This window comes from Bos indicus x Bos taurus, chromosome 7 (assembly GCF_003369695.1).
Source record: "Bos indicus x Bos taurus breed Angus x Brahman F1 hybrid chromosome 7, Bos_hybrid_MaternalHap_v2.0, whole genome shotgun sequence".
Classification (NCBI taxonomy): domain Eukaryota; kingdom Metazoa; phylum Chordata; class Mammalia; order Artiodactyla; family Bovidae; genus Bos; species Bos indicus x Bos taurus.
Window position 1 is genome coordinate 78,273,752 of NC_040082.1, and position 72,089 is coordinate 78,345,840.

General features: G+C 37.5%; 1 pseudogene across 1 annotated transcript; it reads right to left on the reverse strand.

The window, feature by feature from the left end:
- Window positions 1–35,964: 35,964 nt before the first annotated feature.
- LOC113895583 lies at window positions 35,965–36,407 on the reverse strand (annotated as a pseudogene). The gene has a single exon (XR_003511879.1). The product of XR_003511879.1 is annotated as a 60S acidic ribosomal protein P2 pseudogene (transcript).
- Between the last annotated feature and the right edge of the window lie 35,682 nt (window positions 36,408–72,089).

Genomic DNA, 72,089 nt, shown 5'->3' on the forward strand with positions numbered 1-72,089 from the left:
TAGAACCGTTTTACTTCAGCTTCTTCAGTGTTACTCATTGGGGAATAGACTTGGATTACTGTCATATTGAATGGTTTGCCTTGGAAACAAACAGATCATTCTGTCGTTTTTTGTTTGTTTTATTTTTAAACTTTACAATATTGTATTAGTTTTGCCAAATATTGAAATGAATCCACCACAGGTATACCTGTATTCCCCATCCTGAAACCTCCTCCCTCCCCCTACCCTCCCTCTGGGTCATCCCAGTGCACCAGCCCCAAGCATCCAGTATCGTGCATCGAACCTGGACTGGCGACTCATTTCATACATGATATTATACATGTTTCAATGCCATTCTCCCAAATCTCCCCACCCTCTCCCTCTCCCACAGAGTCCATAAGACTGATCTATACATCAGTGTCTCTTTTGCTGTCTCGTACACAGGGTTATTGTTACCATCTTTCTAAATTCCATATATATGCGTTAGTATACTGTATTGGTGTTTTTCTTTCTGGCTTACTTCACTCTGTATAATAAGTTCCAGTTTCATCCATCTCATTAGAACTGATTCAAATGTATGCTTTTTAATGGCTGAGTAATACTCCATTGTGTATATGTACCACTGCTTTCTTATCCCTTCATCTGCTGATGGGCATCTAGGTTGCCTCCATGTCCTGGCTATTATAAACAGTGCTGCGATGAACATTGGGGTACATATGTGTCTTTCCCTTCTGGTTTCCTCAGTGTGTATGCCCAGCAGTGGGATTGCTGGGTCATAAGGCAGTTCTATTTCCAGGTTTTTAAGGAATCTCCACACTGTTCTCCATAGTGGCTGTACTAGTTTGCATTCCCACCAACAGTGTAAGAGAGTTCCCTTTTCTCCACACCCTCTCCAGCATTTATTGCTTGTAGACTTTTGGATCGCAGCCATTCTGACTGGTGTGAAATGGTACCTCACAGTGGTTTTGATTTGCATTTCTCTGATAATGAGTGATGTTGAGCATCTTTTCATGTGGTTGTTACCCATATGTATGTCTTCTTTGGAGAAATGTCTATTTAGTTCTTTGGCCCATTTTTTGATTGGGTCATTTATTTTTCTGGAGTTGAGCTGTAGGAGTTGCTTGTATATCTTTGAGATTAGTTGTTTGTCAGTTGCTTCATTTGCTATTATTTTCTCCCATTCTGAAGGCTGCCTTTTCACATTGCTAATAGTTTCCTTTGTTGTGCAGAAGCTTTTAAGGTTAATTAGGTCCCATTTGTTTATTTTTGCTTTTTATCCAATATTCTGGGAGGTGGGTCATAGAGGATCCTGCTGTGATGTATGTCAGAGAGTGTTTTGCCTATGTTCTCCTCTAGGAGTTTTATAGTTTCTGGTCTTATGTTGAGATCTTTAATCCATTTTGAGTTTATTTTTGTGTAAGGTGTTAGAAAGTGTTCTAGTTTCATTCTTTTACAAGTGGTTGACCAGATTTCCCAGCACCACTTGTTAAAGAGATTGTCTTTAATCCATTGTATATTCTTGCCTCCTTTGTCAAAGATAAGGTGTCCATATGTGCGTGGATTTATCTCTGGGCTTTCTATTTTGTTCCATTGATCTATATTTCTGTCTTTGTGCCAGTACCATACTGTCTTGATAAATGTGGCTTTGTAGTAGAGCCTGAAGTCAGGTAGGTTGATTCCTCCAGTTCCATTCTTCTTTCTCAAGATAGTTTTGGCTATTCAAGGTTTTTTTTGTATTTCCATACAAATTGTGAAATTATTTGTTCTAGCTCTGTGAAGAATACCATTGGTAGCTTGATGGGGATTGCATTGACTCTATAAATTGCTTTGGGTAGTATACTCATTTTCACTATATTGATTCTTCCAATCCATGAACATGGTATATTTCTCCATCTATTAGTGTCCTCTTTGATTTCTTTCACCAGTGTTTTATAGTTTTCTATATAGAGGTCTTTAGTTTCTTTAGGTAGATATATTCCTAAGTATTTTATTCCTTCCATTGCAATGGTGAATGGAATTGTTTCCTTAATTTCTCTTTCTGTTTTCTCATTATTAGTGTATAGGAATGCAAGGGATTTCTGTGTGTTGATTTTATATCCTGCAACTTTACTATAATCATTGATTAGTTCTAGTAATTTTCTGGTGGAGTCTTTAGGGTTTTCTATGTAGAGGATCATGTCATCTGCAACTAGTGAGAGTTTTACTTCTTCTTTTCCAATTTGGATTCCTTTTATTTCTTTTTCTGCTCTGATTGCTGTGGCCAAAACTTCCAAAACTATGTTGAATAGTAATGGTGAAAGTGGGCACCCTTGTCTTGTTCCTGACTTTAGAGGAAATGCTTTCAGTTTTTCACCATTGAGGATAATGTTTGCTGTGGGTTTGTCATATATAGCTTTTATTATGTTGAGGTATGTTCCTTCTATTCCTGCTTTCTGGAGAGTTCTTATCATAAATGGATGTTGAAGTTTGTCAAAGGCTTTCTCTGCATCTATTGAGATAATCATATGGTTTTTATTTTTCAATTTGTTAATGTGGTGTATTACATTGATTGATTGATGGATATTAAAGAATCCTTGCATCCCTGGGATAAAGCCCACTTGGTCATGGTGTATGATCTTTTTAATGTGTTGTTGGATTCTGATTGCTAGAATTTTGTTAAGGATTTTTGCATCTATGTTCATCAGTGATATTGGCCTGTAGTTTTCTTTTTTTGTGGCATCTTTGTCAGGTTTTGATATTAAGGTGATGGTGGCCTCATAGAATGAGTTTGGAAGTTTACCTTCCTCTGCAATTTTCTGGAAGAGTTTGAGCAGGATAGGTGTTAGCTCTTCTCTAAATAAATTTTTGGTAGAATTCAGCTGTGAAGCCATCTGGACCTGGGCTTTTGTTTGCTGGAAGATTTTTGATTACAGTTTCAATTTCCATGCTTGTGATGGGTCTGTTAAGATTTTCTATTTCTTCCTGGTCCAGTTTTGGAAAGTTGTACTTTTCTAAGAATTTGTCCATTTCTTCCACGTTGTCCATTTTATTGGCATATAATTGTTGATAGTAGTCTCTCAGGATCCTTTGTATTTCTGTGTTGTCTGTTGTGATCTCTCCATTTTCATTTCTAATTTTATTGATTTGATTTTTCTCCCTTTGTTTCTTGATGAGTCTGGCTACTGGTTTGTCAATTTTATTTATCCTTTCAAAGAATCAGCTTTTGGCTTTGTTGATTTTTTGCTATGGTCTCTTTTGTTTCTTTTGCATTTATTTCTGCCCTAATTTTGAAGAGATAATAGTTGAAAACTTCCCTAAAATGGGGAAGGAAATAATCACCCAAGTCCAAGAAACCCAGAGAGTCCCAAACAGGATAAACCCAAGGAGAAACACCCCAAGACACATATTAATCAAATTAACAAAGATCAAACACAAAGAACAAATATTAAAAGCAGCAAGGGAAAAACAACAAATAACACACAAGGGAATTCCCATAAGGCTAACAGCTGATCTTCCAATAGAAACTCTTCAAGCCAGGAGGGAATGGCAGGACATACTTAAAGTGATGAAAGAAAATAACCTACAGCCCAGATTATTGTCCCTAGCAAGGATCTCATTCAAATATGAAGGAGAAATCAAAAGCTTCTCAGACAAGCAAAAGCTGAGAGAATTCTGCACCACCAAACCAGCTCTCCAACAAATACTAAAGGATATTCTCTAGACAGGAAACACAAAAATGGTGTATAAACTCGAACCCAAAACAATAAAGTAAATGGCAACGGGATCATACTTATCAGTAATTACCTTAAACGTAAATGGATTGAATGCCCCAACCAAAAGACAAAGACTGGCTGAATGGATACAAAAACAAGACCCCTACATATGTTGTCTACAAGAGACCCACCTCAAAACAGGGGACACATACAGACTGAAAGTGAAGGGCTGGAAAAAGATTTTCCATGCAAATAGGGACCAAAAGAAAGCAGGAGTAGCAATACTTATATCAGATAAAATAGACTTTAAAACAAAGGCCGTGAAAAGAGACAAAGATGGACACTACATAATGATCAAAGGATCAATCCAAGAAGAAGATATAACAATTATGAATATATATGCACCCAACACAGGAGCGTCGCAATATGTAAGACAAATGCTAACAAGTATGAAAGGAGACATTAACAATAACACAATAATAGGGGGAGACTTTAATACCCCACTCACACGTATGGATAGATCAACTAAATAGAAAATTAACAAGGAAACACAAACATTAAACGATACAATAGACCAGTCAGACCTAATTGATATCTATAGGACATTTCATCCCAAAACAATGAATTTCACCTTTTTCTCAAGCACACATGGAACCTTCTCCAGGATAGATCACATCCTGGACCATAAAGCTAGCCTTGGTAAATTCAAAAAAATATAAATCATTCCAAGCATCTTTTCTGACCACAATGCAGTAAGATTAGATCTCAATTACAGGAGAAAAACTATTAAAAATTCCAACATATGGAGGCTGAACAACACGCTGCTGAATAACCAACAAATCACAGAAGAAATCAAAAAAGAAATCAAAATTTGCATAGAAACTAATGAAAAAGAAAACACAACAACCCAAAACCTGTGGGACACGATAAAAGCAGTCCTAAGGGGAAAGTTCATAGCAATACAGGCATACCTCAAGAAACAAGAAAAAAGTCAAATAAATAACCTAACCCTACACCTAAAGCAACTAGAAAAGGAAGAAATGAAGAACCCCAGGGTTAATAGAAGGAAAGAAATCTTAAAAATTAGGGCAGAAATAAATGCATTCTGTCCTTTTTGACATTGCATCCAAGTACTGCATTTTGAACTCTTTTGTTGACCATAATGGCTACTCCATTTCTTCTGAGAGATTCCTGCCCACAGTAGTAGATATAATGGTCAGAATGTAGTCCACTGGTGAAGCAAATGGCAAACCACTTCAGTATTCTTGCCTTGAGAACCCCATGAACAGTATGAAAAGGCAAAATGATAGGATACTGAAAGATGAACTCCCCAGGTCAGTAGGTGCCCAATGTGCAACTGGACATCAGTGGAGAAATAACTCCAGAAAGAATGAAGGGATGGAGCCAAAGCAAAAACAATACCCAGTTGTGGATGTGACTGGTGATAGAAGCAAGGTCTGATGCTGTAAAGAGCAATATTGCATAGGAACCTGGAATGCCAGGTCCATGAATCAAGGCAAATTGGAAGTGGTCAAACAAGAGATGGAAAGAGTGAACGTCAACATTCTAGGAATCAGCAAACTAAAATGGACTGGAATGGGTGAATTTAACTCACAAACATTATTACTTCAGCTTTAATATCCAGTTAATATAGATAATAGTTTCATTGTACAATTGCATATGTAATTGTAAGCCAGAATTTGACATTATGCATTTATTTGCCTTATTTTATAAAGTTGTATAAAATGGATTAAATTGCAAATAACTTAATAACTCATTTAATACCTATTTTATATCAGGTACAGATATAGTTACTAGAGATAAAAATATCTAATTCATGCTCAAGAATTTCATAGTACAATGCATAAGACAGATATGTAAGCTGCTGATACAATAATATAGTAGTAAATATTTTCTTACTCACAGGCTTTACTTGTCCAGTGAATTAAGATATAGGAAAAATAACATGTTAAATAGAACAAAGATAAAATATTTCAATTTTCATTATTACTTTTTCTCCATATATTTTAATTAGAAAAAAATAATGTGGTACATGTTACCTTATCTGAAGTTTACAATTTGTAGAATTGAGTGCTTACCTCTAGATTTTTCTCTGTTCGCAGTAAACTGTAAGCTTGACTTTCCTTAATATTTTGCTGTCAAATATAATTATGAGAAAAATTTAATGCAGTTAACTCTATCAGTAATTATTTATAAGATCATAATTAGTGATTATGTGATGCTGCCAAGTCCTAGGTCATGTTATTGGGTTATAGCCATTATTAATTCAACTTTTAAATTATATGTAGTATTAGTATTTCAATATTATATTGCTGTTTCTTTAATTGGGGACACTGAGGAAGTACACTAGAAAATAATTAAGTACTCTCTCAGAACACTTAAAAATTAACAAAATAAGATAATCACTATGGCAACTCTGCAAATTAAAGTTTAATACCAAATTCCCCAGCAAATACTTTTTTCAGATGCTTATCATTTTCAAACACTTTATTTTGTCATTATTAGAACACTTCATGTAATATTATATGGCCTAACTTGCCGAGTCTGAAAGATAAAAACTACACATTTGGGAGACATATTCTTCTTGCTGCTGCTGCTGCTGCTAAGTCGCTTCAGTCGTGTCCGACTCTGTGCGACCCCATAGACGGAAGCCCACCAGGCTCCCCCGTCTTTGAGATTCTCCAGGCAAGAACACTGGAGTGGGTTGCCATTTCCTTCTCCGATGCATGAAAGTGAAAAGTGAAAGGGAAGTCGCTCAGTCGTGTCCGACTCTTAGTGACCCCATGGACTACAGCCTACCAGGCCCCTCCGTCCATGGGATTTTCCAGGCAAGAGTACTAGAGTGGGGTGCCATTGCCTTCTCCTATATTCTCCTTAACTATACTGAAATTTTTGATTATTAGGCCAAAATTTTATATCATGACCATAAGTTATTTTTAAACTATGGATACAAATTAAGGACATGAATATAATCACAAAATGTCAACACTGAGCTTCTGTCTCCCTGGGTATTAATCTCTTTCATGGTTTTGTTTTTTTTGTTTTTTCTTTTTGGATGTTCTTTGGCCACAGTTCTTGCCCTGTTCTTTCATTTATTATTCTTTCACCATTGCCACTAGTCAAGCATAGGAATATGAGCACACTCTTCTGTCTCTCCATCTTCTCAGTCCCTTTTAAAAATGTTCTTCTAATTTATCAGTTCTTAAATGCTTTATCCATGGCCTTTATGAAAGACCACTTAAAGACCACATGCTTTGATACTCTAAAGATTAAGGAAAATAAATGGAAAGTAGTTCATTTTTGTTATTCATTTTATATTAGTCAATGCAAAATTTAAGTACATTTTAATAGTTAAGGGATAAAATCCTAGTTTCATTATATATTCTTGTGTGAGTCTTTTTAAACTTTGTGTTTCAGTTTTTCATTTGAAAAATTTGGACTAATTAAAAAGTCCCTACATCACTGAATTTTTGTAATGGTTAAATTGATTAACATATGAACAGTTCTCAAAACAATACTTGATATAGAGAAATACTGTGTATGTTCATTATTAGTAGTAGTAATGCAGTAAGTATAATAATTACTACCAAACACTCTCTCACTCCTATGTACTGTACGCAGTGGAGCTGTTAAGGATGCATGGCATTTATTTGTAAGAATGGAAGAAAATACATTCATTTTTATATATCAATACCTTGAGAACAATCCTTATGGCCTGTCATTGGACTGAGCACCAGTTTTTGAGAATAGCTGCTCAAGGTTCATCACTCATGATCACAGTCTTAAGGTACTGAAAGAGTTCTGTTGGCAAGTCCAGAGATTTGCTGACAAAAGAAGCAGGAATCCGCAAGAGGGTGTAGGTACCAAAGCTAGCTAGTCAGGCATTTTATACTGCTAAACCTGAAGGTCTACATTAACACAGTAACTACAAGATCTTTATAGCTATTCTAGGCCATCAGAGAAGCTCAAGAATACTGAAGTGGGTAGCCTATCCCTTCTCCAGAGGATCTTCCAGACCCAGGATTCAAACTGGGGTCTCCTGCATTGCAGGCAGACTCTTTACCAACTGCACTATCAGGGAAGCCCTATTATGACCAGTAGTCAGTGAAATGAATTTTTTTTTTTTAAAGGCTTTGGACAACTACTTTTTTTTTTTCCATTTCTTAGTTCATCCACTTTTCTTCAGTCCTTTTTTTTTTTCCTTAATGAAAACAGCTTTTTATTTATAAACAAACCTTTAGAATGTTGTGTAGTTTTTGAGAGCTTCCCTGGCAGCTCAGATGGTAACGAATCTGCCTACAATGTGGGAGACCAGGGTTCAGCAGTTTTTGAAAAAACATTAAGTGCATGCTTAGGTTCACTGACTTTTTTTTAAACTACAGCTTAAATTGTATTATTTATGAAGAGAACCATGCATACATTCCTTTACTATAAATTATTGTGTACTCACTCAGAAGGCAATGGCACCCCACTCCAGTACTCTTGCCTGGAAAATCCCATGGAAGGAGGAGCCTGGAAGGCTGCAGTCCATGGGGTTGCGAAGAATTGGACACGACTGAGCGACTTCACTTTCACTTTTCACTTTCATGCATTGGAGCAGGAAATGGCAACCCACTCCAGTGTTCTTGCCTGAAGAATCCCAGGGACTAGGGGAGCCTGGTGGGCTGCCATCTATGAGGTCGCACAGAGTCAGACACGACTGAAGCAACTTAGCAGCAGCAGCAACAGCAGCAGCATTGTGTACTCACTAGTGTCCGGAACTGTTCTAGGCAATGGAAATAAAGAGGTTTAGGAAACAGGTATGATCTCTTTCTGTGAAGTTTATATTCTAGTAGAAGGAAATAGACAATAGGTACTTTTTATCATTATTAAGGAAAACAAAGTAGACTTCTGCATTAAACATTGAATAGAATGACATGGTTGGTTGGGTGATGGAGGAAGCCTTCTCTTAGGAGGCCATAATAAACAAAGAATGGATGTTTAGAAAAGGCCAACCATGTGTAAACTTCGTGGATGAGTGTTTCAGAAAGAAAACAGACTGAAATACAAAAATCTCTTAGGTAGAAATGAATTTAGCAATTTCAAAGGGCAGAATTAATTTCTTTAAGCTTCCGTTTTTCAGTTCAAGGGCTATGAAAAGATACAAACTATTGAAACATGTTGTAAACATGATCAGGGATGCACATTTATCACAGTCTATGAGAGTTGGACTGTGAAGAAGGCTGAGCGCCAAAGAATTGATACTTTTGAACTGTGGTGTTGGAGAAGACTCTTGAGAGTCCCTTGGACTGCAAGGAGATCCAACCAGTCCATTCTGAAGGAGATCAGCCCTGGGATTTCTTTGGAAGGAATGATGCTAAAGCTGAAACTCCAGTACTTTGGCCACCTCACGCGAAGAGTTGACTCATTGGAAAAGACCCTGATGCTGGGAGGGATTGGGGGCAAGAGGAGAAGGGGACGACAGAGGATGAGATGGCTGGATGGCATCACTGACTCGATGGATGTGAGTCTGAGTGAACTCCGGGAGTTGGTGATGGACAGGGAGGCCTGGCGTGCTGCGATTCATGGGGTCGCAAAGAGTTGGACACGACTGAGTGACTGATCTGATCTGAAGATTAAAACAATATAGTACTATTAATTATCTGTTCCTTTTTATAAATTGAGTTTTTCCACCTTTAAAGGAGAAAGAAATGCAACAAACATGCAGAACACTCCACATTAACATAAAAATAAAAATTCTGGTAACGCATCAAGAATTTGATAAAAATTAAACAAAAGGAAAGCATGTAAAAGCTGTCCTCATTGTTGTGCATTAATTCTTTTGTTTAATTATATTGGCAAGAGACTCTCAAAACCAAGCAGATTAATGATCCTAAAAGTTTAAGCTCCTTTATCTTCAAATTATAGAATTGTTGTGTGTTCTGACTCCATCTGGTCTTAGCTCTTATCTATATGTCATTATGTATTCAGCATTCAGTTATTTCAGCAAGGAGTAATTCTTCAGGAAAAAAAACTGTTACCACCATAGTGAAGTGAAGTGAAGTCGCTCAGTCATGTCCGACTCTTTGCAACCCCATGGACTGTAGCCTATCAGGCTCCTCTGTCCATGGGATTTTCCAGGCAAGAGTGCTGGAGTGGATTGCCATTTCCTTCTCCATACCACCATAGTAAAGAGACTAATATACTGCAGGTTCAACTGAACCTTTGATGTTTATTGTTCTTACACTATCTGATGTCCTTTCAGAATTCTCCTTTGGTCAAAGCAAGCAAAATTTTCCAACAGGAAAGTATGCCACACACTATAATAAGTATCCATAAGAGGGAACACATTTTGGATTTAGTAATAAAAAGTTTCAGTTCAGTTCAGTCACTCAGTCATGTCCGACTCTTTGCAACCCATGGACCACAGCACACCAGGCCTCCCTATCACCAACTCCCAGAGTTTACTCAAACTCATGTCCATTGAGTCGGTAATGCCATCCAACCATCTCATCCTCTGCCATCCCTTTCTCCTCCTGCCTTTGATCTTTCCCAGCATCAGGGTCTTTTCAAATGAGTCAGCTCTTTGCATCAGGTGGCTAAAGTACTGGAGCTTCAGCCTCAACATCAGTCCTTCCAATGGACACCCAGGACTGATCTCCTTTAGGATGGACTGGTTGGATCTCCTTGCAGTCCAAGGGACTCTCAAGAATCTTCTCCAACACCACAGTTCAAAAGCATCAATTCTTCGCACTCAGCTTTCTTTATAGTCCAACTCTCACATCCATACATGACTATTGGAAAAACCATAGCCTTGACTAGATGGACATCTGTTGGCAGAGGCAAGTCTCTACTTTTTAATATGTTCTCTAGGTTGATCATAACTTTCCTTCCAAGGAGTGTCTTTCTTTTAATTTCATGGCTGCAGTCACTATCTGCAGTGATTTTGGAGCCCCCCAAAATAAAGTCTGTCACTGTTTCCACTCTTCCCCATCTATTTGCAATGAAGTGATGATCATCTGGATGACCAGATGATCTTAGTTTTCTGAATGTGGAGCCTTAAGTCAACTTTTTCCCTCTCCTCTTTCACTTTCATCAAGAAGCTCTTTAGTTCACTTTCTGCCATAAGAGTGGTATCATCTGCATATCTGAGGTTATTGATATTTCTCCCAGCAATCTTGATTCCAGCTTGTACTTCATCCAGCCCAGTGTTTCTCATGATGTACTCTGCATATAAGTTAAATAAGCAGAGTTTAGATAAGCTATTATAAATATTTTTAATACTACAGGAGCAAGTACAGAGAATTAAAGGAATGTAGAACCATATTTCAAAAAGAGAATATCAATAATGAAGTTGTAATTATAAAAACAAATCCTAGTTATGTAAAATACACCAAAATTTTAATTTTTTAAATTTAAAAAATAAAAATTTGCCAGAGAGACTCACTAAAGAGAGATTCAAATAGAGTTGAGCTGGCAAAAGATAGTGAAGTTGATGGCAATCAATAATGATATTCAGTCTGGGGAGTGGACAGGAAAAAAAAAAAAAAAACTGAGGAAGAAAATTTAGTTTCAAAGACTAGTGGGACACCATCAGTTCACTAAGAAATACAGAATAGAAATCCCAAAAGAAAGACAGAGAAAGGGAGAAAAAATAATATTTGAAAAAATAATGGTATAAAACTCTCCAATTTTATGAAGAGTGGTAATCTGCATATTTGAGAGGTTAGTTTACTATAGATAGAACAAATTCAAAAAGATTTACACATATACAAGTCATAGTCAAAATCTTGAAAGCAGCAAGGAAAAATCATTTATTAAATACAAGGGATTAACAGCTGCTTCTCATCAAAAACCACCGAAGCTAGAAGAGAGTGGGGAGACATTTGTAAAGAAATGAAAGAAACAAAAACTCTAAACTTTCCTTTAAGTATAAAGTAGAAAATACACATTCTCAAAAAAAACTATCAATAGCAGACCTGCCTCATAAAACACAAAACAAAATTCTTCAGGCTAAAGTAAAAGGATATTAGATAGTAATGTGAATCTACATGAAGAAGTAAAGAGCACCATTAAGGGTACCTACATAGATATTATAAAAGACACTATAGCTTACTTTTTTCTTTTAAGGTAGCTGCATAAAGCAATAATTATACAACTGTATTGCATGGCTATAACATAAAGTTCATATGACAGTAAATTACAAAAGAACAATAAGACAACAGAAGTATGTTGCAGCAAAGTTTTTGCATACTACTGACATTAAATTAGAATTATTCAAAATCTGTTTATCTGTTTTAAATTAACATGCTGATTGTGATTTCCAAGAAAACTAGTACAAAAATAACTCAGGGAAAAAAAAAAAAAACACGTTGCAGGAGTGACATCAGCACTGTGGAGATGTGAGTTGTAGAGAGTAGAGAGAAAAGGAACAATTAATTATTTCTTAATAACTAAATAAAAGGGACTGTGCATATTACACCAGAATACCCAGGAAAACTCTATGCACCTGTGCTTCAGAAAGGGTTGATATAATTTTAAAGGGGGCTGCATATGGTAAGCCTGCCCCACCCTACTCACCAAGATGAGAGAAAAAGCAAGCCAAGAGAGTGTAAAATAAAGCCAGCACACAAGGGAAACAAGTAATTTGTGGCGGTCCAGCCAGCCTGATGGAAAAACCAGGTATGCCCTTGGAGTGGGATAGAGTTGAGTTTGAAGGCACGATAAGAGAGGTTCTTGTGGAGTCAGTCCCCCTCTCCAGGGTGACAATGCAGTCTGCTGGGTTTTGGCCAGTGATGACAATGGTGACCTCCTCACATGCGAGGTGGAAACCAAAAGCGGTGAGTGAGTGACCAGTAGCCACATGGATAACAGCCAGAGAAACCACTTTCACTCCAGCAGCACGATTTCTAAGGAGGGACCTCTATAACTGAGGCAAGGAAAATGAAAGGGGAAAAGGCAGACAAGAATAGCAAAGGGCATAGAAGAAATATATTCCCTGCTGTCTGCTTCCAGCAAAAGGTTTGCCCAGGTAACTCCAGGAGTACCACTGCTTGAGGTGTTTCCTACTGGGCAGTGGGCGCTCACAAAGCCTCAGGTGCTAAGCCCTTACCTCTCTACACTCTACCACCAGCTTTTCTACACCAGCTGTTTTTATGCATCCCCAAGAGTGCAGCACCAGGGGCAACTCAAGTAAAAAGAACCCCCAAAGTTGAACTATGGTGCCACCTTCTGGGAAAACAAAAAGAAAGGCTTTCAATTGCCAGTGTGTGAAACTAGGCAAAAGGAAACAAGTTAAAAAGGTGTATGCTACTTCCAATGTGATGGCAGAGGCACATATCATCAAACACTACAATCCATCACAGTGATATGGTACTACAAAAAGAAAGTAATTCACCGGCAAGCAAAACCAAATGTAACCTACCTGACAAGGAATCCAAAATAGCTGTTAAGATTTAATGAGCTAGAAGAAAATTCAAAAAGGCTATCTAACTTAGAAATTCACAAAGCAGTTCTTTACCAAATTGTAAAAAAAAAAAAAAAATAGAAACTCTGGAGCTGAAAAATTCAGTGAATCAGATGAAGAATGCATTAGACTGCTTAGAAAAATAGGAAAGCTCAGATCAAAGAAAGAATTGGTGACACGGAGGATAGAAATTTAGAGATGACACAGGAGACGAAGAGAGAACTAAGATTTTTTTTTTTTTTTTTTTTTTAATTCAAGAAGCCCCACAAGAGCTATTAGGTATGACAAGAAAAAAGGATATAGGAACAATTTGTCTACCAGAAGAGAGAAAGAGGGAGGAGAGTTGAATTTAGCAAAATAATAGCTAAGAACTTCACAAATCTGGCAAAGGAACTGGATATATAATTCCATGAAGCTAATAGCCAAAAACTTAGATAGTCCAGGAGAAATGTATACATTATCAGTCTGTTCAGATTTTCTGTTTCTTATTATTCTTAATAGCTTGTGTGTTTCTAAAAATGTAAACACACAAGCTATTAAGAATGAATAAGAAACAATATCTGAACAGATTGATAATCAGTGACTGAGTCACTAATTTAAACCCTCCTAACACAGAAACCCCTGGACCATTCAGCTTCCCAAGTGGATTTTACCAAGTACCCAAAGAAAAATTAAGACCAAACCAATCCTTCTTAAACTCTTCCAAAAAACCTGAAGAGGTGGGAAAACCTTTAAATTCATCATTATGTTGACAACAAAGCCAGATAGAGCACCACAGGAAAATTATGGACCAATATTCCTGATGAATATAGCTGGAAAAGTTCTCAAGATAATATTAGCAAACTCCATTTAAGAATACAAATAGTAAGCATTAGAAACCAAGACCGAGGGAGATTGATTCTTGGAGTACAAGGATAATTTAACATATACTGATTAATCAAAGTAGTACATTACATTTATAAAATGAAAGATAAAAATCACATGGTCATCCTAATGAAATTAAAAAATCAAAGCATTTGACAAAATGTAACATCTTTTTATGATATAAATCCTCAGCAGATTGGGTATAGAAGGAACAAACCTCAACATAAAAAAGGCCATATATGACAGACACACAGCTGGCATAATACTCAATGGAAAAAAAATGAAAGCTTTTCAAGATCAGGAACAAGGCAACAATGCATAGCCTCACCACTCGTTCAATGTAGTGCTGGAAGCCCAAGGTAGAGTGATTATGCAACACCAAGAAATGCAGAGCATTCAAATTAGGAAGAGGTTAAACTGTCACTATTTGCAGATAATTCTTTAGGCAGAAAATCCCAAGGAGTAACAAAAACTGTTGGAACTAATTAATGATTTCAATAAAGTTGCAGGATACAAAATCACCACAAAGAAATTGGTTGCATTTCTATATGCTAAAGATGAAATACCCCAAAAATAAAAAAAAAAACTACCATATTCATAACAGCATCAAAAATAATAAAATAGGAATAGAATTAACTAAGGAAGTGAAAGTTCTGGATAATGAAAACTGCAGGACTGCTCCAAGAAACTGAAGAAGTCACTAACAAATGGAAAGAACTCATCATGTTCATTGATCAGAAGAATACTGTTAAAAGTCCTTACTAACTTAACAGTCCCACAGTTTATCTACAGATTCAAAGAAATCCCCTTCAAAATAACAGTGGTACTCATCACAAGGGAACCAAAAGCACCAAATGCAAAAGGATAGTCTCTTCAGAAATTGATGTTGTGAAAACTGGATAAACACGTGCAGAGCAATGCAACTGAGCCCCTATCGTACACCACTCAGAAAAATTAATTTGAAATGGATCCGAGACTTAAACATGAGACCTAATTTAACTCCCACAAAAAAAAAAAAAAAAAAAACCACATAGGGAAGAAGCTCCTTCATATTGGTCTTGGTGATAATTTTTTCATATAATACCAAAGTACAAATGCTGAGAAAGATTGAAGGCAAAAGGAGTAGGAGGTGGCAGAGGATGAAATGGTTAGATAGCATCACTGACTCAATAGATGTGAATTTGAGCAAACTCTGGGAAACAGTAGAGGACAGAGGACCTTGGCGGGCTACAGTCCATGGGGTCCCAAAGAGACAAGGCTGAGAGACTAAAACAACAATAGCAGCAAAAGTACAAATAATACAAGCAAAAATAAACAATGGAACTACGTTATACTTAAAATCTTTTCCACAGTTAAGAAAAAGTGAAAATGAAAAGGCAACCTATAGAGTGGGGGAAAAATTGTAAACTATGTATCAGAAAAAGGGTTAATATCCAAAATATATAAAGATCTCATACAGCTCAACAAAATACCTGATTAAAAAACGGCCAGAAGAACTAAATAGAAATTTTTCCTAAGATGACATGCAAGTGGCCAACAGGTACATGAAAAGATGCTCACCATTACTAATAACTAGGGAAATGTATACAAAAACCACAATGAAATATCACCTCATACCTATTAGAATGGCTATGAAGAGAGACAAGAGGTGGAGATGGATCAAGATGGCAGGGTAAAAGGCTCATTTTCCCCAGAAATACATCAAAAAATACATGCATATGTGGAATAATCCGCATGGAAAACTAACTAGAAACTTTCAGAATGCCTGTACAACAACCAAGGCAGAAAGAAAGATTCCCACATAATTGGGTAGGATGAGAAGAAAAACATCAGGTTAGGACCCATGCCCCTGGGAAAGGAATAAGGAGGAAAGGGAGATTACACAAGGGGACATTCATGTTGGGGAGTTCGCAGGTCAAGCCACAGACTGGGCATCCCAGTCCTGGGGTCCTACAAGGAGAAGACAAGTCCCCTTGGCTCCCTGGAGAGCCACTGTGAAAGAAAGAAAGCTGCAGAAACCTAAGTCTATACTTCACTTGCAAGAAGTGTGCCACTGCTGTTTCCCACAAGACAGGGAGGAGAGAGGTCTGTCTTAGCATCTACCACATTACCATGTGACTCACCCCAAGCTGAGTGAGGCCCCCAAGCCTTTCTCACCCCAAACTACAGCATGGAACAGATCTAGGGCAGCAAGGACTTGATTGAGGGATGCAGAGAGGGTCAGGGGCCTGGAGTCCAGGTGGGCGTGATGGCTATTGTTGGTTCTGACTCAAACAGTAGCACCGAAGTGGCCCAGACTTCCAGTGGCTTCAGTTCCCATAACGCTCCAATCCCCAGACCCAGCCGAATGAACACTCTTGCTCCACCCACTACACACCACCTTGTACTAGATACGGGATGACTGCAACAGGGGAAAAGACACAACCTTGGGCTGTGTCTGAGTCAAATGGTAGACACCTACTTCAGCACTCTCCTGCTTTGAGGCAAAGGTCCCAGTGTGGGGAGAAGAGAAAGCATACACTTAAAGGGAACAGAGCTAGCTCAAGTGTGAGCTTCAGGGCTGCTGCTTCAACAGCTTGGGAGCAGACTCTGCCCTGACAAGGTAAGGACTGCCTCTGAGCAGAGAGAAACTCCTACCTCACGTCCAGTGCAGGCTCCAGTTTTTCCAACACTAGCCACATATCCCTATAAAGTTGATAGTGGCCAGCACACCCTAAGGAAAAGCACTCTGGCATCCAATTCATATCTAGCCTTCACACCAAAGATACTGGGCATGCACAGTCTATATAAAGATGCTTCCACATAAAAACACCCCTTCAAAACCACAATAGGTAACTTTCACCTAAATTTAGAGAGACAGAGAAAGTAATGTAAAATGAAAAGGTAGAGGAATTACTCTCAATTCAAAAAGCAAGAGAAAATGCCTGAAAAAATAATGAAACAGAAATAATCAGTCTACTAGACAATGAATTTTAGAAGTTGGTATTAAAAATGCTAACTGAATTAAGAGAAGGAACCAATCTAAGTACAGATTATTTTAACAAAGAACTAGAAATGATAAAGAGACCCAAATAAAAAGATAATTAAATTTCTGAAATTTATAAAAACCAATCTAGAAGCAATGAATAGCTGACTAAATGACACAGTAGAACACATAAGGGACCTGGAAGATAGAAAAATAGACATAAACCAATCAGAACAGCAGGCAGAAAAATAAATGGAAAAAAGAGAAAGAAACATATGAAATCTATGAGATAGTATAAATTTTACTAATATTTGCATCGTAGGGGTTCTAGAAGAGAGGGGAGTAGTGAAAACTATATTTGTAGAAGCTATGGCTGAAAACTTCCCAAATCTAAAGAATGAAACACATATCCAGGTACAGGAGACACAGAAGATCCCAAATAAGATGAACCCCAAAAGACTCAACCAAGATATATCATAATTAAAATGGGAAAAGTAAAAAAAATAAACAGATTTCTAAAGCCGGCAAGACAAAATCAGGGGGTCATATGCAAGGGAATCAGCTGATTTGTCTGCAGAAATGTTGCAGTCTTGAAGTGATTATCATGATATATTCAAACCCCTGAAAGGGGAAAACCTGCAACCCTAGGATACTCTACCCAGAAAGACTGTCTTTTAGAAGCAGAGATAAAGAATTTCTCAGACAAGCAAAAATAAAAGAAGTTAGCAATACTAAAACTACCCTAAAATAAATATTGGAAAGTCTTAAAGACTGAAGATCACTTAAATAAGATAGTACCTAGATTATAAGATAGTCCCGAGATTAAAAGACAAAATAATTGTTAAAGCAATTATAACTACAATAAATAGTAAAGGGATATGCATGAAAATGTAAAATATGACATCAAAAACAAAATGAGGGGGGCAAGAGTAAAAATGCAGGTCTTTTAAGAAAGTGTTTGAACTTACATGATTTTTAGTTTAAAACAACTAGCTATAATCACGGGTCAACATAAACAAACCCTATGGCAACCACAAATAGAAATACACAATGATACACAAAAATTAAAAAGGTACACAAGAATATACTACAAAAGAAAATTATCAAGTCACAATGTGAGAAACAAACAGAACAAGAAGTGAGCAGAAAAAAGCTACAAAGGCAAACAGAAAACAAGTAATAAAATGGTAGTAATTACAAACCTATCAATATTTATTTTGAACGAAATGGGCTGTATGCTCCAGCCTCCCAGTCTGTAGTGGTCTGTTATGACAGCTTGAGCAGACTAGATTGTGTAGAGGAGAGACACTAGGGACAAAGACCCTTAGATAACATGTGACCCACAGGGGCCTAAACCAACATGGTGGAATGGCAAGAAAACATACGAGACTTCAGGTCACTTGCGCAAAAGACACAGAATGATTGACTGGATAAAAACACAAGACCCTTCCATATGCTGCCTACAGGATTCTCTTTAGGATGAGAGACACAGACAAAGTTACAGGATGGGAAAAGAAATTTCATGCAAAGGGAAATGACAGGAAAACAAGCATAGTAATACTCATATCAGACAAAATGGACTTTAAAATAAAGTCTATAATGAAAGGCAATGGCATTACTGATGATAAAGGGATCAGTCAATATAAAAAGGCACATGTAAAAGAATGAAATTAGAACATGTCCTCTCACTATATTAAAAATGAACTGAAAATGGATTAAAAACCTAAATGTAATGTTTGAAACCATAAAACTCCTAGAACAGAACATATGGAGAATATTCCTGGACATAAATTACAGGAATATTTTCTTGGATCAGTCTCCTAAGGCAAATAAATAAAAGTGAAAACAAGCAAATTTCACCTAATTAAACTTAAAAACAGTTTGCATAGCAAAGGAAGCCATTAAGGTACCAAATGGTTGAAAAATATTTGCAAATGATGTGACCAACAAGAAGTTTATATCCAAAACATATAAATAGCTCATAAAATTCAATATAAAAAATCCAATCAAAAAATGGGCAGAATACTTGAGTAGAAATTTGTTTCAAAGAAGATATACAGGTGGCTAATAGGCACATAGTCCATCCTAAAGGAGATCAGTCCTGGGTGTTCATTGGAAGGACTGATGTTGAAGCTGAAACTCCAATACTTTGGCTACCTGATGTGAAGAGCTGACTCATTGGAAAAGACCCTGATGCTGGGAAAGATCAAAGGCAGGAGGAGAAGGGGATGGCAGAAGATGAGATGGTTGGATGGCATCACCGACTCAATGGACATGGGTTTGGGTGGACTCCAGGAGTTGATGATGGACAGGGAGGCCTGGCATGCTGTGGTTCATGGGGTTTCAAAGAGTTGGACACAACTGAGTGGCTGAACTGAACAGGCACATAAAAAGATGCTCATATCTTTAATTATTAGAATAATGCAAATCAAAACCACAGTGAGATACCATCTCACACCCTATCAGAATGGCTATCATCAAAAGTCTACAAATAAAAAAAGGTTGGAAATGATGTAGAGAAAAGGGAACCTTCCTACACTGTTGGTGGGAATGTTAGTTGGTGCAGTCACTATGGAGAACAGTATAGAGGTTCCTTAAAAAACTAAAAATATGATAGAATTACCATATGATCCAGCAATTTCACTCATGTGTATATATATATACAAAAAAAGAAAAAAAAAACAGAAAACACCCATTCAAAATGATACATGTACCCCAGTGTTGATAGCATCACTATTTATAATAGCCAAGATATATAAGCAACCCAAGTGCCTAACCACAGATGATCGGATTAAGAAGATAGCACACACACACAATAGATTATTATTCAGCCATAAAAACGAATGAAATACTGTCAATTTGTAGCATTATTGATGAACCTAGAGATTAATATGCTTTAGAGAAATACATCAGAAAAAACAAATACTGTATGGTATCAACTACATGTAGAATCTTAAAAATACAAATCAACATGTATGCAAAACAGAAACAGATTCACAGGTAAAGAAAACAAGCTTGTAATTACCAAAGAGAAGAAGAAGCGGTAGGGAGAAATAGGGTTATGGGATTGACAGGTAAAAACTACTATATATATGAAAGAGGTTGTAACAAAGATGTATTCTGTAGCACAGAAAATCATACCCATTATCTTATCAGTTCAATTCAGTTCAGTTGCTCAGTCCTGTCCGACTCTTTGCAACCCCATGAATCGCAGCACGCCAGGCCTCCCTGTCCATCACCAACTCCCGGAGTTCACTCAGACTCACATCCATCGAGTCAGTGATGCCATCCAGCCATCTCATCCTCTGTCATCCCCTTCTCCTCCTGCCCCCAATCCCTCCCAGCATCAGAGTCTTTTCCAATGAGTCAACTCTTCACATGAGGTGGCCAAAGTACTGGAGTTTCAGCTTTAGCATCATTCCTTCCAAAGAAATCCCAGGGCTGATCTCCTTCAGAATGGACTGGTTGGATCTCCTTGCAGTCCAAGGGACTCTCAAGAGTCTTCTCCAACACCACAGTTCAAAAGCATCAATTCTTTGGCGCTCAGCCTTCTTCACAGTTCAACTCTCACATCCATACGTGACCACAGGAAAAACCATAGCCTTGACTAGACGGACCTTTGTTGGCAAAGTAATGTCTCTGCTTTTGAATATGCTATCTAGGTTGGTCATAACTTTTCTTCCAAGCAGTAAGCGTCTTTTAATTTCATGGCTGCAATCACCATCTGCAGTGATTTTGGAGCCCAGAAAAATAAAGTCTGACACTGTTTCCCCATCTATTTCCCATGAAGTGATGGGACCGGATGCCATGATCTTCATTTACTGAATGTTGAGCTTTAAGCCAACTTTTTTACTCTCCACTTTCACTTTCATCAAGAGGCTTTTTAGTTCCACTTCACTTTCTGCCATAAGGGTGGTGTCATCTGCATATCTGAGGTTATTGATATTTCTCCCAGCAATATAGGGTAGATCATATGTTAAGTCATAAGAAAATCCTCAATAAATTCAAAATCATTGAAATCACACAGGGATATTTTTCAAACAGTGGAATGAAATTAGAACTTACTAACATAAAAAAATTAAATCTACAAATATGTAGAAATGAAATAACATACTCCTAAATAATAAGTCAAAAAATGAAGCAAAAAAGAAATTAGAAAAAGCAAGAGACAAATGAAACCAAAACTACAGTATACTTAAACTTGGCAGATACAGCAAAGTCACTTTTTTAGAGGAAAATTTAGAGCTGTAAATTTATTTAGTCTTTTTTAAAATAGAATAAAATTGCAAATCACTATATAAAACCCCACCTTCAAAAACCATCCAAAGAAGAGCAAGATAATCCCAAACCAAGCCAAAAGAAGGAAATGAAAATATTAGAATGGAATTAATGAAATAGAACAGTAAAAACAATTTAAAAAATCATTGAAGTAATAAAACAGTTTGGAGAAGGAAATAGCAATCTACTCAAGTATTCAGAAATACATTCAGAAAACTAAGATCATGGCATCCAGTCCCATCACTTCATGGCAAATAGATGAAGAAACAGTGGAAACAATGACAGACTTTTTTTTTGGGGGGGGGGAGGGTTCCAAAGTCACTGCAGATGGTGACTGCAGCCATGAAATAAAAAGACACTTATTCCTTGGAATAAAAGTTATGACCAACCTAGACAGCATATTAAAAATCCAGAGACATTACTTTGCCAACAAAGGTCCATCTAGTCAAGGCTATGGTTTTTCCAGTAGTCATGTATGGATGTGAGAGTTGGACTATAAAGAAAGCTGAGCACCGAAGAATTGATGCTTTTGAACTGTGGTGTTGGAGAAAACTCTTGAGAGTCCCTTGGACTGCAAGGAGATCCAACCAGTCCATCCTAAAGGAGACCAGTCCTGGGTGTTCATTGGAAGGACTGATGTTGAAGCTGAAACTCCAATGCTTTGGCCACCTGATGTGAAGAGCTGACTCACTGGAAAAGACCCTGATGCTGGGGAAGATTGAGGGCAAGAGGAGAAGGGGACGACAGAGGATGAGATGGTTGGATGGCATCACTGACTCAATGGACATGGGTTTGGGTAGACTCTGGCAGTTGGTAACGGACAGGAAAGCCTGGCGTGCTGTGGTTCATGGGTTCACAAAGAGTCGGACATGACTGAGTGACTGAACTGAACAAGTATTCTTGCTTGGGAAACCCCATGGACAGAAGAGCCTAGTAGGCTAAGACCACAGGTTGCAAAGAGTCAGACGTGACTTAACAACAAAACAACAATAAAATGTTTATTTGAATAGTTCACCAAAAATGATAAAACTTAGCTAGATTTACCAAGAAAAGAGAGAAGACTCAAATTACTAAAGAATGAGAGAGGAACAATTACTAGACTTTTCAGAAATAAAACAGATATTAAGGGAATATTTTGAACAACTATATGACAACAAATTGATAACTGAAATGAAATGGACAAATTCCTAGAAAGAGGTAAATTACCAAGACAGACACAAGAAGAATGAAATAATTTGAATAGGTCTATACTCATCAAAGAGATTAAAGTATTAATTATTATCTAACAAAAACCTCAGGGCAAGATGGCTTCACTACTGAATTCTACCAAATACTTAGAGAAGAATTCTTTACCAATTCTTCAAAAATTCTTCCAAAAAATAAAAAAAAATAACACCACCTTTTGTCTCATTTTATTAGGCTACAATCACCCTGATGCTGAAACCATACAAAAAGATAACAAGAAAAATACAGACCAATATTCTTTATAAAAATAGGCACAAAATTGCTCATAAAAACTAGCAAATTGAATCCAGCTGCCTATAAAAAGAGCTATATTCCATGGCCAAGTGGCATGCCTCACAACGGGTTGTTCCAACTTCTGAAAATCAATCAAAGGATTACACCACAGTCACAGAATAAAGGACAGCAATCACCTGATCATCTCAACAGATCAAGACCAACAAACTAGGAAGAGAATGGAATTGCTTCAACCTGGTAAGGAGCTTCTGTGAAAAACCCTTAGCGAACATCATACTTATTGGGAAATGGCTGGATGCCTTCACTCTAATATCAGGAGTAAAGAACAAAATCTGCTCTTAGCACTTCTATTCAACATTTAACTACTCAGGGCAGTAATAAAATGCAAAGAAATAGAAGACATTCCGATTAGATAGGAAGAAGTAAAAATTTCTCCATTTACAGATGACATGATCCTATATTAAAAACATCTCAATAAATCAACTAAAAACTGATTCGAATAAACAAGTATAACAATGTGCAAGATAAAATATTGATACATAAAAATATAATTGTATTTATATATACTAGCAATGAAGAATACAAAACTGAAATTAAGAAAACAATCTCATTGATAATAGCGGTCACTCAGTCGTGTCCGACTCTTTGTGCCCCATGGGCTGTAGCCCACCAGGCTCCTCTGTCCATGGGGATTCTCCAGGCAATAATACTGGAGTGGGTTGCCATGTCATCCCCTCCAGGGGATCTTCCCAACCCAGGGATGGAACCCAGGTCTCCTGCATTGCAGGTGGATTCCTTACTGACTGAGCCACGAGGGAAGCCCAAAAAACAGATAAGTAGAAATAAGTTTAGCAAAAAGAAAAGCCCCTAACTTATATACTGAAAAATACAAAATGTTAAAAGATATTAAATAAAATCTTAAAAAAACTGGATTTCTCATATTCATGTACCAGAACATTTAAAAATGACAATACTCCCCAAATTGATCTACAGGTTCAATGCAAATCCTATCAATATTTCAGCTGTTTAATTCATAAATTGATAATCTGATTTTAAAATGATATGGAAATGGAGAGCCCAAACAATCTTGAAAAAGAAGAAGAAATTAGAAGTCTCACTCTATTTCAAAATTTAGTACCAAGCTACAGTAATCAAGACAACATGGTAATGACATAAGGATAGTGATATAGATCAAGGGAACAGAAGTGAAGTCTCAGAAGATAAGGCTTCACATTTGTCACTGATTTTCAGTCAACATGCCTAGACAATTCAGTTGGGAAAGAATAATCTTTTCAACAAATAGTGCTGTGCCAACTGGATATCTACCAACAAAAGAATGCCTTTGAGCCTCTACCTCACACCATACGTGTATATGAAATCATATACATAAATCATATCTTCATGTTAGAATTAAAACTGTTAAACTCTTTGAATAAAATATGAATAAATTTTAATTACCATATACTATTCCATGACTTCTTAGATGTGACACCAGTAAAAAAAAAAAAAAAGTTAAATTGAAATTCATCAGAATTAAAAAGAATACCACCAAGAAAGTAAAAAGACAAATAATGCAATGTAAATACCTAGCATGGGGTATGAATAGACATTTCTCCAAAGAACATAAACAAATGATCAGTAAATAAATGATGCCCAGTGATGTCATTGAGGAAATGCAAATCAAAATTACACTGAGATATTGGGTGACATCCACTAGGATGTTTAAAATCAAAGATAATACCAAGTATTAGTGAAGATGTTCAGAATTCGTATTCTTCATATATTGCTGGTGGGAATGTAAAATGGTGCAGTCACTTTGTAAAATATTTTGACAATTCTTCAAAGTGTTAAGCATAAAGTTACCCTATAACCCAGAAAATCCATTCCCTGAGGATACATACTCAAGAGAAATGAAAACATATATACCCAGGTACATGAATGTTCATAGCATTATGCATAATAACCAAAAAGTGAAAATATACTAAATGTCCATCAACTTGATCAATGGATAAACAAAATATAGTATATCTGTACAGTACTCAATATAGGCAAATCCATAAAGACAAAGTGGGACTGGTGTAGTTTCCAAAAGGGTTAGAGGGGAAATATGGAATGACTGCTAATGGTACAAGGGGGTTTCTTCTTGGGATGATGAACATGTTCTAAAAGTACACTGTAGTAATGGTTGTACAAATTTGTGATTATCAAAGTGAATGAACGAATAACTGGAGTTTTACTTCTCAGTTAATGGAATCTATCCCTCTTATCTTCAGGTCTAGGGATGGTAAAAGTTAGTTCAAGGGTACTATATGACACATTGTAGTTACCTTATTTAAAGCACCTCTATAAATTGACCCTTTGTAAATCAGTTCAGTCACTCAACCGTGTCCAACTCTTTGCGACCCCATGAATCGCAGCACGCCAGGCCTCCCTGTCCATCACCAACTCCCAGAGTTCACCCAAACTCATGTCCATTGAGTCGGTGTTGACATCCAGCCATCTCATCCTCTGTCATCCCCCTTCTCCTCCTGCCCCCAATCCCTCCCAGCATCAGGGTCTTTTCCAATGAATCAACTCTTTGCATGAGGTGGCCAAAGTATTGGAGTTTCAGCTTTAGCATCAGTACTTCCAATGAACACCCAGGACTGATCCCCTTTAAGATGGACTGGTTGGACCTTCTTGCAGTCCAAGGGACTCTCAAGAGTCTCAACACCACAGTTCAAAAGCATCAATTCGTCAGTGCTCAGCTTTCTTCACAGCCCAACTCTCAGATCCATACATGACCACTGGAAAAACCATAGCCTTGACTAGACGGACCTTTGTTCACAAAGTAATATCTCTGCTTTTTAATATGCTATCTAGGTTGGTCATAACCTTCCTTCCCAGAAGTAAGCGTCTTTTAATTTCATGGCTCCAAAATCACTGCAGATGGTGATTGCAGCCATGAAATTTGGAGTGTTAGTTCTAAACAATAGAATGGGAAAGACTAGAGATCTCTTCAAGAAAATTAGAGACACCAAGGGAACATTTCATGCAAAGATGGGCACAATAAAGGACAGAAATGGTATGGACCTAACAGAAGCAGAGTATATTAAGAAGAGGTGGCAAGAATCCACAGAACTGTACAAAAAGATCTTCAAGACCCAGATAAGGGTCCCAGGAGGAGAAGTAAGAAAGAAGTGAAAAACTTATTTAAAGATATAATGGCAGAAAAGTTCCCTAAATTGGAAAAGGAAAAAGACATACTGATCCAGAAAGCTCAAGAAATTCCAAATAAGATGAACCCAAAGAGATACATACCAAGATATGTTATAATTAAAATTTCAAAAGTTAATGATAAGTAGAGAATCTTAAAAGCAGAAACAGAAAAACAACTTGTTATGTATTGTACAAGGGCATTCTCATACGACTACCTACAGATTTTTAGCAGAAACTTTCCAGGCCAGAAGGGAGAGGCATGATATTTTTTAACTGACAAAGAAGGCTACTAATTAGTAATAAGAAAAGTTATAGAAGTAAATATCTTACTGGTAAAGGTTACATATTCAGGCAAAGGTAGTGAATTAATCATTCATAAAGCTAGTATGAAGGTTAAAAGCCAAAGCAGCCAGAATTACAAATATGGTAATTAGTTAAGGGGTACACAAGATAAAAAGATGTTGAAAGTGATATTAAAATCATAAAATATTTTGAGGGGACAGTAAAATTATAAAGCCTTTGGATACATTCAAATTTAAGTTTATCACATAAAGTGGACTGTTGTAACTTTAAGATGTTATATGTAAGCTTCATGGTAACCACCAAGCAAAAACCCATACAATATATACCAAAGATAAAGAGAAAGGAATCTAAGCATACAATAGAGAAAGTAAAGAAGGCAACAGAGGAACTGCAAAACAGCAAGAAAACAATAAAATTACATACCTATCATTAATTAAGAGTAAATAGACTAAATTCTCCAATCAAAAGGCACAGAATGGCTGAATGGATTTTTTAAAAAAGTTTAAGATCCATCTGTATGCAGCATAGAAGAGACTAACTTCAGATATAAAGACTGAAAGTGAAAGATGAAAAAAATATGCTGTGCAAATGAATACCAAGTGAAACTTTACATCTGAAGTGTCTATAAAAGATAAAATCCAAATTTAGAAGTATGAAGGAAATAACTGAGATCAGAAAGGAAATAAATGAAAGAGACACTTGGCGCCTGATGACTAAAAAGATAATATAAAAGATCAATGAAATTAAAAACTGGTACCTGAAAATATAAATAAAATTAATGAAACTGTAGCTAGAATCTCAACAAAAGAGAGAAATCACTCAAACAAAATCAGAAATTCTGAAGAAAGTGATGTTACAACTGATACCAAAAAATACAAAGGACCATGAGAGACTACTATATGCCAAAAACTCAGAAAAAATTACATCCAGGCAGTAAACTTCTTGAGTTCAGTCTTGGAGATGTTTTCTGGATTTGATAGCCCAATGCAAGGGCAAGAAAAAGCTAATATAAAGAAGTGGGACTACATTAATTTAAAAAACCACCGCACAGCAAAGGAAACATTCAACAAAATAAACCATCAACTTTCCAAATGTGAAAAAACATTTGCAAATTATCTATCTGATAAGAGGTTAACAGCCAAAATAAATGTCATATAACTCAACAGCAAAAGTCCTCAAATAATTCAATTAAAAATGGGCAAAGGACCTGAATAGGTAATTTTCAAAGAAGACTATAGGTAGCCAGTAGGTCCATGAAAAGGTGCTCAGCATCACTCATCATCAGAGAAGTACAAATCAAAACCACCACGAGATATCACCTCACATCTGTCTGAATGGTCATCATAAGAATAGTAAGAGATAACAAACACTTCGAAGGATATGGAGAAAAATATACTTCTTCACCGTTGGTGGGAATGTAAACTGGTACCGCCACTATGGAAAACATTATGGAAGTTTCTGAAAAAATTAAAAATAGCACTACCATATGATTCGGTAATTCTGCTTCTGGGTATTTATTCCAAGAAAATGAAAACATTTAACTCAAAAAGACATTGCACCCTCATATTTACTGAAGCATTAATTACAATATCCAAGATATGAAAACAACCCAAGTGCCCATAAACATATACTGGATAAGGAGGATGTAGTATATACACACATTAGATACTACTCAGCCATAAAACAGAAGAGAATTTCACCTTTTGTGACCCAGTGCTGGGCCTCGAGGGCATTATGCTAAGTGAAATAAGTGAGACAGAGAAAGACAAGTATCATATGATCTCATTTCCAGAAAAAAATAAAGGCCATAGATCCAATCAACAGGTTAGTGGTTGCCAGAGGCAGATAGTGAGGGGTGGACTAAATAGTTGAATGGATTCAAATGGTACAAACTTCCAGTTATAAAATAAATAAGTCATAGGATATAATGTACACCATGGTGACTATACTTAATAGTACTTTATTTCATAGTTGAAAGTTGCTATGAGTACATCCTAAAATTCACAAGAAAAATTTTGTCACTATGCATGGTGACAGATGTTAATGAGACATTGTGGTGATCACTCTGCAGTATTTATAAATATCAAATCAATATGTTGTATACCTAAAACTACTATATGTCAATTATATCTCAATAAAAAAAGTCTCCAGTTTATTAACTGTAAAAGAATGTCTTACAAGGAATGAACTTCATATGTACAATTTGTCTGGCATTGTTGTGGGCATCCTCCTCTAAATAATAATACACTGATGGAATAGGGTACAAATAAATGATTGTATTAATTTGGGTTAGAGTGATATACATCAGTGATGTACAATGCCAAAGAATGTTCAAACTACAATACAGTTGAGCTCATTTCGCATGTTGGTAAGGTTATGCTCAAAATCCTTCAAACTAAGCTTCAGTAGTATGTGAACTGAGAACTTCCAGATATACAAGCTGGGTTTAGAAAAGTCAAGGGGGACCAGAAATCCAACTGTCAGGATTCATTGGATTATAGAGAAAGCAAGGGAGTCCAGGAAAAACATCTACTTCTGCTTCACTGACTATGCTAAACCTTTGACTGTGTGGATCATAACAAACTGAAAAATTCATAAAGAGCTGGGAATACAAGACCACCTTATCTATCTCCTGAGAAACCTAAATGCAGGTCAAGAAACAACAGTTAGAACTAGACATGACAACAGACTGGTTCCTGTCTAGACAACAAATCTAGACAGCATATTAAAAAGCAGAGACATCACGTTGCCAACAAAGGTTCATATAGTCAAAGCTATGGTTTTTCCAGTAGTCATGTACAAATGTAAGAGTTGGACCATAAGGAAGTCTGAGCCCTGAAGAACTGATGCTTTCAAACTGTCGTGCTAGAGAAAACTCTTGAGAGTTCCTTGGACTTCAAGAAGATCAAACCAGTCAATCCCAAAGGAAATAAATCCTGATATTCATTGGAAAGATGATACTGAAGCTCCAATACATTGGCCACCTGATGCAAACAGCCCAGCTGACTCATTGGAAAAGACTCTGATGCCGGGAAAGATTGAAGGCAAAAGGAGAAGGGGGTGGCAGAGGATAGAATCACTGACTCAATGGACATGAATTTGAGCAAATTCTGGGAGACAGTGAAGGACAGAGGAGCCTGGTGTGCTGCAGTCCATGGGGTTGCAAAGAGTCCAACATGAGTTAACAACTGAACAGCAATGAAAAATAGAGGAAAGTTCTGACTATGGATGATGGGTGAAATCACAGTGCTTTGACCACAAGTGATAACTTTTTAAAAAATCTTCTGAAGTCCTCTCATGTGGATACTTTTTCATGCATATGGATCTGTGCATCACTCACTGACAAGAGGGAAGCCAGTGCACAGGTGCCAGATCTAAAGGGATCCAGGTAGTCTCGTTTCTACCTAGAGCCACTGGTATATGGGCAGCAGCCCAGCCCATAGTGACGGAAAAGCACATTCTTCAGTAACTGTTTAGAATTGTCTTGAGCTACTAACAACCCTAGCTGCTTGTTCCACTGATTGATTTCCTTTCCCGCTCCTGGTACTGAACGCAGAGTACTCTAAAAAGCATTAACGTCTGTAAAGACCTGATGTTGATGACAGTGATAATAATTACAACAAAAACTATTTAGCAACAGTATTGAACACTTGATATGAATTCTTTCATGTAGCCCTCAAAACAATTTTGTGACATTCATACATTATCCCTTTTGAGAAATGGATAGACTAGGGTTCAGAATTATAAAGACACATGCCCCAAGTCACAGAGCTAGTACTTAGAAGATGTTTAAAAGTCAGTTCAGTTCAGTCACTCAGTTGTGTCCGACTCTTTGCAACCCCATGCAGCACGCCAGGCTTCCCTGTCCATCAGCAACTTCCAGAATTTACTCAAACTTATATCCATTCAGTCCATGATGCCATCCAACCATCTCATCCTCTGTCGTCCCCTTCTCCTCCTGCCTTCAATCTTTCCCAGCATCAGGATCTTTTCCAATGAGTCAGTTCTTCGCATCAGATGGCCAAAGTATTGGAGTTTAAAATTAACCTCAATCAAAACGTGAGGATTTAGACATACAGTTAGTACTAAGAGAAGGGCTCTATATTGTACAGTGGGAGGCTAGAGAGACATTCTCCTCAGGCTGCTCAAAACCCAACTGTGCAGGTAGCTGTCTTTTCTACCTAAACATCTTGCCAGTTTTGTCTAAACCTGTACTAAAACTACTGTTGCATGCAAAAAGTGAGTCAGAAAAAAGAATTTGTTTTATAGTTACCAGAAAATAATATGCCTAGGTTTCTTATAAGCAATCTACTATATCTGTATCAAAAGATTATAGTAGTCTCATGTTTGCAGATACCAAACTGTGCATTGACAGCATAGATATGGCCTCAGGCTTTCAAGAGCTGACCAGTTTTGAAAAATCCTCATTCTACACCAGACTGTATCTGTTAATGTTTTTGTACATAAACAAACATTCACTTGGCCATCTGTTTGGTATATCATTTACTATTCCCAGTAAATGAACAGTTTGGAGCTCTGACCAATATAAGCTTATAATCATGTCGAGTCACCCTGGCCCAATATGAACTCTACCTTCAGTATAAAATCAGTATGGGAGAGAATGAGAATTTGGCTTACAAACAACAGTGTATTTGGGGGGTTTGATCAGTATTCTGGAGAAGTGAATTTTCACCATAGGAAAACCCAGCTTCTTAAAATGTGCTCAAATTTAATGAGACATTTATTGTACTGGATAATTCCACAGATAGAGTTTATCATCTTAGGAATACTTCTGGTAGTATTCTGGAATATTATCGAAGGACTTCAGTTATGCAAGGATTAAACTAAACCACAGAGCAAGACATTGTGCTTGTTTCTGCAATTTCTGTGTTGGTTGCTTTTTTTTTTTTTTTTTTTTCTTTTCAGTTTGCAGCAATTGTGCCTGGAAGATATCCTCAAATTGCTTCAGTGTGAAGCTCAAAACATTTAGGAAAAGAGCTTGGGATTTATTTAAATACCCTAACCCTAATTTTTTAGTAAGCTTCCCTTACTATTACTTACTTGTTCCTTCAGAAAACTGACTACGTTAAAATAAGAAATATGAATGTATGGATAATTCCACATTCTGGGAGGCAGAGAAAAAAAATTTTAAGATAAATTTGAAATCACTGTTGTTTCCATAACAATAAAGAAAACTACCTACTCACATTATATTTTTTCTACAAATAGTTCTGAAGAAATCAGAATAAAAATGACCATTTCAAATTCATTCATGTGTCCAATTGGTCATCAACCCTATGTCTGTAAAATCATAATAGGTTCTCATAGACTTCTGTTTTACATAGTATTGACCAAAGAAGAGCCTTGGGAATTAAAAAAAAGGCTCATGAAGAAGCCAATTTTAATAAAAACTTAAGTAGCATCAGGAAACTTGGCCTAACACATTACAAAAATAAAAATTTCTTCTACAAAGAGAAGTCTCTTTTAGTCAATCACTCAACAACATATGACTGGGATTAAAAGTCAAGAAAGCCAGGTAAGAGAAAGGAATAAGATGTGAGAGAGAAATTAAATAAAAATAGCAACAGCATTTAAAACAGGAAAACATAGGACAGTAGAATTTTCCATCTTCATATAAGATATTTTTAAAGCTCTGTTGCCATTAAATGCCTCACAGCGTTACTCTTGGCAGAATGAAACCACCACCCAGGAGGACAAGACTTGCAGGGAAAGGGAGGGGTGATTACATAAATCAGATGTGTATCATTGGATGCATCGCAGTATATTTCACATGTGTTTTACCTAATCAGGAAATGCAAAGTAGGTCATTACTATTCTTCTCAGACACTTTGTTCAAAATTAAAAATTAAAGAAATTCATACTAGTGTTGCTATGTAAAAACACTCCTAACCACCATCTTATCAAGGTCATGGTAACCGTGTAGGAAACACTGTTGTATCTTTAGTGTGTAGGAAACACTGTTGTATCTTTAGTGTGCCATGAATTAGAAACATTCTCTAGCAACTGTTCCTCATATGGATCCATTCATAGTCTACATATGTCAGTCACAGATCATTCCCACAAGACAGTTGCAAGGATATTTCAATAGTAAGTGGAAAGAATGTGGGAAGCAGAATCTATCAAAAAAATTTTAGATTCTTCATTAAATCTTCATATATGTTTCTAAGATGTTAAAAATGTGTTCTTAAATCTAGTTTGATAATAGTTATATCTCAACTAAGATGTACTTGAGGAATCTTACCAAAATAAACACAATTTAAAAAGAAATGCTGATTTAAGGCCAGAGTTTCCTTATTTATTTTCTGTCTGAATTACCTGTCCATTGATGTAAGTGGGGTGTTAAAATCCCCTACTATGATTGTATTACTGTCAATTTCTCCTTTTATGTCTGTTAATATTTGCTTTATGAATTTAAGTGGTCTTAGGTTGAATACATATATATTTAAATTGTTATAACTTCTTCTTGACTTGATCCCTTTATCATTATGTAATGTCCTGTGTCTCTTGTTAGAATCTTTGATTTAAAGTCAATTTTGTTGGTTTTAAGTATTGCTCAGTCAGCTCAGTCACTCATTTGTGTCCGACTCTTTGCAACCCCGTGGACTGCAGCATGCCAAACTTCCCTGTCCATCACCAACTCCTGGAGCTTGCTCAAATTCATATCCATTGAGTCAGTGATTCCATCCAACGGTTTCATCCTCTGTCATCCCCTTCTCCTCCTGCCCTCAATCTTTCCCAGCATTAGGGTATTTTCCAATGAATCAGTTCTTCACATCAGGTGGCCAAAGAACTGGAATTTCAGCTTCAACATCAGTCCTTCCAATGAATATTCAGGGCTGATTTCCTTTAGGATTGACCGGTTTGATTTCCTTGCAGTCCAAGGGACTCTTAAGAGCCTTCTCCAACACCATAGTTCAAAAGCATCAACTCTTTGACTCTCAGCTTTCTTTATAGTCCAACTCTCACATCCATACATGACTACTGGAAAAACCACAGCTCTGACTAGACAAACCTTTGTTGGTAATGTCTCTACTTTTTAATATATTGTCTAATATGCAATACTTATATTGTCATCCTAATACTTATATTTTCTTAGGGTGACAATATAAGTGTTGCTACTCCAGCTTTCTTTTAATTTCCATTTGCATGGGATAACTTTTTCCATTCAATCACTTTAAGTCTTATATATTTAGACCTGAAGTGAGTCTCTTGTAGGATATATATGTGTGTGTGAATGTGTGTGTGTGTGTGTGTGTGTGTGTGTGTGTGTGTCTTATTTTGTTTTTTGTTTGTTTGTTTTTTATTTTATTTTATTTTTAAACTTTACAATATTGTATTAGTTTTGCCAAATATTGAAATGAATCCACCACAGGTATACATGTGTTCCCCATCCTGAACCCTCCTCCCTCCTCCCTCCCCATACCATCCCTCTGGGTCATCCCAGTGCACCAGCCCCAAGCATCCAGTATCGTGCATCAAACCTGGACTGGCAACTCGTTTCATACATGATATTATATGTGTTTCAATGCCATTCTCCCAAATCTTCCCCTCCTCTCCCTCTCCAACAGAGTCCATAAGACTGTTCTATACATCAGTGTATCTTTTGCTGTCTTGTGCATAGGGCTATTGTTACCATCTTTCTAAATTCCATATATATGCATTAGTATACTGTATTGGTGTTTTTCTTTCTGGCTTACTTCACTCTGTATAATAGGCTCCAGTTTCATCCACCTCATTAGAACTGATTCAAATGTATTCTTTTTAATGGCTGAGTAATACTCCATTGTGTATATGTACCACTGCTTTCTTATCCATTCATCTGCTGATGGACATCTAGGTTGCTTCCATGTCCTGGCTATTATAAACAGTGCTGCGATGAACATTGGGCTACACATGTCTCTTTCCCTTCTGGTTTCCTCAGTGTATATGCCCAGCAGTGGGATTGCTGGATCATAAGGCAGTTCTATTTCCAGTTTTTTAACGAATCTCCACACTGTTCTCCATAGTGGCTGTACTAGTTTGCATTCCCACCAACAGTGTAAGAGAGTTCCCTTTTCTCCACACCCTCTCCAGCATTTATTGTTTGTAGACTTTTGGATCACAGCCATTCTGACTGGCGTGAAATGGTACCTCATAGTGGTTTTGATTTGCATTTCTCTGATAATGAGTGATGTTGAGCATCTTTTCATGTGTTTGTTAGCCATCTGTATGTCTTCTTTGGAGAAATGTCTATCTAGTTCTTTGGCCCATTTTTTGATTGGGTCGTTTATTTTTCTGGAGTTGAGCTGTAGGAGTTGCTTGTATATCTTTGAGATTAGTTGTTTGTCAGTTGCTTCATTTGCTACTATTTTCTCCCATTCTGAAGGCTGCCTTTTCACATTGCTAATAGTTTCCTTTGTTGTGCAGAAGCTTTTAAGGTTAATTAGGTCCCATTTGTTTATTTTTGCTTTTATTTCCAATATTCTGGGAGGTGGGTCATAGAGGATCCTGCTGTGATGTATGTCAGATAGTGTTTTGCCTATGTTCTCCTCTAGCAGTTTTATAGTTTCTGGTCTTACGTTTAGATCTTTAATCCATTTTGAGTTTATTTTTGTGTATGGTGTTAGAAAGTGTTCTAGTTTCATTCTTTTACAAGTGGTTGACCAGATTTCCCAGCACCACTTGTTAAAGACATTGTCTTTAATCCATTGTATATTCTTGCCTCCTTTGTCAAAGATAAGGTGTCCAAATGCGCGTGGATTTATCTCTGGGCTTTCTATTTTGTTCCATTGATCTATATTTCTGTCTTTGTGCCAGTACCATACTGTCTTGATAAATGTGGCTTTGTAATACAGCCTGAAGTCAGGTAGGTTGATTCCTCCAGTTCCATTCTTCTTTCTCAAGATAGCTTTGGCTAGTCGAGGTTTTTTGTATTTCCATACAAATTGTGAAACTATTTGTTCTAGCTCTGTGAAGAATACCATTGGTAGCTTGATAGAGATTGCATTGAATCTATAAATTGCTTTGGGTAGTATACTCATTTTCACTATATTGATTCTTCCAATGCATGAACATGGTATATTTCTCCATCTATTAGTGTCTCTTTGATTTTTTTCACCAGTGTTTTATAGTTTTCTATATATAGGTCTTTAGTTTCTTTAGGTAGATATATTCCTAAGTATTTTATTCTTTCGGTTGCAATGGTGAATGGAATTGTTTACTTAATTTCTCTTTCTGTTTTCTCATTATTAGTGTATAGGAATGCAAGGGATTTCTGTGTGTTGATTTTATATCCTGCAACTTTACTATAATCATTGTTTAGTTCTAGTAATTTTCTGGTGGAGTCTTTAGGGTTTTCTATGTAGAGGATCATGTCATCTGCAAACAGTGAGAGTTTTACTTCTTCTTTTCCAATTTGGATTCCTTTTATTTCTTTTTCTGCTCTGATTGCTGTGGCCAAAACTTCCAAAACTATGTTGAATAGTAATGGTGAAAGTGGGCACCCTTGTCTTGTTCCTGACTTTAGAGGAAATGCTTTCAATTTTTCACCATTGAGGATAATGTTTGCTGTGGGTTTGTCATATATAGCTTTTATTATGTTGAGATATGTTCCTTCTATTCCTGCTTTCTGGAGAGTTCTTATCATAAATGGATGTTGAAGTTTGTCAAAGGCTTTCTCTGCATCTATTGAGATAATCATATGGTTTTTATTTTTCAATTTGTTAATTTTTTTTTTTTTAACATAAAAAGGGTTTTATTTGCAGGGGAGCGGGACTCTAGTCAAACAAGCTGAAGCCCATGTCGTCATCTGACTCCTCCAACTCTTCCTTCTTCTTCTCCTCCTTCTCCTCCGCTGCAGCTGGAGCAGAACCCGCAGCGGGTGCTGCCGATCCTGGGGCAGTGGAGATGACCACAGCCCCGCCAGCAGGCACACTGGCCAGCTTGCCGATACCCTGAGCAATGACGTCCTCGATGTTCTTTCCGTTGAGCTCACTGATGACCTTGTTGAGCCAGTCGTCGTCTGCCTCGATGCCCATGCTGTCCAGGATCTTTTTGATGTCCTTGGCGCTGGGGGAGGAATTGCCCCCAAGGGTGGCCAACAAGTATGAGGCAACATAACGCATCTCAGCGGTGGCAGAGCAGCCTCGCGCATGCGACCTTGGTGGCATCAGGGACGGAAAGCTGGGTCTTATTTTGGTATCAAGCCAGTCTTTGTCTTTTGATTGGAGCATTTATTCCATTTACATGAGGTTTATATATAGTAATATGTATAAATATGTTATATATAATATATAAATTTAATAGATATATACTTATTTAATTATATATTATAAAGATATATTTAATTATATACATAATAAAATCCCTCACTCACATTTAATGTTTCTGACATCATATTTTACATCTCTTTGTTTTGTCTCCACCTTAACTATGGATTGTAGATATAGGTGATTCTGCTACTTTTATCTTCCTACAAGCTGTATAACTAGTTGATCTACTAGCTTGACTATGCATATGTCTTTAACAATGAGATTTTTTTTTTCTTTCATAATTTTCCTAAGTCTAGTTGTGGCCTTTTCTTTTCTGCTTAGAGAAGCCCCTTTAACATTTCTTGTAAAGCTGGATTGGTGGTGCTGACCTCTTTCAACTTCTGTTTGTCCGCAAAACTCTTGACCTCTCCTTCATATCTGAATGACAGCCTTGGCTGGTGCAGTATTCTTTGTTGTAGAGCCTTTCCTTTCTTCACTTTAAATTTATCATGCCTTTTTCCATTTTGGACTGCAGAGTTGTTTCTTAAAAGTGAACTGACATTGTTATGGGAGCTCCCTTCTACACAGCTACCTTGCTGCTTTTATTTTCTCTTTATTTTTAAATGTGTTGATGCTATCCTCTTTAGGTTTATCTTCTTTGGGACTGTTTGTGCTTTCTGGACTTGTATGTCTGTTTTCTTTCCCAAGTTAGGGAAGTTTTCAGAAAGAATGTCTTCAAATATGTTTTTTTCACCTTTATCTCTCTCTTCCAAGATCTCTATAATATGAAATTGATGCTTGATGTTGTCCCAGATGTTTCTTAAACTAATTTCTTTTTTATTTTTTTCTCTTTTTTCTGTTAAGCTTGGGTGATTTCCACTACAGTATCTTCTAAATTCACTGATCTGTTCCTCTATATTATCTAATCTACTCTTGATTTTTTCTAGTGTATTTTTATTTAAGTAATGTATTCTTCAGCTTTGTTTGGTTCTTATTTTATAACTATTTTTACAATTGTCTAAAAATGAATACAAGTTCATTCATTCTTCTCTCAAGTTCTTTGAACATTTTTGTGATCATTACTTTGTACTATCTATCAATTAGGTTGCACATCTCCACTTCAGTTATTTTTGTCTCTGGGGTTTTATCATATTCCTTCATTTGGAACATATTCTTCCATTGCCTCATTTTGCCTAATTCTCTGCTGTTTTTTCTAAGTATGTGGTTTATGTTTCCTGGTCTTAGAGAAGTGTCTTTATGTAGGGGTTGTCCTAGGAGCCCAGCAGCATACTTCTCTGGTCACCAAAGCCACATGTTCTAGTGATGCTCTCTCTGGGGAATGTGTGGTCCCTTCCACTGTGTCAGGCTAACTTCTGTGGGAGCCCTGATATGTGTGGCTGGCCCCTGGTCAGGTTATTTACCAGGCCCTCCTAGTGCAGAGGCTGCCAGTTGCTAGTGAATGGGGCTCGTCTGGGCACAACTAGCCCAGGTTTTCCCAGTCCTGTTGCTTGACCATTGGTAGATGGGCTTGGGTCACAAGGTAACTAGATGAAGAGACCTGGGGCAACAAGGTCCCCATGGCTAGTTCTGATCTAGTGATGAGTGAAACTGGGTCCTGGAGCATCTAGCTGTGGCATTCAGGGTCCCAGAGCTGATATCAGCCTGCTGGTGGGTGGGGCCAGGTTCTGACAGCTGGCTGAATGGCCCAAGAGGCCTGAGGCTAGTGCCAGCCTACTAGTGAGCAGATATGGGTTCTGGAATCTATGGACATGGGGTCCTGGTGGGGTCCCAGGACCAATCCCTGCCAACTGGTAGGTTAGTCCAGGTCCTGGGGCTATGGTTACTCACTGAGAGAAATAGGTCCAGGTATCTCTGACTGCCAGGCCCAGGATCCTAGACTGGTTTCAGCCCACTGGTGAGTAAGGCTAGTAGTCAGGGTGGCCACGGCAGTCACTTTACTGGTAGGTGAGGTTGTGTCCCTGCCCAGCTAGCTACTTGGCCTGGGTCACCTCAGGAATTTTGTGGACCAGCTGGTGGGCTTGACAGTTAACCAAGCTTAGGTAATTTTTCCTAACCATGTCATATTTGGTTAGATGAAAGAAAAGCATCTGTCAAAATCCAACATCTGTTCCTGATAAAAATTCACAGCAAAACTAAGAACAGAGGAAATTTCCTTAAATGGATACCTATCATCTACAAAAAACCTACAGCTATAGCTCAGTTGGCAAAGAATCTGTCTACAATGCAGGAGACTCTGCTTTGATTCCTGGGTCTGGAAGATCCTCTAAAGAAAGGATAGGCTACCACACCAATACTCTTAGGCTTCCCTTGTGGCTCAGCTAATAAAGAATCCACCTGCAAAACAGGAGACCTGGGTTCGATCCCTGGGTTGTAAAGATCCCCTGAAGAAGGGAAAGACTATTCATTTCAGTATTCTGGCCTGGAGAATCCCATGGACTGTATGGTCCACGGGGTCACAAAGAGTCAGACACAACTGAATGACTTTCACTTTCAACATAATATTTAGCAGTCAAGCCCAAATGTTTACTTCGGAAGAGTAGAAAAGAAATAAAGATGTCTGCCTTCATCACTTCTATTAAGACACTGTACTAGAGATACAGGTCAGAGCAATCAAGAAAGGTAAAAAATTTTAAAGCATCAGATTAGAGAAAAAAGAAAATGTCCATTATTCTCAGATGACATGATCATCTACACAGAAAATCCTAAAGAACTGCAACAACACTACTAGAATAAGTAAGTGATTTCAGTATTAACATGACAAGCCACAAGATTAATACAAAGAAAAACAACTGTAGTTCTAGAAACTGGCTGCAAGCAATTGGAAAGTGAAGTGCAATAACATCCAATTTATAAAAGATTCAAAACTTTGAGATACTTAGAATAAATTTAGTAAAATATGGGAAAGAACTGTATATTGAAAATTATAAAGATTACTGACAGAAAGGCAGCTCTAAATAAATATAGAGACATCCTTTGAGAATGTCAATTCTCCCCAAATTTATCTGTAGATTCAACATAAGCCCAAACAAAATCACAGCAGACACTTGTGCAGAAATTAATGAACTGGTTTTAAAATTTATAAGGAAATATTAAGGACCTAGAATAGCCAAAATAATTTGAGAAAAAAACAAAGCTTAGGAACAAATGCTACCTGACTTAAAGACTTATAGCTACAATAACCATGATAGTATAATACTGGAATTAAAAAAGATGCCTGTTTCCATATAACACAACAGAGAGTTCCCAAAAGATCCAGACATAAATGGACAACTAATTTTTGAAAACGACCAAAGGACACTCAGTGGTGAACTGACAGTATTTTCAACAAGTATTGCTACAACAATTTAATGTCCATATGCAAAAAAAGTGACTTTAATTCATATTCCACATCATATTCAAAAGTTAACTCAAAACATGGGCCATAGAACTAAATGTCAAACTTAAAACTGTGAAACTTCTAGAGGATGACTTTGGGTTATACAGAAGTTTCTTGAATATGACACCAATACCACAGGCCATGAAAAGAAAAGAATGTGTCAGGTTTCAAACAATTTACCACATCACATGACCCACCCATAGATTTTAATTTTAATTTTTGTCATAGAAGCCTTAATTTAAGCAGCCCAAACTGAAAACAACCTATCTGTCCTTCCAAAATAAATGGATAAACCATTGTAGAACATTCATACAGTGGGTTACTATTCTGCAATAAAAGAAGATGATAACACACAAAAGCAGAGATGAATCTCAAATTGTGTCAAGATAAGTCAGAAAAAAAGTAATTCACACTGTATGACTCCATTTATATAAAATTCTAAGAAATAAAACTAGTACATAGTGACAATGCCAGTAAGTGCTTCAGATCAGATCAGTCGCTCAGTCGTGTCCAACTCTTTGCGACCCCATGAATCACAGCACGCCAGGCCTCCCTATCCATCACCAACTCCCGGAGTTCACTCAGACTCACATCCATCGAGTCAGTGATGCCATCCAGCCATCTCATCCTCTGTCATCCCTTTCTCCTCCTGCCCCCAATCCCTTCCAGCATCAGAGTCTTTTCCAATGAGTCAGGATTTCGCATGAGGTGGCCAAAGTACTGGAGTTTCAGCTTTAGCATTATTCCTTCCAAAGAAATCCCAGGGCTGATCTCCTTCAGAATGGACTGGTTGGATCTCCTTGCAGTCCAAGGGACTCTCAAGAGTCTTCTCCAACACCACAGTTCAAAAGCATCAATTCTTCGGCGCTCAGCCTTCTTCACAGTCCAACTCTCATATCCATACATGACCACTGGAAAAACCATAGCCTTGACTAGACGGACCTTTGTTGACAAAGTAATGTCTCTGCTTTTGAATATGCTGTCTAGATTGGTCATAACTTTCCATCCAAGGAGTAAGCATCTTTTAATTTCATGGTTGCCGTCACCATCTGTAGTGATTTTGGAGCTCAGAAAAATAAAGTCTGACACTGTTTCCACTGTTTCCCCATCTATTTCCCATGAAGTGATGGGACCGGATGCCATGATCTTCGTTTTCTGAATGTTGAGCTTTAAGCCAACTTTTTCAGTCTCCACTTTCACTTTCATCAAGAGGCCTTTGAGTTCCTCTTCACTTTCTGCCATAAGGGTGGTGTCATCTGCATATCTGAGGTTATTGATATTTCTCCCAGCAATCTTGATTCCAGCTTGTGTTTCTTCCAGTCCAGCGTTTCTCATGATGTACTCTGCATATAAGTTAAATAAACAGGGTGACAATATACAGCCTTGACATACTCCTTTCCTATTTGGAACCAGTCTGTTGTTCCATGTCCAGTTCTAACTGTTGCTTCCTGACCTGAATACAAATTTCTCAAGAGGCAGGTTAGGTGGTCTGGTATTCCCATCTCTTTCAGAATTTTCCACAGTTGATTGTGATCCACACAGTCAAAGGCTTTGGCATAGTCAATAAAGCAGAAATAGATGTTTTTCTGGAACTCTCTTGCTTTTTCCATGATCCAGCGGATGCTGGCAATTTGATCCCTGGTTCCTCTGCCTTTTCTAAAACCAGCTTGAACATCAGGAAGTTCACGGTTCACATATTGCTGAAGCCTGGCTTGGAGAATTGTGAGCATTACTTTACTAGCATGTGAAATGAGTGCAATTGTGCAGTAGTTTGAGCATTCTTTGGCATTGCCTTTCTTTGGGATTGGAATGAAAACTGACCTTTTCCAGTCCTATGGCCACTGCTGAGTTTTCCAAATTTGCTGGCATATTGAGTGCAGCACTTTCTCAGCATCATCTTTCAGGATATGAAATAGCTCCACTGGAATTCCATCACCTCCACTAGCTTTGTTCATAGTGATGCTTTCTAAGGCCCACTTGACTTCACATTCCAGGATGTCTGGCGCTAGGTCAGTGATCACACCATCGTGATTATCTGGGTCGCGAAGATCTTTTTTGTACAGTTCTTCTGTGTATTCTTGCCATCTCTTCTTAATATCTTCTGCTTCTGTTAGGTCCATATGATTTCTGTCCTTTATCGAGCTTATCTTTGCATGAAATGTTCCTTTGGTATCTCTGATTTTCTTGAAGAGATCCCTAGTCTTTCCCACTCTGTTGTTTTCCTCTATTTCTTTGCATTGATCGCTGAAGAAGGCTTTCTTATCTCTTCTTGCTATTCTTTGGAACTCTGCATTTGCTTAGCCGAGGACAAAAGGATGAGGACAAATTCAAGGATGTGACAAATTCCTCCTAGGGAGGAAGAGAGGGGAAGAACTATTCAGGGGAACAAAACTCAGGAGCACAAATACGTTAATTATCTTGGTCACAGAGATAGCTCCATGGACATACGCCTGCTAAGTTGCTTCAGTTGTGTCTCACTCCAGGGAACCCTATGGACTGTAGCCCGCCAGGTTCCTCTGTCCATGGGGATACTCCAGTCAAGAATACTGGAGTGGGTTGCCCTGCCCTCCTCCAGGGGATCTTCCCGACCCAGGGATCAAACCTGCATCTCTTACATCTCCTGCAGTGGTAGGCAGGTTCTTTACAACTAGCACCACCTGGGAAGCCCTCATGGATGTATGCTTAACATCAAAATTTTTCAAGTAGTAGATTACATTTTAAATATGAGAAGTTTATTTACTGTATCTCAATTTTACTTCAGTAAATCTGTTTAAAACACAGATAAATGACTTTATCAAAATGTCTTCTTTGATACCAGGTCCAAGGGTAACATCTATGTCTTCATCTTAATTGACATTTCAGGAGCATTTCCTCCTTGAAATGTTCATGTTCACTTATACTCTCTCCTACTTTTTCTCTTTCTTGTCTGACCCCACTTGACCAGTCTTCTTTGCAAGTCACACTATTTCTGCTCAAATATATCTGCTCAAACCAAGTTGGGACACTTTTTGTTTGTTTGTTTAAATTTTATTTTATTTTATTTTATTATTTTTTTAACTTTACAATATTGTATTGGTTTTGCCATATATCTTTGTAGCTAACCTTATTTAGCCCAGTGACTAAAACTTCCTTCTCAGTGTTGCTGCTGCTGCTGCTAAGTCGCTTCAGTCGTGTCTGACTCTGTGCGACCCCATAGATGGCAGCCCACCAGGCTCCCCCATCCCTGGGATTCTCCAGGCAAGAACACTGGAGTGGGTTGCCATTTTCTTCTCCAATGCATGAAAGTGAAAAGTGAAAGTCAAGTCGCCTAGTTATGTCCAACTCTTCGCGACCCCGTGGACTGCAGCCTACCAGGATCCATGGGATTTTCCAGGCAAGAGTACTAGAGTGAGGTGCCATTGCCTTCTCAGTGCTATGCTATGCTATGTTATGCTAAGTCACTTCAGTCGTGTCCAACTCTGTGTGACGCCATAGATGGCAGCCACCAGGCTCCCCCGTCCCTGGGATTCTCCAGGCAAGAACACTGGAGTGGGTTGCCATTTCCTTCTCCAATGCATGAAAGTGAAAAGTGAAAGCGAAGTCGCTCAGTCGTGTCCGACTCTTAGTGACCCCATGGACTGCAGCCTGCCAGGCTCCTCCATCCATGGGATTTTCCAGGCAAAAGTACTGGAGTGGGGTGCCATTGCCTTCTCAGTGCTAACTACACCCAAATGTACACCTCTAGGCTCAGACTCTTTAAAATACTCCAGATGTATAGATTTCTAACTGGATATTTATCATAGGCCTCTTTGTTCAAAGAAAAAAAAAAAAACACTATTGATTTTAACCCTAACCTATTCTTCTCCCAATTTTCACTATTTTAGTAAATGCACCACTATCTATCCCTTCATGCTTAAAGCTAAAAATTTTAATTATTACCCTTGATTCTGTCTTTTTCCTCCTCAGCTTCTTCCCAATCCAACAGAAAGCCTTATTGGCTCTATCTTCAACATATAAATCAATCCAATTCATTTCTCTCCATTTTTACCATACTGCTTTTGTAAGCTATTATTGCTTACATGGGCCACTGAAATAGTTCTCTTAGTCTCATATAATTCATTTGCTACATGGCACAATGTTATGTTAAAATCACAAATGAGATTTTTATCACTAATTTCTTATTGCTCTTATAATAAAATCCCAAGTTTTTATGGTCTATATGGCTCTACACAATTCCAACTTCATCTTCTAATATCCTCTCTCTTATCTTCTGCCACCTGGGCACACTCAACTATCTTCAGTGCCTTAATCACACTATACTTGGTTAAGGCCTAGAATTACAATTAGCTTATTAAAGGCAACGGAACAGAAGCCAGAATGTGTTTGCCTGCTAAGTCACTTTGGTCGTGTCCGACTCTTTATGATGCTATGGACTGTAGCCCACCAAGCTCCTCTGCCCGTGGGATCCTCCAGGCAAGAATACTGGAGTGGGTTGCTGTTTCCTCCTCCAGGGGATCCTTCCTGAGTCAGGGATCGAACCTGCGTCCTTACGTCTCTTACATTGGCAGGCAGGTTCTTTACTGCTAGTGCCACTTAGAAGCCAGGATACTTGAGTTCACATCTTACCTTTACCACCTCTTTCCTGTGTGACCACAGTCAGAAGTCAGTCAGACTACTGTATGTGATTGAAAGACAAATTTAGAAATACGGTCTGTATGCCCCCAAAAGAGAAGGAATACTGATACTGGTAAGAATCAGCACTGTTTGTCTCATCTTTTTGCCTGGTCCAGACTTTTCTCACTTATAACATTCTTAAGTGAATTTAAAATTAAATAGTGTAACCCTCTTAATGGTAATTGTATTAAGCTTATATATAATATCAACTAAATTTTCAGTGAACTGTATCCTTCACATTAAGTTGTCCTTGCCTTCCAATTCACAGAAAAATAACTTTAAAAAGCTGAGAGCAAGAGTGAGAAATATGTGGTATTTCAGGTCTGAATGATAATGAGTTCAGGTCTGCCAATTTAAGGGCAGCCAAAAAACAGATCAACTTGAGTAAATGGTTGTCAGCAAAACCAATCATGTTATGCTAACTAGACTTGCCTTACTTAAGGCAAAAATAAGTTTAGTATTCAAGAGTTTCCAAGAAATCATTGCTTTTAAACTGTCCCAGGCAGAATTAGCCATGTTTTCTTTTAAGCTTCCATAAAACCTCTTTGGACCATTCCCATATTAAATACATAAAATGTCTCCCTGGCCATCTAGGCTTCAAGTTTCTCAAGGATAGGAGCCTTCTTTGTATTCTTCAAGCATCTCTTCAACTGTCAGTCACTTCCTTTGTGTTATTAACTCAAGTAGAATGCCTCCCGGTTTCTTTGACCAACTTAGTCTTGATCACTATTTAATTATCTTCTAAGAATAGTGCTTGATATATAGCACACACTCAGTATATTTGCTAAATTAATTATATATGCTAAAATATTTGTGGTAAATGCCTTTGGTAGTAGAGTCAGGGCTAAAAAGCCCAGGGGGTGGGAAGTTTAGGAAATCATGAAGAACATCCCTGCTAGCTGCAGGTATCTTTGCCAGCAAAGCTCAAAGAGAAGCATGATTTTCAAGAATGTGCATTTGACAGATAAAAATACTTTTTGGAATGTGTTCTCTTATCATCAGATGAGTTTATCTTATCCTCCAACTCAACTACATTTAATGCTGAGTCACAGGGCTCAGTGTTCTTGAGAAGAGGAGGGTATGAAATAACAGGGAGGCCTCTCTAAATATAAAAAAGTAGAAATCCCATTCATTCTGGTCTGAGGGTATAATGGGAAAGGAGGTGACAGATGTGAGAAAACAGGTCAGCAGAGTTACTCTTACTGACTTTGTGGGGCTAAACTTTAATGTCAGGCATTAACAGTATGTGGGAAACTGAGAATCCCAGAGCAAGTGACATAATTCCCAAGGTGTAACCTATGTGAGAACTTAACTTCTGGGGGAAGACCAACACTGAACTTACCCTTAAATCCAATATGAGGTATAATGGCACTAGATGGAGGAAGGTGTGGAGATGAACCCTGCTGCTGCTGCTGCTAAGTCGCTTCAGTCGTGTCCGACTCTGTGTGACCCCATAGACGGCAGCGCACCAGGCTCCCCAGTCCCCGGGATTCTCCAGGCAAGAACACTGGAGTGGGTCGCCATTTCCTTCTCCAATGCATGAAAAGTAAAAAGTGAAAGTGAAATCGCTCAGTTGTGTCCGACTCTTCACAACCCCATGGACTGCAGCCTACCAGGCTCCTCTGTCCATGGGATTTTCCAGGCAAGAGTACTGGAGCGGGGTGCCATCGCCTTCTCCGGAGATGAATGAGACTAAGATAAACCTCATGACTCCCCACAGTCTACATACAGTGCTCAGGATGTCCAAGGGTGCACGTGCCCCAGTGAATGGACAGAGAAGTGTTGAAAGATTCCAGTGGGTCACTGAAGTCATGAGATTGAGAAGAAGTATATAATTAGAGATATCTTTATAGCAGGATGCCAACAGTGTGACTATAGATCTCAGTCACAGAAACCTGTGAAATGTCAGATAAAAGCAGGATCATCTTGTTGGACAGCAATACAGGGGATGAAACAGCGGACACCAGAAACCAGAAAAAAAAAAAAGGAATCTGTCCTCCAAAAGCCCAGTTCCATCTCCTTGCAGCCAAGTAAGTCTCCTATCAGGAGGAAAAAAAAGAAAAGGAAGAGGTGAGAAAATCTCCAAGACATAGCATTTGCCCCCCGAAGGCTGAGACTAACAACAGGTAGTATTATTTAAACAGGTTTTAAGAGCCGTCTCCTTTTTCCCATCTCCCACCTTTCCCAGCAACCTGAGGTACTGAATGAGTTATAGGAAATGAAATACATGTAAGAGATTCTCTGGGATTCTTTAAAATCTCACAGTATGTGTTCCCATTTTGGATTAAAATAAGCAAGCTAAGCATCTTGAGGCTTGAGATGTAACCCTGTGACATCAAGTGTGTAGAATCAAAGAGAAAATAGGCAATACGGAATAAGAGACAGAAAGAGATAGGGAGGAACATTCATTGGCAAGCTCCCTTTGGATGCTCTAAATTTGGAAATCCTGAATGCAATTCCAACTACAAAAACTCCATCCATTAAATAATTGGGGCTCCATCTGTCTGTACTCGTGCTTTGTATGACAAAAGAAAGTTCCACAGCAGGTCAGAAAGAGGACCCAAAGCCAAAAATGCAAAAATTTAGGTAGGTTGGAAAATTCCAGTCAAACCAGAAAATAGATTCTATGACTCCTGCAAAACAAATCCCACTTACAACCAGGTCCCCAGGAGCTAGGACCAGAGACTAGACAATGGCTTCAACAGCTCTTAAGACTCATATACAAAGAACCACTTGGTGAACTTTTTTACAAAACACATCCCACCTGACATTATGATTCAGGTGGTCTGGATGTGTCCTGTGTTGTGCTTGCTTTTTTTTTTTTTTTTTTTAACCTCCCTAGGTGATTCTAATGTGTAGCCAATGCAGACTTCAAGATTAGAGTTGGGCTGCCAGACTCTGTTACTTGTATCTTTAAGCAGTGACAACTCTTCATATGGCTTACTGCTAGAACCTGAGACTTCTTTTTCTCCAATGAATATTTTACATGCCTCTGTGGGGCAAAGTATTTTTTGACCTAGTACTTAGAAGTCAATTTCCCTGGAGATTGATTAGTGCCCCTACTTCTAAGAGGCAATCATTTCGCTTAGAATCCAGGTTTAACACAGACACATCTTGAAAACTAGAGATTGGGAACTGAGATAAAGAAATCTACCCATTTCTTCCTTCTCAGAAGTAGGGGCATATCTGGATGACAATAAATGTTCTCCAGCAACAGGGGATTTCCCTAGACAAGCAAGAACATCATGTAAAAACTATTTTTAAAATACTTCCTTCCCTATAGGTGTGCCCTTATTAGTAGTATTCCAATATTTTCTTTCTGTCCTATAATGCATTAAGGAAAATTTAAGAAACTTTGTGTCAGTGGAAAGAAAGAAGATACAGAAGAAGTTCCTGCAAAGAATAAGAGGCCTACATCATGACCTTAAGGAGTTTGGGAAAATGAGATATAAAAGACAATTGAAGAATTTAGTTGTCACAGTACTTTCTAGGCTTCTGTGCCATCTATCTGCCTTAAGGTTAAAGCCTAAGGTGTGGCTCATGAAAATAAAAGTCACTTAGTCATGTCCAACTCTTTGCTGCCACATGGACCATAGCCCACCAGGCTCCTCTGTCCATGGAATTCTCCAGGCAAGAACCCAGGTCTCCTGCATTGCAGTCAGATTCTTTACCATCTGAGCCACCAAGGAACCCCAAGGTATGGATTATAGAAATGAGCAGATAAGAAGATACTTTGGGCTATAGCCTACTTCCCTAAGGATAACAAGGGTAAGGATTAGGATTCCAAAGGTAGCTCAGTATTTATTTTGAGATTACTTCCCAAGGTGCACAAGATACATGCCTCAGTCCAGGCAGTGCTAGTGGTAAAGAACCCACCTGCCAATGCAGGAGATATGAGAGATGCTGGTGTGATCCCTGGGTTGGGAAAAACCCCTGGAGAAGGGAGTGGCAACCCACTCCAGTGTCCTTGCCTGGATAATTCCATGGATAGAAGAGCCTGGTGGGCTATGTTCATTGGGTTGCAAAGAGCTGGACATGACTGAAGAGACTCAGCATCTACGCATGCATTATCACAGGGAGGTGAACAGCTTTTTCCCTACATCCTGGATACAGTGTGAAGATTATCTAAATGTTCTCCCTTTATTTGCTTAAGGAGAACACACAAAATTATTGAATGAACGGGCACGCCATTACCCATTGAGGATTGAGTTCAGGGCAAAGAGGTTGCAGTGTGCAAGGACTTCCTGACTGGAAGTACATTGGTGGCCATGAACTTCGACAATGAGTCCTGGTAAAATGTTCCCAAGAGCTAGATGAGACTAGCCACCACTTAATGGAAACCAATTAACATTGGCCACTCAACTCAGAGTCAGAAAGGACAAAATGTCACAGCAGATGTCCTTTAAGTGAGGAAAAGACAGAGGAGGATAATGAGAGGACATCTGGAAACAAGCTTTTTCCTCAAAGGAAATGAGTCATGTAAAGATGATCATCTAGAGAGAAACACTGAGGTACCATTAATTGGTCAATGCAAAGCCATTTCTGTTATTGTTTGTTCAAATCTCCCAGACATTGACAACTTAGAAGAAAGAATACAGCAGTAAAAATTAATAGCTAGCATGTCTTCATTCATTTTAGGCATTGCTTTAGTAAGTATATGACTTATTACCTAATTAAAGGGCTAATCTCAAGTAATAATCACGAACTGAAGGGAGCACTGATGGGTGACAGGTTTCTCTCTGCTTTTAAACACAGTTGCTGCCCATTCAGATACTGCAGGGCTGGGGCAATGCCACATCTTTTTCATCATAAAAGTTCCATTACAGAAGGAGGTAGTGGGTAGAATAGTTTAATGATCAATTAAGACAGTTTGATACCATGAAGGAAAGTTTCACAATCTCATCTACTCAGATATTTGGTTCTCAAATTTGGTCCAGTATTTAATCTCTAAACTAAATCATTCATTCATTCAATAAATCATGTTAAACCTCTGGAATGTGCATGATTTTATTGGAAAAGAAAAATCCTTTCATTTCCTTCAATTAAAAAGTGGCTGAATCCTCCAGGGAGTTACAAAAATTCTACAGGGCAGAAAACTTTCAACAAAGAGAGCAGGAAGCCAGGAAAAATTTAATTGATCTCCTCACTTCAGGAATGAGTAACTTGACATGTTATTACTTCAATAATCCAAGAAATATACAGTTGTCAGCTGTCACATCTGTTAATTCAATTTCCCCACATCTTGAGAGCAACACTGACTATATTGAGAAAAGGTTACCATTTTTTCCAATACTCTGTATCTCCTATTATAGCAACTCTAAAATAGTTTTTTTAATTTAAGACCTGAGAACTCCTTTAAAAACATATAATTGTATTTCCTTTATACCTTTACAATGAAAGCAAATAGTTTTAGTAGCTATGCACAACCCTTCCCAGAAATAATAAAAATAATAATAAACAAACAAACAAAAAATCCTTCTCTAAAGAATCTTATTTCTGGAAAACAGCAAAAACTAGTTGGAAAACTGTAGAGGAAAAAACAGTTGGAAAACTGTAGAGGAAATAAAAGTAGAGTAAATCTAGTTATTGACTCTTTGCAGATTGAGATTTTCCTTTGTTTACAATCACAAACTCAAAAACCATCTATCCTACAAAGAAGATGCATCAGTTTAAAAGACATTTTGTTTTATTTATACTAAAAAAGTTTCAAAATTACCTATCAAAGATAGATTGCTGCTGCCGCTGCTGCTAAGTCGCTTCAGTCGTGTCCGACTCTGTGCGACCCCATAGATGGCAGCCCACCAGGCTCCCCCGTCCCTGGGATTCTCCAGGCAAGAACATTGGAGTGGGTTGCCATTTCCTTCTCCAATGCACGAAAGTGAAAAGTGAAAGTGAAATCGCTCAGTCAAGCATCCCTAAATTTGAGACTCTATAGAGGCCAAAACACCATATTTATATTAGTCACATATATACATAGTATTTATATTACTCAGTATTCTCCAAAGACATAAAATCAATTGTGTGTGTGTGTGTGTGTATGTGAACTCCAAAATTTGTAACCAGCTGGTGAGAAATAAAGGTGGCACCAAGAACCCCTGAAACTGTGTGTGAACTGAGGCCAATCTCATGGAAAAATATGCCCTTAACGTTGGCTTTGGCAACTCACTGTAGGATTCAGATCTCAGTGCTCTATTTTGAGGATGCCCCTCTGGTTTTGAACACAAAACTAACTTCTGATTAATACCTTTCCTAGACATTCAGTAGTAAATATTTCACTTATGGGTTAAAACCCAAAATTTATGTCTCAAACACTATTTAAAGTTATATAATCAGCTGTGTATCTGGCTGGACATTTATTCCACACATGCTAAGTTGCTTCAGTCGTGTCCAACTCTGTGCAACCCTATGGACAGCACCCCACCAGGCTTCTCTGTCCACTGGATTCTCTAGGCAAGAATACTGGAGTGGGTTGCCATCCTTCTCCACATTTATTCCATAACATATACTTAATGTACATTTTGTCACTGATGATAGATACTTGACAATGATTGCTCTTCCAATATGATAAGTGAAATACACACTAGCTGTCAAAAAGAAACAGTTTTTTTACTACTGATACCAAAAAAAAAAAAAAAATCAAAGGAGCCATAAAAGATAATTCAAAGGACTCACTGAGAGTCACATACAACATATTTGGCATAGACATTGATAAGAAAATAAAAAGTAAATAACTCACTTCAACAAGTTAAACACAACGACATGTGAAAATCCATAAACCAGTATTTTCATTCCTCCTATTGCAAGACTGTAAAATTTGACCAAAGTTGAAGATTAGTGTAATGTGTCACATTTTGAGATCAAGATACTAGTTGTTTATACTGTGCAGAATTATATTCTTTCCATCATCAAAACTTAATATATAAAGAGATTTTTTGCTGCTTGCTTATGCAGCTTTCACAGTTTAACCCATAATCACATGTTTCAGCTGGCAAAGTTTGCAACTTAGTTTTCAGCAACTGCCAGATGATATACAATTGCCTTTTTGGCAAGACTGGCTCAAAACTCTAAATGTTTTGAATAATACTTAATAGTGTCTATTCATAGCATTGAAAAATTAATGGTGACATGTTAATACTCATATTAATTCATGCTATTTTTTAAAAATAACAAACCAAGAAATATTTAGGAAAACTAAGAAGCATTTTTTGTACTTCCAAATGATAGACCAACATTTTAAAAAAATCCTATTTTTTAAAATTTAATTCCAAGAGGAATAAATTTAATCATATTCTCTTCAAAAGGTCTCATCTTTTCTTCTCTACAGTATTCTTAAATACACAATTTTTTTTTACATATTAATGCATTAAAGTTAGTGTTAGTATATGCTTAGTCGTGTCCAACTCTGTGACCCCATGGACTGTAGCCCACCAGGTTCCTGTGTCCATGGGATTTCCCAGGCAAGTATACTGGAGTGGGTTGTCATTTCCTTCTCCAGGGGATCTTCCTGACCCAGGGATTGAACCCGTGTCTGTTCCTCTGGAGGCGGTCTCCTCTGTTGCAGGCAGATTCTTTACTGCTGAGCTACCAGGGAAGCCATATTAATGCATAATTATCTTACATTATAAGCATTTTCACAAATCCAATTTCATTTTTCTTTTTTCTTTAAAAAATTGTTTCGAAATCGAAGGGCCAGAGTCTGGAATGGCAGAGTAAGAAAACTAGTGGACACCTCTCTAACAAAAATTATGTCAAAAGGCGAGCCATGATTTAAGGTGTAGGAAAGAGAATCAACACTTGATGGGAAGAATTCCAAAGTAGTTACATTACAAAGAAGTATTTTTTCAACAAACAATGCTGGGAAACTAGATGTCTACATGCAAAAGAATGAATTTGGACTCTTTCCTTACATCACATATCAAAAACACTGGATCATAGTCTTAAATAAAGAATGAAACAATAAAACTTCTAGGAGAAAGGAGGAAAATCTTCACAACATTGGATTAAGCATAGTTGCTTGGATACCACACTGAAAGAACAGCATCAAAACAAAAAATTCATAAATAGGACTTCATCAAAATTAAGATCATTTCTGCTTCAAACTACATCAACAAGAAAGTAAAATGACAAACCACAGAAAATTCATGAAAATTAAAACTTGATAAATGATTTTAATAGAAAATTTCCCAAAAAAGATGTACAAATGGCCAATAAGAACAAGAAGATACTCAACATCATTAGTGATGATGTAATATGGTCACGTATGGATGTGAGAGTTGGACTGTGAAGAAGGCTGAGCGCCAAAGAATTGATGCTTTTGAACTGTGGTGTTGGAGAAGACTCTTGAGAGTCCCTTGGACTGTAAGGAGATCCAACCAGTCCATTCTGAAGGAGACCAGCCCTGGGGTTTCTTTGGAAGAAATGATGCTAAAGCTGAAACTCCAGTACTTTGGCCACCTCATGCGAAGAGTTGACTCATTGGAAAAGACCCTGATGCTGGGAGGGATTGGGGGCAGGAGGAGAAGGGAACGACAGAGGATGAGATGGCTGGATGGCATCACTGATTCGATGGACATGAGTCTGAGTGAACTCTGGGAGTTGGTGATGGACAGGGAGGCCTGGCGTGCTGCGATTCATGGGGTCGCAAAGAGTTGGACATGACTGAGCGAATGAACTGAACTGAATATCATTTAACATTCACCAGGATCTCTACAATTGAAATGAATATAGCAAGTGTTGGTGAGGAAATGGAATATTGGAACTCTTACACTTTGCTGGTGCAGATGCAAAATGGTACAGCCACTTTTAAAATAATATATTTAGTTCCTCACATTTGAAGCATAGAGTTACCAGTGAAAGTCACTCAGTGATGGCCAACTCTTGCAACTGCATGGGCTATACAGTCCATGGAATTCTCCAGGCCAGAATACTGGAGTGTGTAGCCTTTCCCTTCTCTAGGGGATCTTCCCAACCCAGGCAGGCGGATTCTTTACCAGCTGAGCCACAAGGGTAGCTAAACAATACTGGATTAGGTAGCCTATCCCTTCTCCAACAGATCTTCCTGACCAAGGAATCAAACTGGGTCTCCTGCATTGCAGGTGCATTCTTTACCATGATGACCCAACAATTTCACTCCTAGGCATGCATTCAAAAGAACTACAAACATATGTCCACACAAACTTGTGCATGACTATAGATAGAAAAATTATTCATAAAAAACAAAAAGTGGAAACAGGCAAAATGTCCATCAACTAATGAATTGTCCATCAACAATAGAGGAATGAAGCTACATGACTGAACTTCGAGAACACTTATGCTAAGTGAAAGAAGTCAGTCACAGAAGACCGTGTATTATGTGATTACCTTTATGTGAAAGTGTAGAATGGGCAAATCTTTAAAGGCAGTGCCAAAGAATGTTTAAACTACTGCACAACTGCACTCATCTCACATGCTAGCAAAGCAATGCTCAAAATTCTCCAAGCTAGGCTTCAACAGTATGTGAACTGAGAACTTTCAATGTTCAAGCTGGATTTAGAAAAGGCAGAGGAACCAGAGATCAAATTGCCAACAGCTGTTGAATCATAGAAAAAGCAAGAGAATTCCAGAAAAACTTCTACTTCTGCTTCATTGACTATGCTAAAATCTTTGACTGTGTAGATGACAACAAACTGTGGAAAATTCTTAAGAGAGATGGGAGTACCAGACCACTTTATCTGCCTCCTGAGAAATCTGTATGCAGGTCAAGAAACAATAGTTAGAACCAGACATGGAACAAGGGACTGGTTCCAAATAGGAAAAGGAGTTCGTCAAGGCTGTATATTGTCACCCTGCTTATTCAAATTATATGCAGAGTACATCATGCAAAATGACAAGCTGGATGAAGTATAAGCTGGAATCAAGATTGCCAAGAGAAATATCAATAACCTTAGATATGCAGATAACACCACCCTTATGGCAGAAAGCAAAGAGGAACTAAAGAGCCTCTTGATAAAAGTGAAAGAGGAGAGTGAAAAAGTTGGCTTAAAAGTCAACATTCAAAAAACTAAAATCATGGCATCAATTCCCATTGCCCAATGGCAAATAGATGGGGAAACAATGGAAACAGTGACAGACTTTATTTTCTGTACTTCAAAATCACTGCAGATGGTTACTGCAGCCATGAAATTAAAAGATGCTTTCTCCTTGGAAGAAAAGCTGTGACCAACCTAGACAGCATATTAAAAAGCAGAGACAATACTTTGCCTATAAAGGTCCACCTAGTGAAAGCTATGGTTTTTCTAGTAGCCATGTATGGATGTGAGAGTTGGACCATGAAGAAAGATAAGAGTCAAAGAACTGATGTTTTTGAACTGTGGTGTTGGAGAAGACTCTTGCAAGTCCCATGGACTGCAAGGAGATCAAACTAGTTAATCCTAAATGAAATCAGTTCTGAATATTCACTGGAAAGACTGATACTGAAGTTCCAATACTTTGGCCACCTGATGGGAAGAACTGACTCATTGGAAAAGAACCTGATGCTGGGAAGGATTGAAGGTAGGAGGAGAAGGGGATGACAGAGGATGAGATGGTTGGATGGCATCACCAACTCAATGGACTTGAGTTTGAGCAAGCTCTGGGAGTTGGTCATGGACAGGAAATCCTGGCATGCTGCAGTCCATGGGGTTGCAGAATTGGACATGACTGAGTGACTGAACTAAACTGACAGAGTAGTATTTTTCTGTGGCTAAGGTAGGAAGGGCAGCGACAGCAGAGAAGGACTTGGGAATAACTGGTAACATGAATGGGATTTTCATGAGGCAGGGTGATGAAAATGCTCTAAAATAAGGTTTTGATGATGGTGGTTCATCCTGTGAATATATTAAACCAAACTGAACTGTATACTGTACATTAGGGAATTACATAGTACGTGAAGCATATCTGAACTTTTTAAAAAATGAATGGCCATAAAGCTAGTAACTATTTTAGTCTATATTCCCCTGCATCAAATTTTACCTAAGCCATCTCAACAGAATTTCTACTTTAAAACAAACAAACAACAATAGCAACAACAACAACAAAACCTCTGGTATCTTATTAATGGAAATTGTTTCAGCTGCATGTCACAGAGACTCAAAGTATATATACTCACGTCTTCCTAAATATCTAGATCCTTACATTCCAATCTATTTTACAAGTAACTGATACAATAATCACTCTAAAACTTTATTCATCAGGTTTTTCCCCACTATTTAGTTCAGTTCAGTTCAGTCCAGTCGTTCAGTCGTGTCCAACTCTTTGCGACCCCATGAATGGCAGCACACCAGGCCTCCCTGTCCATCACCAACTCCCAGAGTTCACTCAGACTCATGTCAATCGAGTCAGTGATGCCATCCAGCCATCTCATCCTCTGTCATACCCTTCTTCTCCTGCCCCCAATCCCTCCCAGCATCAGAGTCTTTTCCAATGAGTCAACTCTTCGCATGAGGTGGCCAAAGTACTGGACTTTCAGCTTTAGCATCATTCCTTCCAAAGAAACTCCAGGGCTGATCTCCTTCAGAATGGACTGGTTGGATCTCCTTGCAGTCTAAGGGACTCTCAAGAGTCTTCTCCAACACCACAGTTCAAAAGCATCAACTATTTAGGACATCACTATTTGGCTTCCCTCATGGCTCAGATGGTAAAGAACCTGCCTGCAATGCAGGAGACCTGGATTTGATCTCTTGGATGGGAAGGTCGCCTGGAGGAAGGCATGGCAACTCACTCCAGTATTCTTGCCTGGAAAATTCCCATGGACAGAGGAGCCTGGCAGGCTATGGTCCATGGGGTCTTTAAGAGTCGGACATGACTGAGTGACTAAGCACAGCACAGGACATCACTATCAGTCCATACTGCCAAGCCTTTCACATCTAAACTCTCCTCAAGGAATTCAGTTACATGGCTTTTCTTAATGTCAGTTTCCTTGACGAAAATCGACTTTGACTTCCCCAGCAGAACATCTTATTATCTATAGGATAATATTTTCTGCTATGACATTGTTATAAAATCTGTGATTACAAATAACTTGGAAATGACTCCAAAAAGCTTAACTGACAAGGTTTAGCATGATCTTACATTATCAGAAATCTGAAACAGGGCAATAATAAAAATTAATACAGTGACTTAATACTTTCTTTAAAGACCCAAGTACCTGCAATTTTTACAGTCTGTAACCCTCAGCATGTTCTTCTCAGCTTAGTCTCCCTCACAGCCCTAGGGAGGTGATAAAATTTTATATGCCACACACTGACATGTCACTGATAAGTTGCAAAAGAGGAACTATTTAAAAGTCTCTTTGGAAAATGTTACAAAACTCAAGGAAACCTTTCCTAGAGCCTTCTGGTATGCCCCCTACCCTCACTAATTATCTGAAACTGCATCTCATGCCCACTCATTCCAACTACAATTCACTCCCTAGGGCCAGAGAGGGGCTGGCCCCTCTAAAGAACATAGAGTTAGCACTAGGAATGTATAGAATTCAGTTAGTTCAAGAAGGAATAGAATGGCTGCTGATTATAATGGGGAAGAATTATTATCTGCTGTATGCAATCAATCCACTTTTATTTACATTCCACCTATTAATTAAAATGTGCCATGTCATAATTTCTTCTAATCTTACATCCATTAATTTCTCCAAGTCCTGTATATTTACCTCATGTAAAAAAAAATCTTGATTACCTATAGCTACCCACTCCCATGTAGTATTTATTTAACCCTTCATGAGAAAAATAGATTCTATGGTAGTTTTAAATCTTAAAAAGCCTGTTTTGGGAATTATGGTAGTAGTTAATTTATCTAGTTCCAATATTTTGCAGGTAAGATACCAAAGTCAAGAAAAGGAAAAACTCAGTGAAATAAGAGAAGAATTTAAAAGAAGGGAAGGAAATAGAAAAAAAGAAGGGGATAAAGTAAGAGAATTAGCAGGTGAAGGAAATGAACAAACCAGAAGAAAAGAAAGGTTGAGGGAGGAAGGGAGACAGAGGAAACATACAAAGAAGGAAATAAGGAAAAAATAATGAGAAAAAGAGAATACAAAGGGGAATGAAAAGGTAAGGGCAGACACATAAGACTGTCAGATGAAATGTGGCATTTATTCACAATTTGCCTAGAGAACCCATGGAACATAGCAACATGATAACCAATGCAGGCAGTAAAACCATACAAACCTTAACAGACATCTACTTGGTAGAAATGGCGCTGTTGCTCATGATTCTGACTTCTGTGCTGTAAATGAGGACTGTGACTTTTTGAAATAGTCTCAGCCACCATGAAAACTAGAGTCAAAAACTGAGTGCCCAAAAGGGTTCTGCTATGATCTAAATATGTGTGTGTGCTAAGTTGGCTTCAGTTGTGTCTGACTCTTTGTGAACCTATGGACCATAGCTCACCAGGTTCCTCTGTCCATGGGATTTCCCAGGCAGTCCAGGGATTGGCTTGCCCTCCTCCAGGTGATCTTCCTGACTCAGGGATCGAACCCCTGTCTTCAACATGTCCTGCATTGGCAGGCGGGTTCTCTACCACTAGTGCCCCCTGGGAAGACTGATCTAAATATACATATAGCATATTTATTGTGTGCACTTCCCAACACAGGAAACTTTCTCTATGATCCAAATTGGAGCCCGTATTTTCAAATTTTTAAAAGGATCAATATCTTACTGTCATTAACCAGGTAGTTTTTAAATTATTACTTATTGGAACTTTATCAAAGTTATTTTCATGGCTTTTTAATTCTACCAATGCTGAAAAGGTAATACTAAAATAATTAATACATATTTAGTGAGTAAACAAAATAGCCAAAGTTTTGGCATTAAACTATTCAGACTTGATTTTTGATGCTAATTTTATAGTGCACATTGAGCTATAAGATTGTGAGAACAAATTACAAAACATGTAAAGGTAGTAAATATGGCCCTAAAGTTATAAAAACTTCAGCATAGCTGTTATCTCATCATTGCTCACACAGGAAATAAAAATAAGAATCACAAAAGGAAGCTTCCGCTCTTTTAATTCCTACATGAAAATTAGCATACCAAATAAGTATGTGTGCAGGCATTTGTCTTTTCAATTATAAAATTAAGACATATTTCTTGCAACAATAATCATAACTATAAATTTAAACTATAGTCAGAATCTTTCCAGTCCAATTACATATACCAAATATTTTTCCTTCGTGTGTACAAATATATGTACTCATATACAAAGTTATTTATTATAAAAATGTGTACATATTTTTAATCTTACTGATATACTGTGGAACCCATTTATATCTGTATATATGTATGGACTTCCCAGGTGACTCAGTGGTAAAGAATCCACCAGCCAGTACAGAAGATGTGGTTTCACTCGCTGGGTTGGGAAGATCCCCTGGAGAAGGAAATGGCAACCCACCCCAGCATTCTTGCCTGGGAAATTCCATGGACAGAGGAGGCTGGCGGACTATCGTCCATGGGGTCACAAAAGAACTGGACACAACTTAGTCACTAAACAACAATAAGAAACAACCTGAAGAGTTCTTCCTTGTAGGATTCATAAAAGAATGTTGCTCTATACTAATATCAAGGAGAATTCAAATAATCAAAAAAAATCATAACTATTTTTGGTTTGCATAAGAAAGCTGAGGTCATCAGATAATTGCTGCTGCTGCTACTGCTAAGTCACTTCAGTCGTGTTTGACTCTGTGCGACCCCATAGACGGCAGCCCACCAGGCTCCCCTGTCCCTGGGATTCTCCAGGCAAGAACCCTGGAGTGGGTTGCCATTTCCTTCTCCAATGCATGGAAGTGAAAAGTGAAAGTGAAGTCACTCAGTCGTGTCCAACTCCTAGCAACCCCATGGACTGCAGCCTGTAAGGCTCCTCCATCCACGGGATTTTCCAGGCAAGAGTACTGGAGTGGGGTGCCATTGCCTTCTCCTCAGATAATCAGGTATTTTGAATTTTAAATGGTAATAATCTCCTCTAAAGAAAGACAAAATACATGAACTCTTTTGCCCACAGATAAGTTCTGAAAGAGGTGTCATCCATAAAGACAGGTTAAAAAAAATTACAAATGAGATTTGAATGCATTTTTAGGGGCCATGTGTAGCTCACTATCAAGCAGTTCAGATTCTCTGAGATCCCCAATAAAAAGCATGATTTTGCTTTTCTCTACTCTCCAGCCAGTTTGCAAGGATCTCAAATGGTTCTAACAAAAAAGGTTATGGTTACAGCAGGAAAACTGAAATGGCCACATATGTGCAGGAGTTGAGGGGATGCTGCTCATTGACAGGAATGAAAGGTGTCTACCATTGAAGAAATGGCAAACAATCCTCAACCAGCCTGATCCCAGGCAAAACTGGGATCCCAGCCCCTGTCGCTGGGTAGAGCTAAAAGAAATTTCACACAGAGGGAGTGACAGAAAATCCACTTGTTCTCATGGCCCTAAACTGATCCACAGCAAAAGACTGACTGCTGTCATGGATGGGAGAGGGAAGGCATCATGCTCTATCTAAGACCTTCAACTGTTACAAAGATACGACAAAAAGGGAGGGACAGAAATGCTGAAAAATATAACCATTAAGATTCTAGAGCACAGGTCAGGACAGAGGCTGAAATTTAGAGAAAACCTGACCCCACCATAAGCCTTGAAAGCAATACCAGTCAAGAGTAGACTGCAACTAGATTAGACGTAAAGGTATAGAAAGGCAGTGGTGCTATAAACAGTCATACTGGTTTTTCAGAAATCTAAAGGCAAATAAAAAGCATCAAGAAGACAAGCCACAAAATGAGACAAAATACTTGCCAAGCACGTATTGGATAAAAGGATTGAATCCAAAGTATACTATGAAACCTTAAAACTCAATTAGAAAAAAAAAAAAAAGAACACAATTTTAAAATGGGCAAAACATCTGAATATATACCTCACCAAAGAAGATACACAGATGGCAAATAAGCATATGAAGAGATGCTCAACACCATGTGGCATGTGGGAATTGCAAATTAAAACAATGAAATTTCACACTTATTAGAATGGCTCGAATCCAAAAAATGATCAACACTGAATGCTGGTGAGTACTCAGAGCAAGAGGAATTCTCATTGATTATTTGTGGAGATGCAAAACAGTACAACAATTTTGGAAGAGTTTGTTAGCCTCGTACAAGGTTAAATATAGTTTTATCATATAATCCAACAACAGTACTCCCTTTTTGCAGCTGATTTGACAAGTTATATCCATACTAAAACCTGAGTGCCAACAGTTAGAGCATCTTTGTTCACAGCTGCGAAAAATTGAAAACAGGTGAGTTGTCCTTCAATACGTGAACAGATGAGCAAACTGTGGTGCATCACCTGATGGAATATTATTCAGTAATAAAAAGAAATGAGTTGTCAACCATAAAAGACATGGGTTAAGTATAAATGCATACTGCTGAATGAAAGAAGCCATCTTGAAAAGGCTACACAGTATAGGGCTCAAATTGTATTGCATTCTGGAAAAGGCAAAACACAGAGGAAATTTTCAAAACTCTGTGGTTGCTGGGGTTTGAAAGAATTGAAAAGTACTGAATGCATGAAGCATGAAGGAACATTCAGGTAGGAGACACTATTCTGACTGACACTCTAAAAGTGGATATATGACATAAATTTATCAAGACCCACCAAACTTCAAAGCACTCTTACTTTAAACAAAGTTAAAAAAAATCATTTACAATTCATGGGATGCTGAGAAAGAATGTAGACTGTGGGAAAGTTTAAGGCAAATTCACTGAAGGAGATGATGAGAGGAAATATAATGGTAAGTAACTTTGGAAATGAGTAGAGTCTATAAATTTCACCATAGGACACTTCACATAAGCAATATATTTTGACTGATAATGTTCTCTCACAAGGGAGTAGAGATTAACAATTTGAAAACTATTATATATGAATATTAGAAATGAACAATTAAGTAAATGAATGGCAGATGGTAGAAGCCGGATTTCTCATTGCTGTCATGTTAATTTACAAATAAGGCAAAGTAAGAGGATAGTGATCTCTGTGGTGATGAATTAAAGTTGGAGACATCAATATGAGCTCATGTTTAACATAGATACGGATAACTTTTTCCCTTATTGAATAACTTTTGTCTTTTGTTCTCTATCCAGGATGAGCAGGACCAATAATCTGATTTGTCAGCATGGTCAAACACAATAAATTATAATAAAGTATCAAACATTATAAATACACACCTGGGTTCACACACCAATATAAATGTATTTATAAACATGTAAACATGGCCTGTATTTTCCTGAAATATTAACAGCTATAGTTTTCACTTTTTGTTATGAACACAGGCACTTGTCCCTTCTTCACTCAGATAAGGCTAATGAAATATGTATAGATATGTATTTATAGTAGGTGAGTAAACACACACATTCCTCTGTTCTGTTGGATAAGAGAGCTTAAAAACAATGACACCCAGGAGTAAGAAGTTCACCCAGTACTGTGTTCTAACTCTATTCCCCAATAAAAAAAAAAAAAAAAAAAACACAAAGATTCTTAGGGGAAATGTCTAATTTTAGGACTTAGCAGGCAATATAACATGAGGTGGGGACATTTTACAGTAACAGAAATTAAGAAAGTACTTAAAACACATGTACACAAACACACACACACACTCACAAACCACTGTGAATACATCAAAGGGACACAGGAGTTAAATGAAAGAGCTTGCAATAACCTACTAAGCCAAACATCTGAAGAAAAAAAGAAGAACAGTATTGGCTTATAACACAAACTATAAAATAAATACAAGTGAGTCTATTCTGATACAAACAAAATCCCATACTCTTTTAACTGTGGATTGTATACATTACTTCCTTAAAAATAATACAGAATGGAAAAGGAAATATAGCAGAAAAACCCTGGCAAAGACTGAATCAGTCCAGTGCTTAAGATCAGTATCAACATCCATATATCATGTTAAGGCATGCTACAGTCCATGCGGTCACTAAGAGTCACACATGACTTAGCAAATGAACAACAACAGAAACCATTAAGATATGATAAAAGTGGTATTTTATGTGTATGATCTCTGCCCCAAAATATATATCCCAAGTCTAATCATGAGAAAAACAATTATGACAAAGTGACATCTACAAAATAGCTGATGAATACTTCTTAAAACTGTCAAGAACATGAAAAATAAAAGGAGTCTGACAACTCTTATAACCAAAAAGAGTCTGTAAAGACATGATAATTAAAGGTAAATTGGCCATGGGTGAAAACTTAGAACAGAAAAAGACATAAGATAAAAACTTATAAAAGAGGAAAAAATAAAGTATAGATGAGAAATAACAGAAAATAAAAAGCAAGATAAGTTTATGCCCAACAATATAAAAATGACATTTAAAAATATTTGTTAAAAAGTATATGTAATAAGTATGTTAATAAATTTGTCCCCCTAAAAATAAGAATAATATAGTTTTAAAGTAAAGTGATCTAAAAAGACACATCATGAAAAATATATTTCCAAACACAAATAACTGAGCTTCATAAGGCCAAAACATAAAAATGTAAAAGAAGTAAACAAACCCACTGTTATCCTTAGATTCTTCAGTACTGACAACTGATAGAGCAAGTTGACTTAAAAAAAAAGTACAGATGACACCACCCTTATGGCAGAAAGTGAAGAGGAACTCAAAAGCCTCTTGATGAAAGTGAAAGTGGAGAGTGAAAAAGTTGGCTTAAAGCTCAACATTCAGAAAACGAAGATCATGGCATCCAGTCCCATCACTCCATGGGAAATAGATGGGGAAACAGTGGAAACAGTGTCAGACTTTATTTTGGGGGGCTCTAAAATCACTGCAGATGGTGACTGCAGCCAAGAAATTAAAAGATGCTTACTCCTTGGAAGGAAAGTTATGACCAACCTAGATAGCATATTCAAAAGCAGAGACATTACTTTGCCAACAAAGGTCTGTCTAGTCAAGGCTATGGTTTTTCCAGTGGTCATGTATGGATGTGAGAGTTGAACTGTGAAGAAGGCTGAGCGCTGAAGAATTGATGCTTTTGAACTGTGGTGTTGGAGAAGACTCTAAAAAGTCCCTTGGACTGCAAGGAGATCCAACCAGTCCATTCTGAAGGAGATCAGCCCTGGGATTTCTTTGGAAGGAATGATGCTGAAGCTGAAACTCCAGTACTTTGGCCACCTCATGCAAAATGCTGACTCATTGGAAAAGACTCTGATGCTGGGAGGGATTGGGGGCAAGAGGAGAAGGGGATGACAGAAGATGAGATGGCTGGATGGCATCACTGACTTGATGGACGTGAGTCTGAGGTGAACTCCGGGAGTTGGTGATGGACAGGGAGGCCTGGAGTGCTATAATTCATGGAGTCGTGAAGTCGGATGGACTGAGCGACTGAACTGAACTGAACTGAACTGAAGGATATATAAGATGCAACTAAAATGGTGCTTACAGGAATATTTATAGCATTGAACATGTAAGTGAAAAAAAAAAAAATAAAGGTCTCAAGTTAATGGCGCTAACTTCTACCAGAAGAAGCAGAATAATGGAAGTAGAAATAAATCCCAAATAAGCAGAAAGAATAATGATCATAAGAGCAGACTTAGTGAAATTTAAAACAGAAATAATAGGAAAGAAAAACCAATAAAACCAAAAGCTAGTTCTTTAAAAATATCAGAAAAGCCATTAACCTTTAACTGATCAAGAAATTAAAGACACAAAGTGCCAATTTAAAGAAGGAAAAAGGGAGTGACATTAGCATTACAGCATCCAATTGTGAATTAAAAAGAGATAGGACCTTGGTCAGGCTGCAGAGCCAAGGGAGTTGGTGAGCGTGCCCAACTTCTGACTCTCCATGACCTGGAAAGAGGGTACTGAAGCATGGTGGATAGAGAATTTGTGGAGGTCCAGCCTGCACACCATCTAAGTGGAACAGAGATGAGTTTTGAGTAGAGGAGATGGAGAAATGTTCTAAGTTGGCCTCCCTGCCAGGGCAACACTGTAAGGCACTGGGCTTTAGGCAACATCAAAGTTTACCTCTTCAGCAAGGCTGGTGGAAAGCAAAAGTGGCGAGTGACCATCCATCTGCCTTAGTTCAGGCTACAGCTAGAGATACACATTTTTCTCAAGTAACACCTAGATTTCTGAGAAGCCATCTCTGTGATTGTGGAGAGAAAGAAGAAAAGGACGGAGGGAGACAAAAGTATTAAAGGGCATTGAAGGAAGGCATTCCTGTTGTGTGCTTTGGGATTTCAGTAGTCAATCCACCTACAGACTTCTTAGAATGCCCCACTAAGGATCTCCCTACTAGGCTGTGGTCAACCTCCAAAGTTGCAGATGCTGAGACATCTCCTGCCACTCTACTGCTACTTCCCACAATATCAGAGTGAATCCAGGAGATCCTGGGGAGAAACCAGGAGGAGAACCACAAACTTGAGGTATAGTGCCACCTTCTAAAATGCTAACGTAAGGTTACTAATCATCAGCTTGCTGAATTGTAAGAAACAAAGAAAACATAAATTCATAGCTAAAGAAAGTGTCTTCTATTCAAATGTAAAAGCACACATGTATATCAAACACTATGAAATGATAAATCAGGTATCACAAAAAGAAAATGGTATTTCTCTAGCAACCAAACTCAAACACATAGAAAATTGTGTTCTAACTGGTAAAGGATTAAAATAGTTGTTAAGAAGAAATTTAATAAGCTACAAGAAAATTCAGAAGGTAATTCAATAAACTCAGGAATACAATTAATAAACAGAAGGAATTTCTTACCAAAGAGATTGAAATTTAAAAAGAACCAAATTCTGGAGCTGAAGAATTCAATGAATGACATGAAGAAAGCAATAGAGAACACAGGTAACAGCTCAGACTAGATGAAAGAAAGATTAAATGACTTGGGAAAGAGGCCTATAGAAATAATTTCAGTTAAAAGAAGAGAACTTAGATAGAAACCCTATAAGAGCTATCAGATTTAATCAGAAAGGCAAATATTGAAAAACAACAACAACAACAACAACAAAAAAACCTCTAACAGAAGGAGAGGAGAGAGAAAAAGGAACAAAGAGTTCATTTAGAGAAATAATAGCTGAGAATTTCCCAAATTTGGAGAAGAGATTAAATATACAAGACACAAAGCTAATAGAAGACTCTAACAATGGAAAAAGATCTTATCCAAAATATATAATAATAATGCTGTCAAAAAACAATGATTAAAAAAGAATCAGAGTCATATGGAAAAAATAAAGAACATAGCCTAGAAATCTTAGCAAATTTAAGAAGACTGAAATCATACCAACTAATTTTTCTGACCACAGTGGTATGAAAATAGACATCAACAAACAAAAGAATGATAGAAAAATCTATAAATGTGTAGAAACTAAACACTGTGATTCTGAAAGACCAATGAGTCAAAGGAGAAATAAAAGGGAAATCAAAAATATCTTGAAACAAACAACAAACAAAATGTAAGCATACCAAAACTTATGAGAAGCAGCAAAAGCAATTCTGAGAACAAAGTAATATATTAAATTAGAAAGATCTCAGTTCAGTTCAGTCACTCAGTCATGTCTGACTTTTTGCAGCTCCATGGACTGCAGCATGCTAGGCTGTCTGTCACCTGTCTGTCACCAACTCCCGGAGCTAACTCAAACTCATCCATCAAGTTGGTGATGCCATCCAACCATCTCATCCTCTGTCATTCCCTTCTCCTCCTTCCTTCAATCTTTTCCAGCATCATGGTCTTTTCCAATGAGTCAGTTCATTACATCAGGTAGCCAAAATACTGGAGCTTCAGCTTCAGTCTTTCCAATAAATATTCAGGACTGATTTCCTTTAGGATGGACTGGTTGGATCTTCTTACAGTCCAAGAGACTAGCAAGAATCTTCTCCAACACCACAGTTCAAAAGCATCAATTCTTCGGCGCTCAGCTTTCTTAATAGTCCAAATCCCACATCCGTACATGACTATTGGGAAAACCATATCTTTGACTAGGTGGACAAATATTGGCAAAATAATATCTCTGCTTTTTAATAAGCTGTCTAGGTTGGTCATAGCTTTTCTTCCAAGGAGCAAGCGTCTTTTAATTTCATGGCTACAGTCACCATCTGCAGTGATTTTTAAGCCCCCAAAAATAAAGTCTGTCACTGTTTCCATTGTTTCCCCATCTATTTGCCATGAAGTGATGGGACTAGATGTCATGATCTTAGTTTTCTAAATGTTGAGGTTTAAGCCAAATTTTTCACTCTCCTTTTTCACTTTCATCAAGAGGCTCTCTAGTTTTTCTTCACTTTCTGCCATAAGAGTAGTGTCATCTGCATATCTGATGTTACTGATATTTCTCCTGGCAATTTTGATTCCAACTTGTGCTTTATGCAGCCCAGCATTTCACATGATATGCTCTGCATATAAGTTAAAGCCTTGACGTACTCCTTTCCTGATGTGGAACCGGTCTGTTGTTTCATGTCCAGTTATAACTATTGCTTCTTAATCTGCATACAGATTTCTCAGGAGGCAGATAAAGTGGTCTGGTATTTCCATCTCTTTAAGAATTTTCCACAGTTTGTTGTGATCCAGTCAAAGGCTTTGGCATAGTCAATAAAGCAGAAGTAGACATTTTTCTGGAACTCTCTTGCTTTTTCAATGATCCAGTGGATGAACAATTAAACAATTAATAGACAATTTAATTGTTTCAACATGAACAATTAAATTGCAGCAAATTAGATAAATCTGGAAGGAATAAGTTACCAGAAATATACAACCTTCTATGACAGAATCAGGAAGAAATGAAAAATTTGAACAGACCAATAACGAGTAAAGAAGTAATCAAAAAACTCCCAATACAGAATATTCTAGGATTAGAGTTTACTGACAAAATCTACCAAAGAATTAATTTCAATCTTTTGATGTTTCTAAAAAATTGAAAAGGGGCAAACACTTCAAAACCAGTTCTACGAGCCAGAATTACCCTGATACAAAAGCCAGAGAAATGTACTAAAGGAAAAGAAAACTATACTAATATCATTGATGAATACAGATGCAAAAATTTTAAAAAGAATATTAGCAAACCAAAGTCAAGAACACACTTAAAAGTCTATATTAAATGACAATAGGGAGATAGATAGATAGACAGACAGATTCTAAATGTGTGTATGTGTGTGTGTATGGAATGCAAAATTGGTAACATAAATCATCATATCATATTAAGAGAATATAAGGTCAAAATCACAAGATCTTCTCAATAGATGCAGAAAAAGCCTTTGACAAAATAAAACATCCCTTTTGATAAAAATCCCTTCACAAACTAGATATAGAAGGAATCTAATAAAAGTGATAAGAGAAACCTACTGCTATCTTCCTGTTTAATAGAAAAATTGACAACTTTTAAGATCAATAACAAGACAGAGATGCTCACTATTTATTTATATTTTTAAATGTCTTGGTGAAATTACAAAAACTTAAAGGTAAGGGAGAAAGAAAACATAATTTTCCATCCAGACAGGAAAAAAATATGCTACTGAAGAAGAGAAGTTAGAAGTTGTTGAGACTGTCACAGTCTGCATAGGCCAACTCAATCTAGGCATCATCTTTACTAGATTTATATAGTGATTTCATTATAATAACTTTTAGTTAAAAATAATATAATTTTTTTCCTTAAAGTAGCATGTGGTTGAACTTTTTTATTTTATTATATTGACCAACCCACAAAGATTACCAAATGCTCACATAAAGTTAGGGAATGGGCCAAAATATAATCTTTACTGATAAACAGGAACCAGAAAGGCACCCAGGCTACTTAATTGCAACTGTTAAGAGTTATAAATATTATAAGAATTGAAATACCCTGAGAAAACCATAACTGAAAAACAAACATGTACCCCAGTGTTCATCGCAGCACTATTTACATTGCCAGGACATGGAAGCAACCTAGAAATCTGCTGACAGATGAATAGATAAAGAAGTTGTGGTACCATGTAACACATGACCCTGAAGCAGAGTTTGATCTTCTACTCAAAACAAAATCTGACCCTATTTCCTTTAACAGGTTTCTGATATGTCAACCATTATGGAAATTTCTTCTAGTTGGTAAAGATGATGATGATGGCATATTTAAAACCTTGAATAAGTTTCGTAATACTCCACATATTGAAATAGAATCCACATACAATTTTTCTCAAAAAAAAAAAAAAAAAAAAAACACCCACAAAACCCCCCTGCAGAATGAATACAATTTAAGTCATTAGAATATAACTTTGATCATTTCACTCATGTCAAGAACATGTACTGACTATTGTCTGTCATACCAAACGAAAGGCAAAATCTTACTGTGCCCATGTGGTAAACATGATATACATTACATTACATTAATGTAATTAATACATTACATTACACACGAAAGGGTTTCTGTGACAAAGAAACTAGGGCTTTCTAGATCAAGTCTTTTAGATATTTCTCATTCTGGTAGAGACAGAACAAAAAAGGAATAAACAAAAAACAAAATTAATTTAAAAAAAACAGTATTAAAGAAGTGATCCCTGAGTTTACAGCAATTTAAAAAGCACAGCAGAGAACCATGATACTGATGAACTGGAAGGAAAGAAGTAGTCCAATGGAGTGGTGACATATCATAAATACACTTTGATAAAGTTAAGAGGAGTGAGAGTAAAAGAGAACTGCAACAGTGATGATGATCATGATCAGAAGTGGTGGCAGGGATACTGAGCAACAGACAAATGCCAGGACATGGCCATGAAATTTAGATGACAACAGAAAGAAAAACAGCCAATCAGTCAATAAATCACCAGCAAGAACAACAACCTGTTCTGTAATCAGAAAGGTGCTGAAAAGGAGTGAAAACTGCCTAACAATTCACTTCCTTTTATACATAATAACCTTTGAAGAATCTATAAAATGGATCTCAAGAAAGGGGCTGAGGAATCAGGAGAATTAGAAACCACCTGAGCAGATTTCAGCATCCCTAGAAGTTATCAGCCAGACATCTGGAAAGGGCTTCAAGAAGAACAGTCCCAGAGCAGGAAGAGGCACCCACATGTGATACAGCTTGGTGCCAAGCTAAGTCAGGAAGCAGAGCACTACAGCTTGGACAGGACCCCACGTGGGCACAAGTGGTGAAGAACAGCTTTAGACTAGTTGTTCTCAGTAGGAGCGGCACTGCCCCTGGGGCCATTTTTGGGTGTTTTCAATGATCACAATGGGGAACTGGAACCAGGCATGCTAGACAGGACAGTCTTCAATAACAAAGACTTATCTTGCATCCTGCAAGTCTTTCCAATGTCTCACTGGACTTTTCTGTAGATGGAAAATTCCTGTTTATAAGTATCTAAATTTAGAATCCAACCCCAATCTACTTATAGACACAAAGTTTCCTATACTACTAAATACTAATAACTACTAAATTTTCAAAGACTGCAATTTCCTTGAATGTAAACTGAGGAAGGATTATACTTTGTTTCATTTGAAATTATATCACAGTTGTTCACCATTTTGGAAAATCATGTCACCAAATCATAGTGTTTAATACAGCATACCTGCATCCATCTGCATTTGCAGCTCTTACATTTATAGTTACTCCATGTGTGTCTATGTATATTTATTTAGTCATCATTTCAAAATTTCAAATATAAAGAACTTTTGCCACTAAAAAAATTTAAAAAAAGTTGTGGTACATTTATACAATGGAATATTACTCAGCCATAAAAAGGAATGAATTTGAGTCAGTTCTAGTGAGGTGGAATAACCTAGAGTCTGTTATATAGAATGAAGTAAGTCAGAACGAGAAAAACAAACACCGTATATTAATGCATCTATATGGATTCTAGAAAAATGGTACTGATGAACATATTTGCAGGACAGATATAGAGAACAGACATGAACATAGCAGGGGAAGGAGAAAGTGAGACGAATTGAGAGAGTAGCACTGAAATATATACATTAGCATATGTAAAGCAGATAACTAATGGGAAGTTGTTATATAATATGGGGAGCTCAAACTGGTGCTCTGTGACAACGTAGAGGGTGGGATGGGGTGGGAGTTAGCAGGGAAGTTCAAGAGGGAGGGGATATGTGTGTACCTATGGTTGATTCATGTAGATGTATGGCAGAAACAAACACAACTTTGTAAAGCAATTATTCTCCAATTAAGATTTTTAAAAAAGAATTGAATCATATGAAATGATATTCATATTCCTCAAACTGTCTAAATTAAATATTTGTGACTAGATTCCTGATGAATGATACTCTTTTTAGAGCCACTGTGCACAAATCCTAGTAGGAGAAGAATTAAGGAGAGATTTTACAGCAGCATATCTGAGTCCAAAAATCAATCCAGAAGACAATGCTTCAGATAACTTAATGACAATTTTATGTACTCTGTGACAATAATCAAATGATATAAATTAAGATTGACTATGTATTTATAAACTTAGCACTCCCTGTGTAGTTTCTACTATTTACAAACAAACAAAAAAACAACCCTCTACTGGTTTCTTAAATTCACATCTACAACTGTAAATGTGTATATTTGTGTAAATGTGTACAAATTCATTTGTACAACCACTGGATCCAATAATGTTAATTGATACGAAATTCAAATAAGTAATTAATCCACTTAGATTAAGAACTCTCTTAGCTGTTTTTGTGTGAAACATTTATTTACTATAGTTATTCTGATTTTTAAAGTATTTCAAACTAACTTCAGAGTTACAGAAAAGTTATAAAAATTGTACCAATAATTTTGATCTGCTCGGGGAACTAAAATCCCACATGCCATAGAGCAACTAAGTCCGAGCACCACAACTGGGGAGTCTGGGCACCACAACAAAAGATCCTGCATGACGCAATGAATACCCACCTGCCACAGCTAAAACCTGATGCAGCGAATAGACATTGTTTTAAACGACAATTGAAAGTTTCAGAATTCATAATTTGCATATCACCCAAGTGCTGGAAATTTTCCAAATTGTTAAAAGTATCAAAAATTCCAAGACCAAAACTTAAGTTTTAAAAAATGGGGGAAGACTGAATGGAGACATAATCTCTGAATTCCATACGAAAGTATAGAGAACCAGAACAAAACTATAAAATCATGTTTTAATGTCCATGGTTAGAACCAGAGAGGACTCCTTAAGTAGATTATAAGGCAAGAAGGATCTAAGGGGAAATCTGCAAAGAAAGAGTCCAGCAGAAGGTTTTCAAAGAGGCACAATAAAGAGAGAAAGGAATTTCAGTTCACATGAGTGGTAAAGGAGATAATCTGTGGCAAATATCCTATCTAAGCTTGAAACAGTTCCTGGCAACATAATGTATTTACCATTCACTCAGAAGCTCAAACATTCACATTTACGATTTTATTCCCCTCCCTCACCCCTACCATTTTCTCTCATGCTCTCATTCTCACAGCTCATTCTGCCTGCCTCTCTCTCTCCTACTCACTCCCCTCCATTTCAGAACTAATTCTAGATGTGATGCATTTTACCCCCAAACATTTCACTTGTGTATTTCCAAAGCCATTTTCTTATATAATCATGGTGCAATTATTAACATAAAATTAAC